The sequence below is a fragment of the Alnus glutinosa genome, chromosome 1, assembly GCF_958979055.1.
Source record: "Alnus glutinosa chromosome 1, dhAlnGlut1.1, whole genome shotgun sequence".
NCBI lineage: Eukaryota > Viridiplantae > Streptophyta > Magnoliopsida > Fagales > Betulaceae > Alnus > Alnus glutinosa.
This window is the reverse complement of record NC_084886.1, coordinates 20,765,162-20,837,250: the sequence shown is the minus strand read 5'-3', so window position 1 is coordinate 20,837,250 and position 72,089 is coordinate 20,765,162. Positions and strand designations below refer to the sequence as shown.

The following is a 72,089-nucleotide window of genomic DNA, read 5'->3' as shown; positions in this document are numbered from 1 at the left end:
ACTGCCAAAAGGTGCTAGCTACTTTTGAGTGATTTGATAATGCATTTTCAATCATGCAGGGTGGGGGGGGCAATGATATTTTTATTTTGTGTGATTTGATATTTTACTTATTTGAATGCGACTGATGTTTATAACTCAAGAACCTCCATCTTCTATTATTCCCTTCCATATGGATCATCCAAATAATTAGCTTGCTCAACCCCTTCTTGGCTCTTTGCTTTAACCCATTATAGAGGATTATGTGGTCGGTCTATAATCCAGCTACATTCCTCTTTGCTTCACATGTTTAGTCACTATTAATCTTCCTAGAATAGAAAATAAAGTTTTTGGAAACTAGGTAATAATTAATTCATTGATAATATGGATATCATAATCACAAAAATATTCTATCTCATCATAATATATATATATATATATATATATATATATATATATATATATATATATATATTATTTTTAATAATAAATTTCCTGATCATGATCGAGCTCATGATACGTACATGGCTGCAGGAGATGGATCAGCTAGAATTTGTGACACGGGGAGCAAAGTGATGAGGCAATTAAGGTTTTTCTTCTACGCAATCTCATGCATTGACTAATCATTTCGTAATGGTCAAAGTGAATGTGACTCGTAATGATCCTTCGTGCACTAAATACTACTGACTAAATTAACTATGCTTTAAAGTTGAAATTGAAAGGGAATTGATCAAATAAGAACAAGATAATATTCAAACCAGGTAAGTTTGAAGAAGAATTGAAATATGGGTAAGGGAGGTGGGCGAGGAAGAGGATCAGAAAAGGACTTGTTTAACTGCAACTGAAAAAAAAAAAAAGAAAAAAAAAGGGTCACTTAATTAAGGGTACAAAACTTTCACCATTTTTTGACAGAAGATATCTGAACTTCAAAACGTTTTAATTTAAGGTATTCATTTTTTGAAAAATCTCAATTAAAAATCCTCCATTAAGACTTTCAGTTAAATCCTATCAAAATTTTAATGAAGGAGATTTTGTCATTTTTTGCTTCTTCTATTAGGATTTAATAAAAAAAAATTAATGAAAGGGATAAATGAATCAAACAGAATGATAGTTTGAAACTCACATTATAAATTCTTAAGTTTAGGGAGAGATTGAAAATGGCATGCATGGTACGTACGTACTTAGTTCGATCAAGGGGCTAATTAAATTTTCCCCTTAATCTTGTTCTCTTTCTTTCTATAGTTGTATTTAAACCGCTTTTTACTGACCATATATTCTTCCACCCACTCTCATACAATTCTTTTACATGGTTTCTTAAATAAGAAGTTTGTTTGTAACGGATATATTCACTACAACTACAAGCCTACAATGATAAAGTATTTTCCATAAATGATGTTTCCCTCGTATATATTAAGCTATATATATATATATATATATATAGAGAGAGAGAGAGAGAGAGAGAGAGAGAGAGAGCCCAAATGCTTTGTATTTCTCAGCCCAAATGCTTTGTATTTCTCATCCCTCTACCAGAAACGCACTCCTCCAAAATCTTTCACCTTTCTGTGTATGTTGATATTAATGTACATCAGAGCCGGAGGTCACACAATGCGGCCGCAATCATGCATGAATCTTTTCAGCAATTCGCATATTTTCTAGTTAGCTAGCTAGCTAGACACCACATATACGTACAAAGTTTGTTTAATGGTAGTTGGAGACATTCTTCACTGAGCCAAATTTTCCATAAATTAAGGGGGAGAAAAAAGAGTAGACACTGAGCCATATATATATATAGTTGGTACCAGTCAGTCACAGGTGAGTAGGGATGTAAATAAATCAGTTTGTTCGATAATTCGCCCGATACTCAATCGATTTAGTCCAATCCGAACTCGAGCTCGATACTATAAAAACCTCAATCGTTACTGAAGAAACCCGCTCGATTAGTAGGTGATACATACCCAACTTGCTCGACAAAACTTGATAGGAGCTCACGAACTCAACTCGTTTAAAGCTCGACCAGATCACTCGCTCGGCTCGTTAGTCCGACTCGTTAGCTCGTTCATATCTTACATATATATTAGTAAATAGCAAATATAGTATAATATATATAGTATTACATATTAATTATAATACTTTGATAACAATATTTAGTATGTTAAATTAACATATTAAGTTATTAATAGTTAGTATATAACAATATAACAATATTAAATAATTAGCATATATATATATATAAACACATATATTACATCACACATAGTTAACAATAGTTATATATTATACTTATATTATAATTACTTAGTTATATAGAATATATTAGACTTACTATTTGTTCACATTATACATATACCATAGTTTATACTCTCTAGTTATATATAATATCTTGTTAATTTATTACTTATAAACTATAGTTATGTACTATATTTTATAATATGCCTTATATAGTTACATAATATACAGGGGAGGAGCCAGCCTCCCAAAGTTGGGGGGGGCCAAATTGAAAAAAAAAAGTTTTGGGGGGGCCAAAATTAGAAAAAATAATAAAATTTGGGGCAAAATTTTAATTTTTTGAGGAGAACCTGGGGGCCTGGGCCCCCAGGCCCCCTAAGCCCCAAGGTGGCTCCGCCCCTGATAATATATATTTATGTTATTAATAATTGCATAAAGGTTGTTCATAAACTTGGACTTGAATTCTGCTTTAATCATTCATTGAAAAATTTAATAGTCTACCTCGAATTCTAATTGAGCCAAGTTTGTCGAGTAATCTGGTTCGACTCGAATGTCATTTTCAACGAACTCGAGCTTAAGCTCGTTTGAGTTTTAAACGAGCCAAGCTTGAACATGTAATTTATAACTCGGCTCGAATTCGAACTTGACTATTTAGGCTCAACTCATAAATGAGTCAATTTTAAAATTTTCAAACTCGACTCGGCTCGACTCGATTACATTCCTACATTTGAAGAAAAGGAAGGCTTCAAAGGTATTAAAAAAAGAAAAAAAAAAAAAAAAAAAAAAAAAAAAAAAAAAAAAAAAAAAAAGGGGCCAAAACTAATTACACATGTAGCTAATTATGGATGAATGGATCCATCGACAACGTGGTCGTAGCAATCAATCAAGTATGATATATGTATGTTTAAACACTTAAAATAATATCTTCTTTGTCTCTCCAATTCCAATTGCTTTTAAAGCTTTTGACGTCGTTGACAGTTATACGGGTACTTCAGGGTATTCTTGTTAATAGTACTGTTAGAAGGTTTTTTTTTTTTTTTTTTTTTTTTTTTTTTTTTTTTTTTTTTTTGTGTTGATTTGAAAAGAAAAAAAATGTTGTGATAAAAAGTTGAAAAATGTTTTTGGCGGAGTCCTTATATATTTGAGAAAATATTTTTTACGGTATTCGATCACTTAAGAAAATTGTTTGGTAAATTTTTTTTAAAAGGGTTTTACATTTTTATAGAAACAAATATCAAATATGCTTATTTTGTGAAAAAACAAGTAAATGTGGAGTTCCCTACTTATTTATAAACAACAATTTTTTTATTTTTTTTTTAAAAAAAATAGTCATATAGTCTTGCGCGCGGCTACACTCAACAAGAGAAAAAAAAGGGCCGCATAACCACCCTTGTTCGGTTAAATTGGCTATTCATTTTTTTTCTAAATATCACGGTTGCTCGGCCACCTCTAACTAGGATGGAGGTGGCCGGACAACTACCCTTACTTAGTTGGAGTGAAAGTGTAAACCACTCGGCCTTATCTAGTTAAGATGGCCGCATAGCCACTCCTAAACAGTTAAATTGTTGTGTTGCTACCTTTAATCTGGACAAAAGTAGTTGTGTGGTCACTTCTAAACAGAATTAAGGTGGTCACACGACCGTCTCTCTCTGAATCAAGCTCCAATGTTTAAATTAGTTTCTAAAAAACAATTTGCCGTGAAGTGTAAGGCATAAAAAATCATCCGTTTGATACCTGATAGTCTCCACCTATATATCTATAGGCGAGGCTTTAACTGTCATTTCAGATAGGGTGAGAACTGATTCGTTGACTCTAAGGTTTCCTTTCAAGATCTTCGAAATCAGAGTTAATATCAGGATTCATTACTTTCCAAGATGTTTTGGTAATCTCGGAATCGATTCTTTCCTGAACTTCCTCCATACATTGGATGGGAATGTGATATTATAGCAATTGAAATTTTCTGGGGAATACCTGTCTCTCTGATATATAACGTGACGCAGTATTCTCAGAAATTTGACAATCTTGAGATACCCCTTGACAAACACCATTCGTGACCGCGTTCTGTTATATTTCCCAACAAAAGTCCATTCCTTGGTATATTTCCCAACAAAAAAAGTACCAAAATATTATTAATTTTTACAGTTAGGCTGAGCTATACCACAAAATTCAACGGAGGTCCTTTTAAGTCAGAAGGAAACCGAAAAAAGATAAGACTAAATGGTGTCCGCGTCACCGAAAATGGCATGCCACAGAAGAAGTGCCACGTTCACAAGCCTAACCCAGGTTGGGTCAGCCTAACCATATCAGGCGGTCAGTTCCCTAACCCAGCTTTCACACCTCTGAGTAGCACAATATCATTTCCCAAGCCGCACAAAATCTCTGAATATATATCCACTCCTCCCATCTATACGTCCCACCAAAGTTACAGGCACAGCACTTGTAAAATCACTCCCTGCTTCTCTCCCTCTCTCTCTCTCCCTCTCCAGGGAGAGATTCATCAGCAGCTGCAGCACAGCAGAAGCAGAGTAGCAGAACCCAAAAAGCTGCAAACACGTAATATGTCCTATCCCTCTCCAGTCTGTTAACTAACGATTTTTTTGCCCTCTCCCTATTTTGGCCTCCCTTTACTCCCCAATGCCATTCACCCTCCAAAAACAAAACCGTTAGATCTGTAACTGAGAGTAAACCAAACGCCTACAAGATGATCTCCTGGGGGGACCTGTACACCGTGTTGACGGCGGTCATCCCTCTGTATGTAGCGATGATTTTAGCCTACGGGTCCGTCCGGTGGTGGAAGATCTTCTCCCCGGACCAGTGCTCCGGCATCAACCGGTTCGTGGCCATTTTCGCCGTCCCTCTCCTCTCCTTCCACTTCATCTCCAGCAACAACCCCTACGCCATGAACTTCCGCTTCATCGCCGCCGACACTCTCCAGAAGATCATCATGCTCGTCGTCCTCACCGTCTGGACCAACTTCACCAAGAACGGTAGCCTCGAGTGGATGATCACTATCTTCTCTCTTTCCACCCTACCAAATACACTAGTGATGGGTATCCCTCTACTCAAGGCCATGTACGGCGACTACTCCGGGAGCCTCATGGTCCAGGTGGTGGTCTTGCAGTGCATCATCTGGTACACCCTGCTGCTCTTCCTCTTCGAGTATCGCGGCGCCAAGATGCTGATCATGGAGCAGTTCCCTGAGACGGCAGCGTCGATTGTGTCGTTCAAGGTCGACTCCGATGTGGTCTCATTGGACGGTCGCGATTTTCTGGAGACCGACGCTGAAATCGGCGAGGACGGGAAGCTCCACGTGACGGTGAGGAAGTCGAATGCGTCGAGACGGTCCCTCGGGGGCTCGGCATTGACGCCTCGGCCATCGAATCTCACCGGGGCCGAGATATACAGTTTGAGCTCCTCGAGGAACCCCACGCCGAGAGGCTCCAATTTCAACAACTCCGACTTCTACTCCATGATGGGTTACCAGGGCTTCCCGGCAAGGCATTCGAATTTTGGTCCATCGGACCTGTATTCCGTGCAGTCCTCTAGGGGTCCAACTCCGAGACCGTCGAATTTCGAAGAGAATTGTGCACCCATGCCCCAGAACGTTAACGTCTCTTCTCCTAGGTTCGGGTTTTATCCGGCGCAGACTGTACCTCCGGCTTCTTACCCTGCGCCCAACCCAGAGTTCTCGTCCACTATTACTAAGACGGCGAAGAATCAGCAGCAGCAGCAGCAGCAGCAACAGCAACAGCAACAGCAGGCTCCTAATAGCAAGGTGAACCATGATGCTAAGGAGCTACACATGTTTGTGTGGAGCTCCAGCGCATCACCTGTGTCCGATGGGGGTGGGCTCCACGTATTCGGCGGGACCGACTTCTGCGCGTCGGAACAATCCGGACGGTCCGATCAGGGGGCCAAGGAGATCCGGATGTTGGTTGCTGATCACCCACAAAACGGGGAAAATAAAGGTAAGAAACTCGAATCACGAGGCCCCATTTAATTATTCCAGTAGTTAATTTCTTATCCTAATTATTTGTTTATTTTATTGGTTAATGGTTTGAACTTTGAAGCAATGGCGGAAAGTGAGGGATTTGGTGGGGAAGACTTGAGCTTTGCTGGGAAGGGAGATCTAGAAGGAGAGGGTGATCGGGATGAGAGAGAGAAGGAGGGCCCCACTGGACTCAACAAGCTGGGGTCCAGCTCCACGGCTGAGCTCCACCCGAAATCCTCAATCGGAGCTCCGGAGTCCGGTGGCGGAAAACAAATGCCTCCAGCCAGTGTCATGACCCGTCTCATCTTAATCATGGTCTGGCGCAAGCTTATCCGCAACCCCAACACCTATTCCAGCCTCATTGGCCTTGTTTGGTCCCTCATCGCCTTTCGGTAAAATGCCATTCAATTCTAGAAAAAATTTCAAAGCAAAAGAGAATGTTAACACGTCGCATTTTATTAAAAAAATTCGTTCATCATCGGATTTTACGTTTTTGTCTCAGGTGGCATCTGGCTATGCCGAAGATACTTTCGCAGTCGATCTCCATACTGTCCGATGCCGGGCTTGGAATGGCTATGTTCAGCTTAGGTGAGTGTTTAGTTGTAGTACTACTTTGGTAATTTTGCTATAGGGCCTCCAATAATTAATTGGAAAGAAGCTGGAACGACATCTTAATCATAATCAGTTGAAGATAATCTTGATACATGCCGCCTAGCCCTAGGATAAAATTAGTAGCCGTGGCGCTTTTGAAGCCACAGGGTACGGTCGGGTCGGGCACGTAGGTTGGTAGTGATGTTCAACCCTGTCCGCCTGTCAAGGTATGGGGTTACGACCGCACATGCACCCCAGGACCATGTATTTCTGTGACCTTTGGTTCTATCTCTGGATTGACCACCCGACATGTGGGGCCTGGTACAGTGACTTCGCTTCCCGGTCCTCCAGGGTCGGTGGCCATTGGTTAGGAGATAGATGCCCATAATGGTGAAGGTCGGTAGGTGAATCGAGAAATTAAAGGCTTTGGATTCATGCATGTGTTTGTTCTTGTTGACAGGTCTGTTTATGGCTCTTCAACCCAAGATAATCGCGTGTGGGAACTCAATCGCTTCTTTCGCTATGGCCGTAAGATTCCTCACTGGCCCGGCGGTTATGGCCGCTGCCTCGATTGCCGTTGGCGTGCGCGGTACCCTCCTCCATATAGCTATTGTTCAGGTAACGTATTTCCGCGCTCTTTTGTTATTTTTACTAATTATTATTAATTCACTGTAATTCTTCTTTTTACCATGGGTATTTTTTTTTTTTTTTTTTTTTTAACATGTTCCAATAGGCTGCACTTCCACAAGGAATTGTTCCGTTTGTGTTCGCTAAAGAATACAATGTTCATCCAGCCATTCTTAGCACTGCGTGAGTATTAATTAATCTACGACGACTCTGAAAGTAATTTTCTTTTACTGAGAGTAATCGATCGGTACGTAATATTGCAGGGTTATCTTTGGAATGTTAATAGCACTACCAATTACTCTAGTCTACTACATCGTTCTGGGATTGTGAATTTAGAGTAGCAGCAGCCAAAATGCAAAGATTTATAAGAAGAAGATCGAGTTCTAAATGTGTTTATGCCATACTTGAGAGAGTTGACCGCACCGGGATATGTTCCTGTTAACATGAGGATTTTCCGGCAGAAATCGATGATAGTACGAATTAAGAACTCGCCAAAAAGGTTCCAAAACTTTTGGAGCTAAAGATATTTGACTTAGTGAATGCCCTGGCCTGATATGAGGATCACCACCCGCATGAAGGGCCAAAGTTGATCTAATTTTCAAAAAGTTTGAGAAGAACAAGGAGTAGTAGGGGGAAACATTAAAGAGGAAAACAAAGGAAAGAAGGTTGTAGGTTGGTCAAATAACAGGGAAGGCTGAAAAAAAAGGTGGTCAATGACGTCTGATTCCTCCGATCCGGCCATTACGTTGTGCATGTAAATTTTTAAAGTTTGATTTTACAAATCCCCTCTAGCATTAAGAGAAAAGGTGAGAAAAAGTGGGCTAATGAATTGAGGGAAAAGATCGATCTGGAGGGAATATTTTTTATTTTTTATTTTTTTCTTTTATTAGCTTTGGTTTTGATTGTCCGTGGATCTGCCAATTATCTGCGATTGTCGTTTCTTAATTTCTCGGTTTGTAGTTGAATTAGGATTTTTATGATCAAAAAGGGGTCATTAACTATAGTCATTTTGTCAATGGAAAGATGCTTGTATTTTGCGCCAAAGACACATCTCTCTCTCTCTCTCTCTCTTAGACTTTCACGAAAAGAAAGCAAATTAGGGAGAAAAGTGGGGGTGAGATCAGTAAAAAAAATAAAAAAAAATCTGTGAAAGCAGTTGTACTTGTGCTTAGAACCTCCTTTTAAGAGGCTTTTTTTTTTTTTTTTGTGAGGCTGAGAGTGAAGTATTAGATGAGAAAGCGGAAAGGGAGTCAAAAAGCAGGTAGCGTGCCCACTTTTGCCTTTGTGGGCTTTTGGGTATTGATGCGCACACAAACCCCATTACAAAAGGAGCAGTAAAGTAGCGGGAAAGGATGAATTTATGAGCATCACAATTCCTTTTTCAATCCGTAATTATTTGAATGAATATTTTCGTGGGTTTTATTTAGGGATAATTGCATCATTGGTCTATGTGGTATGTCATAATTATTTTTCACTTCATATGGTTTAAAAAGTGCATAAGAGATCCTTGTGGTATGCAATAATTACAAATCAATCTCTGACGTCAAATTCTGTTAAAATTTTTAACAGATTCCGTCAAATGCCACGTTAGCGCCACGTGTCACCATCTTATTGGTGACGTGGCGCTGACATGTCCAATCTTAATAAAATAATATAAATTTATTAAAAAATAAATAAAAATACTTATTTTTTAAAAAAAAATTAAAATTCAAAAAAAAAAACCGGAAAAAAAAAAAAAAAGAAAAATGGGGGCAAGGGGGTGGCTGGGGCCACCTGGGGTGGCGTGCGGCCACCCCTAGATCTATTAGGGGGTGGCCTTCGATGGCATGGGGGTGGCCGCGAGGGGTGGCCCAGCCACCCCAACCCTGCCCTTTTTTCTTTTTCTTTTTTGTTCTTTTTTTTTTAAAAAAAATAATAATAATAATAAGTTTATTTATTTATTTTTTAATAAATTTTTTTTTTATTAAGATGGACGCGTGTCGCGAATAAGATGGCGACACGTGTCGCTAACGTGTAGGGCTAATAGATTCCATCAAAATTATGGACGGAAAATCAACCCAGGAAGTAAAACGTAATTATTGCATACCATAGGGACCTCTCATGAACTTTTTAAACCATATGAAGTGAAAAATAATTATGGCATACCACAGGGACCAATGGTGCAATTATCCATTTTATTTATAAATCTTTCTCTTCTATTGAGTTTCGTAACATCTTTTCTCCGTTATCCAACTCCCTTGATATTTTGAAGGAAAAAAAAAAAAATCAATAATTTTTTTAATTGTCCGTGTTTTTACCATTATTCTCCTAAATTTTAAAAACCTTCAATTTAAAGCGCGTTTAGGATTGCGATTTCGTAGACAATAAATGCAATTTTAAACCAAATCACAGAACATAAATCGTTTAGGAACTGCGTTTTTAAAAATTGCAATTTAAAAACGCAAAAAATCTGCTTTTTTGAAACCAGTGATTTTTAATGGCTAATTTACAATTTTAAAGGTTAACGTTTAACTGCGTTTTTAAAAATCATTTTTTTCAAATCGTACATTTTAAAATCGTTATTTTAAAACGCACTTTTTGAAATTGCAAAGTTGCAAACCCAAACGGACCCTTCGTGTATCTATCTTTCAATTTTTTTTCAATTTTACCAATCTGTTAAGATTTTTCATTAAATTCTATCAAAATTTTTAAAATAACTATATATATATATATATATAAAGATTCAAGCGTAAGTATTTTTGTAAATTTCGTTAAATCTTGATCAATATTTATATCTTTGTATTTTTTTTTTTATTTCTTTTCCTAAAAAAAAATAAGAGGAGTATTTTAAAAATTTTGACATCTCTTAAAATTTAAGGAAAAATCTTTAACAGATGAGTGAAAGTAAAATAATTAAAAAATAATAATAACAAGTGTTCACGTAGTTTAGGAATAAAAAAAAAAAAAAAAAAAAGAAGAAAAAAGAAAGGGGAAGATCCCTACAAAATTAAGGAGGCCTCTTCCCTCCAGCCAAGTGGTAATTAACTAGGGCGGTGGGCACTTTTATTGTACACGGAAGGTGATGGCACGTGACAGAAGGAATTTACATCTCCTTCAATATTAAAAAAGATCGATCACAACTAGACATCACCTCCCAAAAAGTTGTTGTAATCATCAATCCAAACTCACTAAAGTATATGGTGCCACCGCTGCATCTGTAAAGATTAAGAAAAGGGTTAAATAAATGACAAATCCATTAATCCTAGCTAGTTAGTGCTAACTACATCCATCATTGAAACTCCATCGCCAAATAAACATGCATACCCCATTGAACCGACAGTGCTTGGAGTTGGTGAAGAAGGTGAGTTGATCATGGTGTTAAGTGATATACATGGGACTCTTAATTAAAAGAAGTTGCAGAGAGAGAGAGAGAGAGAGAGAGAGTCGACAGATGGGGAGATCAGGCCGGCTGATATGAGAAGATTGAAAAATCTTTCATTATTATCGGATCTAGCTAGGAGTACGTAGATGGATTATTATATATTGTTACTTGATAAACATCCTGTTTACATCACTCTCTATAAGAAAAAGTGAAGTGAAACAAAAAAAATTTAAATTATTTTATTGTTTATTTAATGGAATAATTAAAATAAGGAAAAAATGCAAAATCACTCATTCGGTTACATGATTTGTAGTAAGTTCTATAATTTGAGTTACTCATTCGGTTAAATTATACATGATTTGTATAATTTGTACAAAAATGTTCTAACATGATCGAGAGCTTTCTATATATGGCATGCAAAAATAATGAATAGGTTACATCACCCAATTTTTTTTTTTTTTTTGAACAGGAAAACCAATCTTCATTGATATATCAAATCTCCAAAGGCAAATACAAAGAATAAAGGTACAAGACTCCTTACACACTAAACCAGAAAAAATTTATGACTTAAATGCTGCCTACAAATACCAAATATTACAGGAACAAACATATGAGCTTCTCTTTAACAATAAAGCACCACAACAAAGGAAAGATGGTTAATCTAGCTATCAAGCCATAAAAAGTCCAATTCAAATGTTACATCACCCAACTTGATGTGGCACTATAGCTCACCCATCTTTATTTTATTCACAAAAAATATTTTTTCTCCCTCATCTGGTTGTGAGTCATACACACATGAGAAAGGACTCGAATTGAGTCTCTTGGCGGCCTGCCAGAAGAATAGCATTTATCAAAGCTTTTATTTTGAAAAATAATTGGATTAATGATTCTATTCCATTGTAATGGCTATTAACTAATGAGATAAGGAAGCTAACGTAGTTGGGATCGTTTATAAGATTGGGAAGGTAATTCAATTAGAAAAGCAAGTTACAATTGTAATGTGATTATAATTGGTTTTTAAACAATACCCATAAGTTTAAAATATCAAAGTGGGAGAGAGAATCAATACTGTTGATTCTTGCAGTCTCCATCATAAATCTATGATAATGATAAAGTAAGTGCACATTGTCTTGGCCATGGGCCCTGCTCCCTTCAGAAAGTGTTTTTACTTTGCAAATTACAAGATTAGATTTTCTTAAAGATAGAGGAGATGTGGTTATGTATTAAGAACGACCACGCTTCCATGGAATTACATTACAATCACATCAAATTTACTTGATGGTATACACTTAACTAATTTAGGGTATTAATTAACCTCCCTTCGGAGCTCTGTTTTCATAAAATTATAGACTAAATGTAAAGCGGCAAGATGTTAATATTTACTAGATGTTAATAATGAGAAAGTAGTCTCGCCTAGGGGTGTGCAAAACCCGCAATCCCCGCCCCACCTCGTAGAGGACCGGGTTTTTAGGTTTTTTTGCGGGTTAGGGTCTTAATTTGAGAAATTTATGCGGGGCGGCGCGGGTTGTGGGTTTAGCCTTTTAAAAAATGCAGGTCCCCGCCCCGCACCGCACAAAGGAGAAAAAAAGAAAAAATCATATTTCTTAGAATTTTATTTATAATTAATAGGGTTTTTAGTTTAGTTTACAAGGCTAATTCCATGGAAAATGTTTTTGTATGGAAATAGGAACGATTGAAAGATATGTGTCAACATGTCGAAGGACTAAATTTAAGGAGTTTTGAAATTATAATTTTTTTTCTTTAATGAAACAGAGTTGATTTCTTAAAAATTTGACTTTGCATTCATAAGATTCTGTGAAAAATTAATATGAATTTAATTTTTTTATTAAAAAAACTAGTATTTTTTTCGAATTTTTTTTTTTACAAAATAAAATCAAAATTACATAAATGCCACTCAAAATACCCACCCCGCCCCGCACGGTTAGTCTTTATCAAGTGCGGTTTGCGGGTTGGAAATTTCCAACCCGCAAAGGTGCGGGGCGGGGCCAAAAAAGGCGAAAACCCGCACCGCCTCGCCCCATGTACACCCCTAGTCTCGCCTAAATCAAGGTGATTAAAAGGCATCTCTACTTGGCCGTGAGTTCTGCTTCCTTTTGATGGTGTTTTTTAATTACAGGATTAAGTTGTTGTTGCTTTTTTAAATATTATATGTTGTCATTGGGTTTTTCATTTTATATTTATTTCCTAAATTGATATATGCTCTAATATTGTTCTTTATTTTATAACATTTTCATCATTTGATCATTCTATAATGCATGTTGGTCCTAATATTATAATTTTTGAATCTACATTTAAGATTGGAAACAAGATTATAATAAATTTTAAAATTTGCACAAGGCTTTTATCACTAAAACGACATAATCTTGTGCAAACTTATCCAAACTATCTTGCTTTAAAAACCATTGATGATGAGGATGTAAATAATTATAATCGATGGTCGCAATTAATGATGTGGCAAGAGAATTCATCTTAACATCATTAGCACCCGAGCTTTATATAAAGTTTCAAAACTTGAAGGTTGATTCAGATATGTTGGAATATCTTTAAGGTTTGAGGAACAATATCTTGTTCCCGAACAGGACACAAATACCAAAATGGCTGAAGTTGTTTCAATACAGAGTGAGGTTCTGAAATTAAATCAAAATGGGTTAAACACATGGCTTTTCCCCGTTACAATTTTTCGTTTAATCCTATCAAAATTTTCAAAATACTCATTTTTTAAAAAAGAAAAAATTACAAGGATTTAGGTGTTGGTAAGAATTTAATAGAATTTATAAAAATACTCATGTCTGAATCTTTGAAAAATTTAGTAATTTTTTTTTTTTTTTTTTTTTTTTTAAAAATAAGCCTAGATAGATCCCCTAAATTGACACTTTATAAAATTTAAGTACTTAATTGTAAAAATAATGAAAGATGAGAGATTATAAGTAAAGTTTAGCCTACATATTATATATGCACGTGTAAAATATAATATGTCAAATATTCTTATATAATTCAGAAAATAAACAAATTTATTTAATACATACAATAAGAATTAACTTTTAAGGCGTAAATCCTAACCCACAGTCTCTTCCATAGATGATAGATGGGCATTGAACTTTTATTCAGGCTTCTTTATCACCTCTCTTGAGAGAATAAACCTAGTAGTCCAATATACTTGTATTCTACGATATTAAATAGATCGAATATAGATTGCGTACGTTCTACCAAGTACCAACACAAGATAAGCCTCTGACTTATCTACGAATTTGTTTCTGGCAACAATCTTTTCAATGGGGGCTCCACAATTGTTGTCACTCGTTACAAAGAATGAAATAATGTTATACTATAGCCTACCAAACATTCAATATCAAATTTAGTATGTTTTTAGGTTATTTTAATTTAGTCTCTAGGTTTTTAAATTTTGACAGTTAAGTCCTTAGGCTTTTCTTTAATTTCAAATAGATATATCTCTCCATCATTCTATCATCCGGTTAATTAATAGTAAGTCACATTACATTAATCAATTAATATTACTAGCTCTCGTTTGACATGCCATGTAGTAACTGTACGTGCAACGTAACACAATTATTTAAAATTACAAAAAGGTAGCCGACCACCACTAACTGGTCAAAGGGGCCACTTTTCACTGCATGACTTGTCAAACGATAATTATGTTAATTAATTAATTAGATAGAAAGTTGATAAAGAGACTTAATATAGACCCCCCCCCCAAAAAAAAAAAAATCGAAGGATCTATTTAGAAAATTTAAAAATATAAGGACTAAATTAAAATCAAATTAAAACTTAAAAGACTAAATTTAATTATTCCCTAAAATTAAATTCTTAGTGCCATCTCGATCTAACAACTACGGAAATATTGGGACACTTGGGACAAAATTCAGTGTGGAGCGCGTAAAACGAGGATTTAGTCAAGCCCGTAATTGACCTATTTAATCCGATAAAGAGTTGCCACGTACCTCGCACAACATTCTCATCAATCAAAGAGCCTATTGATCAATCAAATGGGCTATCGTGAACCCCAAGATATGAATAAATTTAGTAAATGTGTAGTATTGGAAGGGAACACACGCAGTACACAGTAGCATTGAAATCGTAGCCGTCTATCGATCATCCCCATAAATTAATATATTCACAAATATGTGCACTTAATTGAATTAATTTTGTTTTTTTTTTTGGTCTTCAAGTTATAATTCAATCGATTATCAGCCACGCCTCATAAAGCGGAGGTTATTAGTTCGAATCTTCCCTCATCCTCTTTTGTGGATATGTAAAAAAAAAAAAAAGTTAAATGAATTTTTGGTTGAGAAATGATCTCTATACTCATTTCTCACAACAGTCTCACAATAAAGTAATATTTTATTATTTTCTTTTGTTTTCTTTTTGTTTTGGTTGAAAATCGATTGGAGGAAGAAAATAAAAAAATAATAATAAAATATTACTTTGTTGTGGGGCTGTTGTGAGAAATGAATGTATGAATTATTTCTCTTTTTGGTTAAGGGTTTTGGTAAATGGGATGGATGGGCATTAAATGACGTAAGACCAACATGCTCAAGGAGAAAACGATGGGTGTTTGTGAGTTACGACACTGAGTCACCGTGGAGGTTACGGTCGTAGGTCTCACATGGTATTGTAGGGGAAAAGCAACGAAGGTTCTCAGCCCCACGTGCGCTGAGCCTCATTTTCTATGCCCAAACATACCCCACTAACCAGGTAGGAAGCTGTTCACATCTTGGTTCATAATTCTACAAAAATAATACTTATTTATTTATTTATTATTATTATTCACCATTCACACGTACCCTCATCTCATTTTGTCGTTTATATATAATTTGAAGACCTTCTTAGCTTATTTAGTCTCCTAATCTCCACAGATTAAGTAGATAAAAAATAATTTATTTAATTAATATTTTAACATACTTTTTTTCTTTTTCTTTTTCTTTTTTATATTTTTTTATTTTATTTTTTTTATGTGTGAGCTCAAACTCTCTCTTAATTAGTTAGACGTGAAATATTTAACTAAAAATTCAAGTGCATATTTTAACTTATTACTATTTCAAAAATTTAAACTAATAAAAAATAGTGAATTTAATTATTTAATTGAAATTCTAACCTTTGGCTTGAAAATTGAGAATATCGAAAACTAATACCGACCTTAACTCATTTACCATAATTCATTCAAATCAATGTTGAACTGAAGCTTTAGTTTTTCTAAATGTATTTTACTATTCCACTCATTCTTTAAATTTACATAACAAAAAACAAAAACAAAAATTCAAGCAAAACACGTGTTTTGTTTTTTTTGTCAAGTTATTAATTAGGAGTAATGCTAGAAGTCTTTCTTATGTTATTCTTGTATCCCTCCAAAAATGAGGTGGCTTTTTAAAATTACCATTGGGCTTGTGATTGATCATTATTGAATTTTGATCAAATAATAATTTTAAAAATCATCTCATTTTTTGAGAGACACAAGTTAGAGTGACACATGACAAACTTCAAGAATTACTCATTAATTAGGGAGTATACGTCCATGAGAGAGAATATGATTATCTTTATTTCAAATGATATGGAGAGTACTATTCATTTCTTGATTAAGTTTTAAAAAAATTGGTGCATCTAACGGTTTATATAGTATTAATTTAAATAATATTGTGGTAACATAAACACCGTTAAATATACAAACTTTAAATCTTGATCATAAAGTAATACTATCTATTTAAAATAAAATGGAGATCAAAGATCATTGTCCCACGACCATGCTTAATTAAGGCCCAAGTTAACTACAAGCCACAACACAGGATTAGATAAGTGAGATTTAGCCCATTATTATGGATGATCGACCCACGGAGTACTCCTTTTAACACTCATAGAATTAGACTACATGTATGCACCAATTAACATATCCAAATGCTTAATTTCATCTTTATCCATCACTCCTCTATCACACAGTACTATATTGTATATCTCATACTATTTTTTTTTTTTTTTTTTTGTGTGTTGTTTAACATCTTTTCGACATCATCTTATAAATAGATCACAAGTTTTACTGGGCTTCCACCTAGCTAATTAATTGAGGTCAACGGTATATTGGTAGCTAGCTCCTCCGAGGGTAAAACCTTTGGGTTTTTCTAACTATTTAAGTTACGTTTGATACGTGAAATGACTATTTCATTAGAAAAATTAATCATTTTTATCGAAATTAGAAGAATATGAAATGAAATAGCATTATAATAGTTATTCTCATTGCCCGTGACTATTCTTTAAATTGAAGAATAGCTATTCATTTCAAATATGAGAATGATTATTTCAAAAGTTAGATGCTTATTATATATATACTCTAACACCTAGGTTATTATATTCTACTTTCTTCCATTCCTAATAAAACCTATTCATTTTTTTTATTTGTTGGAATATTTATTTTGTGTACCATGCATGCAAACATAACTTTATAACTTGTATAAGAGCCTAATTCAGAGGCATTAAAAAGGGGGGAAAAAAACCTAGAAATTGTAGTTAGAATTCAAGAAAGAGAACAGATTATAAAGGAGGAAGCTTTCTAATATGGGCAATACTGATTTTGATCAATCTTATACATAAGGATCATATCATTCCCACAAACAAACAAACATGCTCAAACGAACAAGCAAAGTCGAGTCGAGTCAGTTTTTGACTACGACCAACTTGTGTTGCGTACGAAGTAATTAATCAGTCGAATCCCAAAAAGAAAAAGATTTTGAAATGTTTCCCTAAAACATTTTGTACACCATAATACATGAAAGAGATCACTGAATTGTACGTGACCATTGGATCAAGATCGATCGAATGCACAAATGTTATGCATGGGTCAAGTCTTGCGTACGTGGCATGGTTTGACACAGCTGCCAGTACTTTTAAATTAAAAGTTTATCCTACCACGCAAGTGCACGTGGCAGAAACATAGGTGGGTCAATGCTCATGCATGTGTAGATGCCCATACTGATGCCATGTGTGGTGCTAGAGCTAGGGTTTTAAACAGTACTAGTGATTGAAGGCAAACATGGTTTGTATTATTGCTGGTGGGAGAGGAAAGAAAAGGAGGGAAGAAGGTTTCGAGAGGATAGCATATATCCAACAAAGGTAGGGACTATTTTGAAAAGTTTGGCAGAGGCTATGGACCAATTTGTCGTCACTCACTTGGTATCTTTCTTTGAATACAAAGCAATGGGACCCTGATATATATATGTATCACATTAACTGCATGCCCTTGTGTATGGATATATATGCTGCAAAGGTGATCATCAATGGATTAAACAGTCCCCACAATGGTCAGCGCATTGAAGAAGTTTGTAATCAAATGGAAAATGAAAGAGGATGGGAGGAGGAAGAAACAAAGAAAATTGAGAATAAGGATTTACGGGTAGTTCGGTGTTAGATACTTACGTCTATTCTAGATCAGAAGAGCCCAATAATATTACATTGTGCTTTTATAAATTAAATTACATTGTATACAACCTTACAAATGTTTTGAATATTAATTTCAAATATATATAGTCCAATGTACGTAATTTAACCTTAATTAAATTCATTCACTTTGAATAATCCAATACTCATTTATCATAAATGATTTTAAACAATTGGCACGGATTTTAAATAATATCACAAAGGTCATACCTAAGTCTTTAAAATATACTACAAAGGCCAAAAAAAAGAAAAAAAAAAAGAAGAAAAGAACGGCTAACTATGAGCCGAAATAAGAGTTAACTATAAGCCAAAATGGACAACTTGGCTTCTTTTGAATTTGATAGATTGCAGAGATATCTTTCTACAATTTATAGACTTCCAACGACAGGATCGGAACTCGTGGAACAAAATATGGCTTGAGACTAGAAGGATTGCGGCAAAGAGACCAAGCCTGGATGTAAAGGGCGGAACCCAGCTGGGTCTGTTGTAGATCAACAATGATGAAGCAAGATCTAAGTTGCGGATGGCTGGAGGCCAAATAAAGGAGGACGGTGGCGGCAAAGAAGCTAAGGCGCCGGACAAGACGAAGTTGACGGCTCTGGTCAAGGTGCCTGAGTCATTGAGGATGAGGATCTGATCATATCTGCTTCGGCGATGCCTTTCTTTAATTGTGCAGTGGAGTTGCTGAGGCAAACTAGAATTGCAACTAGAAAACCATAGCACCTTTTTTTTTTTTTTTTTTTTTTTTCTCTAACAAACATAACACAACAAAAATAAAAATCAAGGCGTTTCGACGTTTTGTGATTGTGAAATCAATACCAAACGATGGATAAGAAACAAGATAAAAATTGTAATCAGATCGAAGAATTAGCGTTAGCCTATAGCTTTTATACTATGAAAAAAAAGATAATAATTATATAAGAAAATAGAGAAAATTAATGTGCAATCTATGACCTACGTCCACAAGATAAAGTTCAAAGAGCTACATTATACTCTTATTTCTCTTGATAAATTCACAATACATGAAGCGTGTTGAAGTATTGACTAAGTGATTAAATTTACCTTTTCCTATCAGCTTGAGCTTTTGGGACAAGTAGTGATTTGACACTTACGTCCATCACTATATCAGAAGAGCCCAATAATATTACAGTGCTTTTATAAATTAATTTACATTGTATACAACCTTACAAATGATTTGAATAATTTCAAATATATTCCAATGTACGTAATCTAACCTTAATTAAATTCATTCACTTAGAAAAATCCAATACTCATTTATCACAATGATTTTTATCCTTGTCATCTATTATTACAAGCCTCAAGGTCGGTTTGGGTTTACGATTTAAAAATAGTAATTTTAAAATGTACGGTTTGAAAAAATAATTTTTAAAAACACAGTTAAAAGCATTTGGCAAAATCGCAGTTTGACCTTTAAAATCTCATGTTAACCTTTAAAATTATGCGTTTTTTAAAAAATCACCATATTGCCTGCTATTTGAAAAAACAAATTTTTGTGTTTTCAAATCACAATTTTTTAAAAACGCAATTTCTAAATAATTCATTTTCTGCGATTTGGTTTAAAATCACACTTTTGTCTATAAAATCGCAATCTCAAACGAACCGTCAGTAGTTTTACAATAATGTAAAAATACAATTGATCATAGTTGATAAAATACTTTAAAGGTGTTGATGATCACAAAAATAAAAAGAAAATTAAGAACTTCACTCTAAAGGTGTTTACTCCTCCCACTCTTTCAAAGGAAAATATAATTTTCTCTCAAAAAGGTAATTTAAAATCGAGCAGTGCTACGGAGAAGCACTATTTCCGGAATTCATCTGGAAAGTGTGCTTCTCCATGGCACACTTGTAATTATAATAATTACAAGTGGGCCATGGAGAAGCATTTTTTCCGGATGAATTCCGGAAAAAATGCTTTTCCCAAGCATTACCCTTTAAAATCTGAGTAATTTAATTTGGGATTCAAAATATAGGTAAGAGTTTAGTTTTGACTTGTGGAGGTAACAGGCCACGAATACTTAAATATGTCTATGAAATAAACAAAGAGAATGAATAGTGCTTGAAAAGATTAGATTATGATTTGTTTAATTTGGTTATTTGGTCACATAAGATTGAGCAATTGTCTACTCAAAGTATAAATTTTAGATTTATCATCAACATTCTAATCTTGCATGTGAACTCAACGAAATAAACAGACAAGGAAGTGAAGCTAAACAACGTACGTAATAATGGTATAGGGTGGGCAGGAAATTAATAATCAGTTGGCAAATCGAAAGAACACATGGTGTTGTCCTCGTGTGCGTGGTTTCATTCTCCAGCTAGTATATATATATATGTTCATGGGACCCGACCATGCATCTATATTGGTGGCTCCAAGTCATGCAGTCATCTCCAAAAATTAAAAATAAATAAATAAATAAAGAACCTTCAATATTATGATTAGAGTACTGCATGACTAAACCAGTATCAAATTAAATGGTATATAAACATATATAGTGGCAACGTTATATATATATAAATACTCTCTATATATATTATGAATTTTATTCAGGTGAAAAGTGGCAGCAACACATTCCCATCTCATGTTTGAGATAGGATAATTAAATATTCAAGAATATTAAATTTTCTTTTGCAAGTGGGGGATATTTGGGCCAAAAACATTGAAGCCGTAGTTCAGATAGGAATAAATACATGCACGCAAGTAGTAATCAAGGCGCTGCGAGAGCGAGGGGGGTCAAGGTCGGTGTAGGGTAAACCACGGACACGGGCTGAGGGGTTGGACCAAAATTAGATGGGACCATTATTCATTAAGGTGGTGGGTTGAGAGAGACAGTACAAAACAAAGTTCCTTTTACAAAACAAAGCCATGATTACACGTACGCACACCTATCCAATCCAACTTCGGGTTGCATCCACCCCTGTGATTGAACCTCTTTTTTGCCTCCTTTTGGTTTCATCATTCAGCTTTTGAATTTTCCTAAAGCTAGCTAGCGTTTGAAGAAGAAAAAAATGGTACCATTAATGGCACTGACAGTTAAACTGTACGTGGGTGGGCTAAGGGCTTCAACTTGCTGCACGACATGCAGGTCCAAGAGGAAGAAGCTAGGGTCTAAATGGGTTGGCTTTAGCTTTTGTGCCACAAAATATTAGCCCTTTTTCCCAATGGTTTCTGAAAAAGGCTCGGGGAGTAATCTTATGGCTTCTTCTTTTTTTCTTACTAAGATCGATCATGTGTGGGAGCATTACACATGTGAGTTGTGAGGGGGATAGGTAGTTGGCCGGTGTAATTAAGACCACCGGATTTGTGGCTGGAAGGAAGAGGGGCTGACACAATTACTTTGTTTTTTCATGGTGGCTTCTTGGTCCACTTAGAATCGACATCCTTAACCCTAGCCTAACTACGCGTACGTGTGCGTGTGTTCAAATTACAACCGAGAAGTAAAAGGACACACCGTTAAATGAATCAACTTCAAATTTTGAATTATCCGTGTCATTTAAAATGCAGAGGATCGATCATATTCCGAAGTAAAAGGCGCTGAAGGACAATTATGCAGCGATAGACCTGCACATGGGTCACATGCAGAATGCTTTATCGATCACCCAGTTCCCTTTGGTCCCCCATTGCATTCAAAAGGGTGCCTTTTTCTTTCTTTCTTTTCTTTTGGAAAATATTACAAACATTTTCCATGCAATAAAAGCCATGAGTAACGGTAAAGTTTTCCTCTTTGTCAAATGTCAATCAAGCAGTTGTAAGGATTTTTTAGTCAATCGGGTTTCGTGGCTGTTTGAAATTTTTGAGCTCCACATGGGTTATTATAAGAGAGTCAGCCCGGCCACTATCATCAGCTGATGCTCTTCATCCATTAAAAGCTTAAAACCCAAGCAATGGCTTATATTCGGATTTTGAGTTTTTCTTTCCCTTTGGACCTTTTGTATTGCATTCATGCCACACTTGGGTACTTGATGGGCTAGTCTTAATAACCATTATTGGGCCAGATACTGTATAGCCTCCCTAGACGCTGTTGTCGGTTGGTCTATATCATGGACCTCCTCGGTGAAAATTAGACCTTTTATGGAGAACCCATGCACTCTGCCCCATTATAGTTTAAAAAAAGAAAAAAAATAGTTTATATACATTTCCTTCTTGTCCGGTTGTCCCTATGTTATTATCATATTATGCATAGAAAGGAAAAACTAGATGAGTTAGGAGGAATTGGCATATGATAAATTGGACTTGTAAGGGTTTTATCGAAAGTTTATGTTGGGGGTGATATGTTAGAGAATATATTTTCTACATTGAAAGGAAATATATTAAAATGATATCGTACGTCATTTACTTTCTGTAGGAGTAATTGTAATTAAGTTTAATAGTAATCATATTAATCATTTGATTACCATACTTGTCTTCAATTCTCCACTAAATGAGAGTCTTCTGTAATATCATTAAGAAATAAAAGCAAAATATAACCCTTTAGACTTTATTTTATGGATGTAGGTCAAAAACCAAACCACGTAAATTTTTTTGTTTATATTTTCTATTATTTCGCTATTACTTTTATATATATTTCTATATCATTATGATTTTTTCATGATCACACTATATATAGCATGTGATTGAAACATGCACTACAAAAAAATGACTAATTCTTGACTGTTGAAAAGTGTCAATTAAAAAATTTACAATCAGTTTTGTAAAAATCGTCAGTAAAAAAAAAATTCACAACGGTTTCTTTTAAAATCGTCGTTAAATTTGTTGACGGTTTGGGAAAAACCGTCTAGAAATGTAAATTTCCAAACGGTTTGGGACCAAACCATCTGAAAAATTATACAAATGGTTTATCCCAAATCGTCAACAAATTTCACGAATTCCGATCGAAATTCGCTATCCGCATGTCAGTGGGTCATTATTTTACCTGCAGAAAAACGTGAAGTACTTCACGATTTTACACCTCCCCCTTTTGTCAAGTACGCCTCCCCTTTTTCTTCTTTTCCTCTTCTTTCTCCCTTGCTTTTTTTCTTCTTCTTTCTCGTTCTTTTCATTCCTTTTCATCCGAGCAAATGAGACAGGGAGATCAAAGAGACCGAAAGAGAGACCCATCCATGGAAGAGAGAGAAACAGAGAGCTTGAGGCAGACGTGCGGTAGGCTAGCCATCATTTGGGGTAGACAACAGCGCCTGGGTTAGTGGGTCATGGCCCGGTGATTTTCATTTTGTGTTTGTTTTGGGTTTGGATTGTGATGATTCACGGCTGAAAGAAAGGGTTGTGAAAATTTTTGGATTTGATTTGTGAAGGATTTTTAGAGACCCAGAAGATGAACCCAGTGACCCGATCTTCTGTTGATTTTCGGTGGAACCCGAAGGAGACCCATGACCTGTTGAACCCAAGAAGGACCGATCCTCCGGCTATTCAGCGGCGAGTCGAAGCAGATGAGATTTCCGATGAGCCCATGAACTAAAAATGACCCAAGACCCATGAGATCCGAAAGAAGCCCGATTCTCCGATTGCTTTCCAATAGAACCAGAGCTAATTTTCTGTCGATTGAAGAACAGTTGATTTATTGTTGATTTATTTTAAGTGCTTTGATATGATTATTTTCGGTTGCTGAATCGAAGCCAGAGCATACAAGGAAGAAGATTGGGGGTGAACAAGGACGAAAAGAAGAACCTAGAAGCTCACAGGACAAAAACTCATGCATGGATATATATATATATATATATTAATGATTCTGGACGGTTTGGGCAAAACCGTCTATAATTCCTGACGGTTTTGCCCAAACCGTTAGGAATTAAATTTTTCGACGCTACATTCTGGACGGTTTCAAACCGTCAAGAATAAACTGTCAAGAATTGATTCCTGATGGTTCACCTAGTTCTGGATGGTTCAAAACCATCCAAAAATAAGGGAATTTTTGTAGTGATGTGTTCATTGCAACAAACATCTCCTCCATCTGTTTGACTATGTGTTTGTCCATCTGGGTCTGGCAAGTGCTTAATGAACTCATCTCCTTCTCTATATGCTACAACTGATGGTCCATCATGTCGTAATGCGACTTTGATACTAAGTTGTTACATGCCTACGTAATGTGGAGTGGAAAATCAACAAGAATAAAAGAATTTTGGTAGGATCATTTGAGGAATCCTACGTCTCCTTACTTTAGGGTAGTTCGAGGAACCCTAAACCTCCTAACATCAAACATAAATGTTTGATAGTTAACTTCTCGATTATTTTATTAGCTTTCTAGTGTTTTAAATAGACATATAGAATGCATAGTAGAGAAAAATAAATATAAAAATAAAAGACTAACTGATCTAAACCACTTCTAATATTATCAATAATGGTAACATATTATCTCTAAATTATTCTATTCCTAAAATTCCTCCCATTAGACCTGTAACATCTTATATCTCATTTGAATTATTTTCAGATTTTACATAAAAGGGAATAGTACTGCTTGAGACCATCATGTTTTCTTGAAAATTGATCTGAAAAAAGTGATGTGGAATGGTAAAAGGGTAATATAAAGGAGTAAATGCTAATTGCAAAATTACATGTTTGCCATCCCACGTCACTTGTTCCAGAAGAATTCCGAAAAAATGATGGTCTCAAGCGTGCATTTCTCTTAGGGAATGCATTTCAACAAGACAAAATAATAAATTTGATAATGATAAATAAATAAAAATAACAATAGTAAAAGGAATATTAACCAAAGATCGATCACTAATCATTCACTAATTACACTTACCATTAAAGAGAGTCTAAATTTGGTAAGCAAAAAGTTGTTTCTTTTCCTACTCCTTCACCACATGAATTAGTGGTGCTAAGCCAAAGGTGGGGTTTTGTTTGTTTATTCACTGCATGGGAGATTAGCGGTATAGAAATAAGTATTGCGCCCAACAAATGTGCATAATGATCTTTATGGGTCAAAGTCAAAGGCCCGTGCACTCTAGGAAACCTCTCTGTTTGACATTTAAATTTCAAATATATATATATATATATATATATATATATATATAAGAGATAGAAGAAGATTAGAGATCATCTTTGCTAATTTTATTTGCTAGAGAATGGCTTCACCAGACATCATAAAGGTTGAAGAAGGGGATAGCTCTTCTTCCAACACCAATGGAAATTCCGGGATGTGTAATTCTTCCGACATTGTTCAGCTCGTTCAAAAGGTAACCAAATTTTTTCAAACTTACTTTGTAGGGAAAACTATACTTACTACTCTTAACATTTCATTACTTTTGCAATCATATCATTAAACTTTAAAAAAAGTCATGACATTTAGTGTATCCATCTTTCAAATTTTTTCAATTTCACCAATCCGTTAGGATTTTCCGTTAAATTCTGTTAAAATTCTCTAAATACTACCGTTTTTTCTTTTAATATATATATATATATATATATATATAAAGGTTCAAAAATTCATACATGTGTATTTTTGTAAATTCTGTAAATAGTAGGGGTATTTTAGGAATTTTGTACACGTGCAAATTCTGTAAATAGTAGGAGTATTTCAGGAATTTTGACACCTCTCAATTAGGATTTAATAGAAAATTCTAACAGATGGTTGAAATTAAAAAGAGGTGAAACATAGATACGCTAAATGAACATTTTTTAAAGTTTAAGGGTATGATTGCAAAAGTAATGAAAGATCAGGAGTGTTAAGTGATTTTTTTCCTAATTTTTATTATCAACCATTGAAAAAAAAAAAAAAAAAAGGCATGAAATTAATTAATGTGTACAATTATATACATAATGATATGATGCTCATCTCCTCCCTCTCAAGTTTCCAATTTTTATTTTTGCAGGTAATAGCTGAAGTTATTGGGACGTATTTCTTAGTATTTGCCGGGTGTGGCTCGGGGGTGGTTAATAAGATATATGGTTCAGTATCATTTCCCGGGATTTGTATAGTTTGGGGTTTGATTCTCATGGTCATGATTTATTCTGTTGGTCATATCTCCGGCGCCCACTTTAATCCGGCAGTCACTATCACTTTTGCAATCTTTAGACGTTTCCCTCTCAAACAGGCAGGTTAAAACCATTTGTTAACAATTCTCTATTAAAGGAAATGTGTTAGTGTTAGTGTGTGTGTGTGTGTAATGAAAAGCTAGAAATGGTCACTAAATTTAGTTAATTAATTCTCCGTTTGATTCGACGTAAAATGTGTTTGTTTGGTAATTATCTTTTTCTTTCATTTTCTTATTTTTACTTCTTCCAAAAAAAAAAAAAATCAACTTCAAAACATTTTAATTTTTTTTTCACTTTTTATATTACATCAATAATTTTTTATTAGTATTCAAATTAAAAAACTCACTACAAAATAAAATCTTTTTTTCACTTTTCCATACAAATTCTTTCTACTTTATATCACATAAATCACTTCTTACTACTACTAAAAAAAAAAAACAATCGCGTCAACTATCTTTACCAAACACACCCATATATGTTCTTTGTCGGAAAATATTTTCAACAAAATCGTTTTTTTAGAAACTAAATAAGCTTTTTATGGTAAGGCGATGGTCCAACAGTTTGAGAGTGAGAAACTCCAACTCAGAAAATGGTTTACGAAATTTTAAAACGGAAACCATTTTGCAAAACTAAAAGAACTCTTTTGATCGTTTTTCGCTTTGACTATCATTTTCGGTTGCACCAAACACCAAAAAAATACCAAAAAAATTAAAGTAAAATTACGCCAAACAGAGCTCAAAACTAATTTGTTTTTAATTTGCTTGCAATAAGACTCATTTACATGTGCTCGAGACAATAATTGATAGCTCAAAAAAAAACACACACACACACACACACACACACACACACACACACACACACACACACACACACATATATATATATAACTTGAAAACATTCCTTTTGCATTTTACTTTGTCACATAACAATGATCTTCAAATTTTGAGTTTGTGAAAAATAAGAGTGAATTTCTTGTGTTTTGCAGGTGCCTCTATACATCGCGGCGCAGATGATAGGATCAATTCTTGCTAGTGCCACGTTATGCGCTCTTTTTCCTATAAATAACAAGTATTTCTTCGGAACGACACCGGTTGGGTCCAATTTTCAAGCTCTCTTTATTGAGATAATCACCTCCTTTCTTTTGATGTTTGTTATTTGCGGCGTTGCCACTGACAATAGAGCGGTTAGTAACTCTTAACCAATTTAATTGATTATATATATATATATATATATATATATATATATATATATATATATATATATATATATATCTTTTCAAATTTTCCCTACTGATTAGTTCATGCTTTCTAGTGAAGATTTAAGGTCATTAGTTTTGTCGATTTTTATAATTGTGTAATCAATAGTGTTTCATGGTGATTAAGAAAATAGAGAAGGAAAAAAATAAATAAATAAACCATTAAAAAAACTACAAAAAAAAAAAAAAAAAAAATTCTTTACAGCACTAAAACCAAATCTCTCAAAATAAACACTTGCACACTTTTCACACCCCTCAGCACACTAAATTACAAAGCTCTCACCAGAAACTAATTAACTCACAATAGTCATACAACTCACGTTTTCTTTCTTGTATTGTTATTGTAACATGACTAATGTTCCATCCTAAATTCAAAGGCAGAGTGGGAAATTTGCACAATTAACCATGAAATGCTACTTCTAAATCCTTAAACAATCATCCCAGCGAAAAACCTGAATAATTTTTCTCTTTGAATTGACCACATAAACATATCCAATAAACTAACCATAGCTTCTACATCATTATATAATATCAATACATCTCAATTACAATCACATTTTACAAGTCCCAACAGCATAAAGAGAGATTGACTTAGATTAAGTCAGTGCCTCACTAAACAAAATCATGAAGGAATCCCTTCGATGATTTCTAAGCTCGCACATGATCTACCCCACATGACGCCTAAACCTGCAACATAAACAACATTTACATGATCGCGGTGTTAACCACGTTCGCATAGGAGGAATAATGAGTCAACGGTCTTAGCAGTATAAAACTCACTAAGTTTTCGTAATGAGCCGACAATTATTTCTTTCTACCCTACATTTATAATACATACCTGTAAATATATATATATATATATATGTTCCAATCAACCGCTTGGAAGCACATACATATAAGTCCATCTACAACATACTATTTATACGTAATTGTGAATATCTACATATGTTCCAATCTCTCGCTTAAAAGCACATATATGTAAATCCATCTACAACATATTTTATATTCATCATGTGACTCAGCTATACTTATATACTAACTTTCCAAACCTTCTGAAAATACAAGCATACGAATATATCTAAAACTATGACATGCATGATTTCTTGTATATAAGTCTTTTACATTTTTTCTTTCTCATGACTCTAGGACTTGTCCCGACAACTTCTAGGATATCATTTTCGCGTAACATACATTATCATGAGAGACTTTTCCTTAGGTAGTGAGAGCTCACAACTTATTTCTTTCGATGACCTGTTCTCTATAACATAATCCTTAAGTTAATAGGATCGAGGGCTCGCCCCTAGGAGCTCGTTCCTTAGTGTAATGCTAGAGACTCATCCTAATACTTTAATCTCTTATGCACTATGCTCATTCTCATGCTCATGCTTTCGTGTCATAATCATCATATACATGCTTTCATTCACATATGTTGATATACAACACTTGGCATCATATACTTTTCACATACTCATACGTCATTTAACATCACGTGCTTTTCATAAGATTTTCAACATGAAATCCTTAACTCATCATAAAGCTTATAAAATAGATCTCAATTCTCATTTTCATAAACATACTTTGAAATTCAAGAAATCATCGTCAAATCATACTTCAATATAATTCGAAGTATCGAAAGCATTCTCAAAGTATATATATATTGTCACAAAATATCACCGGCTCAATTTAAGTAAATATAACATTTAGTAATAACATAAAACCATAAAACTTAGTATCTTCTCTCAGTGAGTTAAATACTCAACTAGGCTGCTTGATTGAGAGCTTATGAAGGAATCATTAACGTAAGCCTCACAATAACACATTGAAACTAACCTAAAACACTTCCCAACTCTAAACACCACATAGGTTTTTGATTTGTCTCAAGAGCCACAATCCATGAAAATCCATAGAATTTATAGAGTTCCATTTGACAACCCAATAACTAAAAACACTAATCTATAAGGAAATCCTAGAACTAAGACCAAAATTCCTAATTCACAACACTTAAATAAATTCTAGGGTTTGTGTCTTATATTGATTTCCAACCAAAAGTAAACCTGTTACTTGAAAGGTGTTTGGAACTCCACTAAACACCAAATACCTAAATAAATTTGAGTGATTATAGTTAAACCCCAAAAATCAACCGAAATACAAGAAAAGTTAGGGTTTGTAGATTTACCTCAAACCAATCGATGAAAGCAACGATTTGCACCAAGGATTGTGTTTTCGAAGTAGAAAAAAAGGGGAGAAAATGAGTTCAAAATGCGGGTTTCAACTTTTATACCCTTGCATGTCCAGACGAATTAGTGAGCTGTCCGGACACACATCAGAAACTCAACTTTTGGTCTAACCCGTCCGAATACAACTTGCAAAGATGAACTTTTGAGCTACCCGTCTGGACACAATAATGCCCCGTCTGAATACACCAGTCTAAAACTTGTACTTAACCAATTTCCAAGTGTTCTTTATCATTTTTTACCTAGTTACTAACTTAATTAGTCCAAATTGTGCTTTAAATTCGTAATTAATATCTTAGACATTACAGTTACAACACTCTTTCTTTGTTAAATTGTGACATACATTACATAACTTTCACTTCTTCACCTATCTTTTTGCACTAAAGACAACATAGATGATCTTTTTTTATAGGGGGGAAAAAATGATCCACTACTTAAGATATGTTTTATTTTCAAATCGTTCCTGCCATCGAAGAATTTAACATAAATTGTGACACGTAGTGTACGACCACGTCAAATCCAAGAAAATAGCTCAACGTATATAAAAATGTCACCTCAACTAGAGACATGACAAGAAAAAATATTTAAAAAAAAAATTAAAAACAAAAACACAAAAAAAAAAAAACATAATATTTTTTTTTTTTGAATGGGGAAACCTCACTAAACTTCCTGCAATTACCCCCCACAAACTTTTTTTTTTAATAAAAAAAAAAAAAAAAAAAAAAAACTCTCAATTTAATGTATCCATCTTTCAAGTGGTTGAAAGAAGAGAAAAAGATAAACGTGAGAGAGTGGGGAAGAAAAGAGAGAGGCAATGAATAGAGAAAGAGGTGATGATGTTTATGAAGTTCCACGAACTTATCAAGCTCTTTTATATCGTGTTTCTCATTAAAAGCAAAGATAACGTATCTGGGATTTGGTCGCTTTAGCTAGCTATATCTCCAAAGTTGCAATTTCGAAGTCTCTTCATTTCTTTTTGTTGAGTACTTGGATAAAAGCTTTCTAGCTAGTGATGACATGTTGAATGTGTTCCAACATTTCCTTCACCACTATTGTCTTAATTACGAACATAGCTTTGCCAGCTTTAATCTCTATTTTCGAAGTCGACCCTCAAGATTCTATATAGGAAGTGGCATAGTGTCACTACTACCAACAATCTCCCAAAAATCCTATCGCCTCAAATACATATAACTCCATACACATTTTCAACATACTATAATTTTTGTTGTCAAGCCTCTCAATTGCACCAATGAACCAGAGATTCTTCATAGTGACTTTGATTCAGCACTAGTGGCCAATTCGTAATTGATCATCAAAAGAGGAAAACTAACGTCAACAATAAAAGGTTGTTGGCATCACAGTATTAGAGAACAAGGCTGGTATCACACTAGTAACAAAGTAATCACAACTCGAGATAAACTTTTAGAATACAACTTCCATAATAATACATATATATAATTGGAGTACATCAGCATAAATAGATATACATTTTTCAAGGGAAAAACTTATTGATAAGGGAAAAATATATATATAAAAAGAAAAAAAAAAAAAATGCCCCTTGAACTAACATCTGATTTTAGAATAGCCCTCAAGTGTACTAATGTGACCGTCAAACTAGCAAAGTGTGTCAAAAAGACCACTTTCCCGAAATATTTCTATAATAACCTTATCTCTTAAAAAATTATAAAAAATAAAAAATCAATCCATATGGTTCTTCTAAATTAGAAATCTCTCACTGTTGAATAAAAAATAATTCAAATGATTTCAAGGTTAACAAAAAATAACAATTTAGTCATTGTAGTCAAATTCCGTCAAAATATTTGACGGATTCTGTTAGTGTCAATGTCAACACCAATAAAATGATGACATGTGTCACTCTTACTAAAAAAAATATCATTGAAATAAAAATATATATTTATAAAACTAAATCACTTATTGCAATCAAATTCCGTCAAAACTCTTAACAGATAACGTTAGTGTGCCATGTTACCATTAATAAAATGACGACACGTAAACTAAAAAAGTTAAAAAAAAATTAAAAAGTTAAAAAAATAAATAAATAAATAAATTTTTTTTTAATCAGCCACCCATTTTCTTCTTCTTCTTCTTCTACTTTTTTTATTTTTTAATGAAAAAATTAAGTTTTAAATTTCTTTTACATTTTAGTTTTATATTAATATTTTTTTTAAAAAAAAAATTATTAATTTTTTATTTTAGTTTTTAAGAGAATAAGACTATTATTAAGGTTGGCAAAACGGGTTAACGTGTCGGATTCGGGTCAATCTGTTTGACCCGCCAACTTGTTAAGGGTCAACCCTGACACAACCTGTTTAACTAAAATGGTCAGACCCTTCGACCCTAACACGACCCACTTAAAAAATGGGTTGACACGACCCGTTTAACCCATTTTATAATAAAGTCTATAAAAATAAAAACACAAATTTAAACTAAAAAAAATCATATTGTTTGAACAATCATATTATTTCACAGTTGAAATATGAAACATTGAGTTGTTTTATTGTTTACTTTTTTTTTTGTTCAACTTCAAGTTCGAAAACTTGAAAGAAATAAAGAAAGGTAAAAAAAAAAAAAAAAACTCCGCTAATTTTTTTAGTCTTTGCTTTTTTTGTTCAAGTTCTAACTCAATAAAAGAAAAATATTAATTTGTTTTGCCTTTTGTGAGTTTTTTTTTTTAGTTCAGTATTTACTCTTTAGACAGTGAGAGAAAGAGAGAGGTAACATGATTATTTAAGTTTACTTTTTAATGTTAAAAAAAAAGGTTTAAATACACGGGTCAAACGAGTTGACCCGATAATGACCCGTTTATTAACGGATCTAACGTGTCAACCCTCTTATGATCCGAACCCTTTTAAGCTTAACCCTAACCCTTTAACTTCATCTTGGGTTCCTTGGGTTCGCGGATCGTGTCAAAAATTGTCAGTCCTAGTTATTATAGGAATTTTTCAACAAAAGTGACCCGGTTTTGTTGATGTCCTGTTTGTTGGGATTTTACTTTTGGTTTGATTGGAGTTGGAGGAGGAAGAAGAAGGCTTTGGGGGTAATTTTGGAAGTAGTTATGATTTGGAAGAACAAAAGTATTCTAGGCCGCATGTGAGGCTGAATATAGGGTCGATTTCATCGGTCAAGGTGGGTTTGGATTGATTTATAAAGGGGTTTTACCAAATGAGACTATGGTTGATGTGAAAAAGATTATAGCATCTGAGATTCAAGGAGATGTTGAGTTTTGCAATGAGGTTGAGATTATAAGAGATTATGCCTTCGAGCCACCTCCTTTCTCTCTCTTTTCTTTTCTTTTTTCTATTTTTAATTTAAAAATTAATTAAAAAATAATTCTTTGAGTTTATAATTTCTTTAAGAATGACACGTGTCGTCATTTTATTGATGCTGGCATGGTACAGTAACGGAATTCGTCAAGTGTTTTAACTGAATTTAACTTCATAGAGTGATTTGTTTTTTTTGGCATACCCTAGAGACCTCTGAGTTCATTTTGATACCACATGGAGCTAATTGTGAATCAAGTGTCGACGACTGATTTTGCATTTTCCCCTAAACTAAATACATAAGAAAACTACTACTACTAATCTAATTTAATCAAATGCCAATCTTCCAAGGAGCTGCTGCACGATTTCATGTACAATACAATGAGTCTTTCAAGCTATTGCTAGAATCCTTGTAGAATAAGGAGATTTCTTCAAATTAAACATTAGTTCCGTGAAGCACCATGTCATACGATGTTTCATCGTATGACTAGTTATATATATATATATAGCTATATAATAGTAGCACATGGTCTTTATCTATAAATGAAGCACCATGTCATAATAATTTAACGTTTTCTTTTATATGCATGCATTTATAAACTTCCATATTGATCATCTCACATTTTCACAAAAATAAAGTTCATATTGCTATAAAACATGTCATGTGAGTTGTAAACATTCACGTCTATCGTATAAAGTAATTATACTATGAAGGAACTAAAATAACAAGTATCTGTGTGAGTTTACTCACCAGGGTCATAAGGCTCCTCTGAATAACCTCTCAGAGTGTCCTTATCCTCGAAATCTATGAAATGATCTAACATCAATGCTCAATAAGGAGAGAGAAGGAGAAACTCCTATTTCCAAAATAGTCTAAATTTAACCCATTCTAAGATGATCTGAAGCTCTAATATGCTTCCTAACACAGTTCTAAGCATAGATGTATCATTTTTTCTTACAAATGCTTACCCAACAACCTCGAATCTCCTACCAATCAAAGATCCAACCATAAATCAAAGTCTAATCATATATATCCACATTAACATCTCTAAACAGTAAGTTAATCACAGGGAAATAACTAGCTAACACAAGATAAATATAACTCATAATCATCTAACCATCAATCCATTAATAACTCGTCATATCCAACCATAAAATCTTAAACCTATATAAATCTATGATTAATAAGATAATACAAAATGTAAATAGAGAAGTAACATGCTTAGAAGAACATCAAAGATGATATTGGAGTGAGATATTACCTTCTCTTGAAAGCAAAACCTCAAGACCTTCCTTCCTTCTCCTTGTCTCTCTCTCTCTCTCTCTCTCTCTCTCTAGGGTTCTCATAAGCTTAGGTCTACAAAAAATTATAACAAAGGGCGTAAGAAATAATTATAATAGTATCATTCACGCATAAAAGGGTAGAGACCTCCAAAATTATAATGTTGTAATTGCCCATCAAACGGTCGGTATCCAAGTCGAACATTCATGGCTAGGGTTGCATCAAACATTTGGTTGTCCTTACCAAACGTTCGGTGAGACCCGAAAACTACAAAAGTCCAAAAATATGACACTTCTCCCAACTCCAAATATCCTATGTTATAATTGGAGCATTCTTAACTCTAATTATTTATCGAGGTGTAACATTCCTCCCTACTTATAAAAATTTCATACTCAAAATTTCAAAATCCCAAAATGATAACACAAGAAGGAATATATTGTAACATTACCTCAACATTCATAGTCTCATAAGATCTGTAATCGCTAAATCTTTAGGCAACCTAACCCCATTTGTTTTCGAGCACTAGAGCTTCTTCGTGTAATAGAAAATAATCTAAGATGGTGTCCTCAAAAGATGTAGAAAATCAATTTGTAGATTGTCGAAAGCATCGTAGTCAATATTGCCCCAAGCTATTCCAATCATCTTCATACTTTGACCCCCATATCCATTAATTCACAAAACTTATAGTTTCACTCATAGCCGACTCTATAGTATCTTAGCCATGATCTTATACTTTCAAAACAGGAAACAAACTTCTCCTAATCAAATACTCTTAAATCAATCAACTATAATTGTCAACTGCAATAACTATGCACACAGTCCAAGACAAACCATGAAAAAAAAATCAACCATCTATATAAGATCCTTAAACCTCAATATTGACATGTGGAAGACATCATGCTTACCTACTAGGTCCGATGGCAAAACAGCTCGGTATGCCACTAAACCTACTTCTTGGTGATCTTGACAGGCCCCACAAAACTGTCTCTTACCAACATTATTCTGATAAAATGGTGACAGATTCTTTCGTCAGCAAAGTGTCTCACAAGAAGGTTTTCCAATAGTCGTTTGGTAGCTAGTGTTGTAGGTAAACCCAAACAATGGAAAAATACTTAATACAACCTTTGAAATCCAAGACACAAGTTCGCAACATATCTTCCAAAATTTGATTGGCCCTCTCTGACTAACCGTCGATCCATGAATGAAAACCAATGCACTTCAACTATGTACCCATCTCTTGTCATAAAATTTTACAAAATCTTTGGGTAACTCTAGAATCACGATTTAATACAATTCTTTCTCCGATTATCTACAAAGTTATCAACCTATGAATCAAAGTCCTTAACGAACAACACCTTTAATCATTAGCTCTTTAATCCTTCACGTTAAATGTTACAAATATCCTATATAATTCCTTACATTATTCATAGCACATACTCATATAATCAATAACAATATAATCTAGGGCTAAACGGTCTACATTCTGAACTTGACCTCGATCATATTCTAGAATCCAAGCATCCAACTCTTCCATTATTTCTTCAAGCCACTTACACTATCGATTTATTTCCTAAGTCACTTCCCTCTTACTTCATCTCTAGTAATATCCAAATAGTGTTATGAAAGTTACAAGTACAATGTTATCACAATTAGTATTAATAATCTTGTGCCTTAACATTACTGTAGTGGACATTTAACAAAATCATGAGTCTTACCATTAGCACACCTAACTTAATGTAACAAGCATCATGCATTAATCAAATTTTTGGCTAACATTACACTTTCAGGTCCAAAACTCTAACTCAAGTGCAATTACATAACAGATGAAACTAGCTGTTGTTTGAGCATGCATAAAGTAACCATACCTTCAACTCCAAAACAAAGCGAAACCCGCATGTCCTAAGCAATCATATTGGTCAAGCTTTTCTTATGTTCTTCCATTATTTTCGTTCAAGTAGGCCAACACCATTCTTGTTTAGCTAGTTGTAGTTTTACACGAAGTGGTCCACCTTGGTACATTGATAGCCCAATTCACTCCCAACCTGCACTTTTCCCAATTCAACTTGCCACACTTATGGCAAAAAAGCCTCTACTTCATTTCGAACTATGACTATTGGGGTAACATCCTCTTTCTTGGGATCGGGGAGTACCTCATACGTAATTCTTTCTCGAGTTAAGCCCACATAAAAACCTCATCGCTCCTTAATACCATAATTAGTGAGTCGTTCTTGGTACACCACCATCGCCTTACTTCTCTAGAGAAATTTTAGGACGCATACTTGACCCTCTGCTCCTCAGTGCAATCTATAGCTCGGAGCACCTCCTCTAAGTTTATAAGCCAATTCTCCACTTCTTTGGGCTCAGGTTTCCATCAAACATAGGGAAGAGATGCTCATGAAATTCCTGAAAATGTCAACCTCTTTTTCCACTAGAGGTCTCTTCTCCTCAAGCGTTGACCAATGCCTTAACCAGAAGACTTGCACCGTCTCAAATGCTTGAGTGGCGTCCAGTAGATTCCTCGTTTCTATAACGGGCTGGGAGGGTCCCTTGTCATCTTTGTTTCCCACGTCGTCCTGTCTTGGTTGCGTCAACAACGATTATCAGCCCTTGCTTCCAAGTATTACGTCAAGCCTCACTTAAAACATTAAACCCTATTACGAATCTTTCCTTAATAGGTTACTACACTAATACTACCTTATCCTATATCCTGCTGTAGATCTATATCTAACTACTCTATTTAGATCCCTCTTAATCCTTATAACGACACCTCCTGCAACAAGTGATACTAGTCCTAACTTAAATACCATATCCTATTCTAAATTAATCCTTAAATCCAATATCCTCAAAATCCTTTTATATCAATACATGATTTTTCTTTTACACTTACTCAATCCTATGCTCTGGTAATTGAATTCTCGAGAGCCTCCCAGACCTATTTACAAAGTAAATAAGTCTCAAGGTATCCATACTCATCAAAAGAGAATACTAAGCAGCGAAAACATATGATTTTTGATTATTTTATCAACATTAATAATTACAACCAAAGCATCTACTAAGAATCATCTCGTTAGTTGAAACCTTTACACTATACACATCATCGACATAAATAATATCCAAACTAATCCTTAATACACAATATGCCTCAAAAACTTAAGTTTGTAACATCACCCAAAAATACTAATTACCATAAGTGGCATCTGAAATCTTGCAATAAGTCCTCAAGCATTAGCTAGATGAATATCATTATGCCAATGGCTGCATTTGCCTTGAGGTCCTATTCGAATCCAACATCTATAGGTAGATCAACTATAAAATAACACAAATTTTAAAAGTGGAAAGATACAACCATAAGTCTACGATAGTAGATAGAATACACAAGGATTTTATGTTATCATGTTTGTGAACTCAGTTTGTATAAAAATACCGTTTAATTTACAGGCAATAATATGCAATATTGTTCCATCACTTTATAAATCATGTTAATGGAGTGCGTGTGTGTGTGTATATAATAATCAAGTCAACACACCACAATGTACTCCATATGGTCTACCAAATCTTGTAACCTCTTCTTGGTAGGGCTAGTGCTATCCTGAGAGACATGCAGTACAACACTGGTGCTCCGATGTTGTTGCATGCTGTCATCATTAGTGATCCTACCGGATTTAAACCACGGGGGACCTACACCACTAATGATGTTGTCATTGTGACCAACAATCAAACATGGTTGCACGGTTCACCTATAAAATCATTGAATCTAATGCCAAACAATAAATATAAATCTCTTGGCCATATGGATTAACCCATATAATACTATAGCCCATGGTCTACATTTGTACATGAAGCATCATGTCATTCAATGCAACTTAACGTTGACTTTTATATGCATGCATTTATAAAATTCCATTTTACATCATTCATTAATCATCTCACATTTCACAAAAGTACAGTTCAAGTTGCTCTAAAACATATTTCATGTGAACTGTAAACATGCACGTTTATCATATAAAGTAATCAAGCTATGAATGAATTAAAATAACAAGTATAACGTGTGAGTTTACTCACCAGGGTCATAATGCGCCTCCGAATAACCTCTCAAAGTCTTTTCACCCTCGAAATTTGTGAAATGATCCAACATCAATGATTAATCTAAGCTAAAATACTCTTAAACCTAATATGGGGTCAAAATGGTCATTTTGCTTGGCTGTCGAACATTTGTTTATAGGGTTGAACAATTGATGTTGATCGTTCGGCTAGACGACCTAATGTTTGTTAGTTTGGCAAAAACTCTTTCCAAAACAGTCCAAACTTAACACATTCTAACATGATATGGAGCTCTAATATACTTCATAACACAATCGTGTATAGATATGTCATTTCTTTATGTAAATGCTAACCAAACAACCTCGAATACCCATCAAAGATCCAACCACAAATCAAGGTCTAATCATATAGATCTACATTAACATCTTCAAACAATAGGTTAATCATAGGGAAATAACTAGCTAACACAAGATAAACATAACCCATAATCTTCTAACGATCAATCCATCAATAAATCATCATATCGTATCATAAAATCTTAAATCTACTTAACCCTATATATATCTATGATTAATAAGCTAATACGTAACGTAAATAGAGAGGTAACATGCTTAGAAGAGCATCAAGAACGTGATTGAAGTGAGAGATTACCTTCTCTTGAGAGCAAAACCCCGAGACCTTCATTCCTTCTCTCTATGTCTCTCTAGGGTTCTCATAGGCTTAGGTCGACAAAAAATTATAGCAAAGGGCGTAAGAATAAATGATAATAATATGATGCACGCACAAAAGGGAAGAGACGTCCATAATTATCTTTTCGTAACCGCCCATCAAACGTTCGGTATCCAAGTCGAACATTTGTGGCTATAGTTGCATCAATCATTCGGTTGTCCTTAGCGAACGTCCAAAAATATGACTCTTCTCCCAACTCCAAACATCGGAAGTTATAATTAGAGTATTTTTAACCCAGATTATTTATCGGGGTGTTACATAACATGGGCAGACTAACCTTGTTGAGGTGTCACAAATGGTATGTGAACTAATGCGTTTTGGATCTGAATGTCAGTTATTATGGCCCCTAAACAAAAAAATAATTAAAAAAAAAAAATGAGCACCTAAAATAGATAGGCAAAAATAAAATAAAAATCAATTTTTTTTTTCACTACTCATAGAGGGTTCTAATTTACTAAAAAACCCCTTACGGTGGTGGGAGAGGTGATAGAGGGGGGAGGAGCACGGTGAGGCCTAAAAATATGCTAGATTTAGGGAAGGAGAATCGAGATCTAAGGAGGAGAAATGGCATGAGTGGGGGCAAGGGGTAGCTAATGGCAACGATGGGAGAACGAATTAAGGAGGGTAGAAGCCGGAGGACAAGCTAGGGGGGTAGATCCAATTGAGAGATGGCAATATTTAGGGGAGGAGAGGCTAGATCGGAGGGAGGAAGGGCGCTATGGGTGGTGGCTACGAGCAGCAGGGGAGGGAGGCAGGGGGACGGGAGGAGGAGAAGGAAGGAAAGGGAAAAGGGGAAAGAGAGGAAAAATGATTTTTGGATGGCGATACTAAATTTCTTAATAGCAAAATGTATATATTTGATTTTTTTAGCCTTAGGTGCAAACATTACTTGTGGTTTACAAATTTTCATATTTTCATTTGGTTAATTATGTTGAAAAAACTCCCCCGCTCCCCCTCTTGCAGATTGGAGAATTGGCGGGAATTGCTGTGGGGATGACAGTAACCTTAAACATGTTTATTTCTGGGTAATTTCCCTAGTTGAAGTCATATATATATATATAGCCAGAATTTGCACTTAAATTGGAAATTTCTTAGAAAATTTTGATTTTCTAAAAAATGGTTAACACTGGTTTCCTCATTACATTCCAGGCCAATAAGTGGAGGATCTATGAACCCTGCCAGGAGCATTGGGCCTGCTCTTCTCTTGCGCATGTACAAGGGACTTTGGGTTTACATAGCTGGGCCCCTCGCAGGGACCATTCTTGGTGGTTTCGCCTATAATATGATTAGATTAACTGACAAACCACTCCGGGAGTTAACCAAGAGTGGATCTTTTCTCAAAAGCATGTCCAAAAAATAGTATCCTCAACTTAATTATTAGCCCTGCCCACTGCTTACACCCTTGTTATGCTGCTAGTGGCTTCCCTTAGGTTAGAGGAGGAAAACATCGATCAAAATTAACGTTAATGTTTTTATTTCATTCATGAATTCGACTCATCTACACATAATTCTGCTTACATGTTTGTAATACTCAATTTTATGCCCCTTGATGATATGTATATCTGCTATTGTCTCTAAACCAAATGATTGAATGAAATTCTTTGTTTGTTTGTTTACTTGTTTTTTTAAAGAATATATATATGGTTCGTCGGCCATAGATGATGTGGTCCTTTTACCAAATTTTTTTAGATTAGATCTTTATATATCTTAAGAATGTGATGCCACATGGTAGGGTCTCGGTTTGTATCATTCAGTGTGTCTTTATCAAGCCTTCATACAAATATATGATAAATGTCGTGGCCAGCTTATTTATTTTGTTGTTTTTGAAAGCTTGGTTATTTTGTTGTTTTTTTAAAGTGACATATATGTGTTCTTTAACCATGCGAGAAGCACGGATCATGATCGTCTATAATTATTTACCCGAATTTTTTCAACTTCGAACATATAATTGTAAGATATCACTTATAAAACCCACCTGACCGGATAAATGGTTGGGCAACCCAATTTTTAATTGGTCAAGTGGGTTCTATAAGTAGTCTCTCACAATCATCAATTCAAATTCTCTCAAATTCGGATAAATATATAATTATAGACCATCCTAATCCGTTAATGGTACGTGTCATTTTGAAAGTCCCTTTTACCAGTAAGGTTACCCAATTAGTTCTAGTTTCTATTCCTTGTCAAATGGCACTTCCAAAAAGAGCAATTTCTTCATGCATAGCTTCCAAGTTCCATCCTCTGAAGATAAACGTACGAGATAAAATTCCTAATAACTACTATAGGGATGATAGTATATATGATACCATTAACATCAAACCACAGCAATGTGGAGAATTATTTGTCTACTAGTTATATATGAAAGGATATTTATCAATGCTAATAAGCTTAAAATTAAGGCACCTAATTTTTTTTAATTGGGGGACGACTTAAAGGCATTGAGTTAATTAAATCTCGATAATTATGGTCTGAAACCAATAGCTTTCCATCACGTGACCTCTGATGCAGGCAAATGGGAAAATAATCCCTCCAGATGGCCAACTTTAACGTCTGACCATCAAACTTAAACGTCCTTTTAAAAGAATGCAAAAACAGTCAGTGGGATAGATTTTAAAGAAAACAATTAAATATATAAATAGGGGTGGTAAATCCATTTGAGGCTAGCCAAAAGGGGTGATCAATCCCCTTTGTTTTTTTTTTTTTTTGCTTTTTTTTTTTTTTTTTGTTTAAAAAAAAATACTTTCCTTTTTTGTTTTATAATATTTTCCTTTTTTTGTTTTTTAATATATTTTTATTACAAGAGACATGTGTCCAATTCTTATTGGAGATGACGTGTCATACTAATAATTTCCGTTGGATTTTAAACGGTAAGTAGGCATAGGAAATTACTTGTCATTTATGCTTAGCATATAAAGTTTCAAGTCACTTTTTTAACCCTAAAGAGCTTAGTATAAATCAATGCAACCAAATGAACTGATTTTACATTTTTTCTTTAATCGGATTAGCTGACAATTGTATGTTTCATCCATGGTACATAAGATATTTGAATAGCCTAACTTTATGTTGATAAAATATGTGGATTATTATGATAAAGTTGTTAGTTAGACTTGGCTTCTCTTCATTTCTCTCCATATTTTCCTTCATTTTATTCCCACATTTTTCCTGAATTTCCTGTGTAAGATCCCCTACCTTAAACCCTAGCTTAGCATATAGGTTATTCCATGGTAATAAGCTTAGATGTCCAAGTCTTGAGCCTAACATAGCTTAGTAAAATGAATCAAAGGCCCATAAATGAGATAATAATAAAATAAAATAAAAAAAAAAACATTTTATTCCCAATGACATGCATGGTTCAGTGGCTAAAATTGGGTGACTCTTGGGGGGTCAAAATTTCCTAACTTTATAGTGATTTTATTAAACAATACTTTAAAGGAAAACTTTCAAAATGTAAATTAAACCGTTTTTTTTTTTTTTAACCCTAGCCTCCCACTTTGTCTTTCTTTGTTAAGATTTCAAATTTGTTATAAAAGGGAAAGTTATTTAGAGTTGAAATCAAACTCAAAAAGGTGTTCAAAGAAAGATTAAAATCAAACCAAGATACCGTACGTGTGACATAGTTAAGGAAAGATTTAAATTACAATAACCTAAGGGTTGTGTGATCAATTCTGGCTGTCTGGGATCAATCTTAGGAGACCAAGAATCAATCTTGAGGGGCTTGGATCGATCCTGCCTGCTGGAATCGATCCTGGTGCATTCTAGCAATAGCTTCGAGCCTTCTAAACCCCCAAACACTCATAAATTTTGACAACACTCGGAAATGTCCGAGAATACTTTTAGGTCTCAAGGTTACGTTATTGATACGAGATTATCAAGAGTTTTCCTTGATTACCTGAAGACAATCATAAAAGAATTAGCACGTGTGTTTATTTTTGTTTAAAACAACGTTTTACTTAAAATCATATATATGTTAACTAAAATCAAAAACTTTATTTTAAAATTATAAAAGGATAAGAAACATAGAATATGAGTTTTCTTTATTTGAGATCACTACTTAAAATGCATACTCTGATCCCTTTAAAATGATTCATCTTGTTAGAAAAACACAACCTAAACGATCAAATGGTTTAGTTATGATAGAAATACGACAAGAAATCAGAAGAAATATTGAGGTTAAAGGCATTACCTTAAATAAAAAAGTAAAAAAATAAAAATTGATGAAGAGAACATAACTATGGCATGGGAATTGACAAAGAACTTCAATTTTGGGGTTCTCTCATGTCTCGCCTACAATCTAGATCTCTGGGGGCCAGGTTTTTGTGCAAATATGGTTCAATAAGTTTAAGGAAGCATAAACATGACTTAGAATCAAGTTTCTAGGGTTTTAGGTGCTCATAATTGGACTTCAATTGAGTAAGGATCGATCCTATAAAGTGGAGGATCGATACTTTATAGGATTGATCTTGCTAGGTATGATTGATCCTGTTGATGGGATGATCGATTTTTTTTTTTTCCCTTTCGTAGAACGCTAATTCAACGAAAAACATATTTGTTTCAAAACCATTTGCACTTTTAAAAGAATCTATATTTTAAAAATAAATTTTGTTTTTTGAAATATTACATGAGAGACATTAACAATTTTTTGGTAGTTTGGAAAGGACAAAACTAATCTAATAAAGCGATATGTGTTCCAAAAACATGTGATAAGTACATGATTTTAAAAGAATATGTGCTTCACATATGTTACTTTAGTAGACTAGTTTGTAAGAATTAGTTACAAGCCACACTCTATACCTGATTTCTGTTCGTATAAAAAGTTGAATAAAAGTATGATATATAACATTTCCCAACTGCAATTAATTAATTTGCATTTGCATGTAAAACTCTATTTGATTGAAAAATTAGCCTGATAATACTATTATGAAATAAATAAATAAATAATAGCTTGTATTAAACTAGCTTGCATTTTTGCTCGAGAAATGCTATTTAGTATTCTCTTGTTCTTTTTTTCAACCTTTTTTTTTTTTCAAAATTAACCATTAGATCTTGATTTTCAACATATGGATCCTACAAATATGTGGATCCTCTAAATCAAATTATTGATTTTGACAAAAAGGAAAATGAAAGAATATTTAGGCTCTGTTTTTTTGGCGTAAAATATTTTTTGAAAAATGTTTGCCTTATTTTTCGGTGTTTGGTGCGAACGAAAATAATAATCAAACCAAAAATGTTTTCGGTTTGACCAAAAAAGTTTTTTTAGTTTCAAAAAATTATTTACATTTTTAAATTTTGTAAATCATTTTTCAAGTTTGAGTTTCTTCTTATCAAACCACCGGACTACCTCTGAGCCACCACTTGACCATTAACGGACCACCGCAAGACCACCACCTAGCCAGCACTGGCCTATCATCAGACCACCACCGAGCCTCCCCCGAACCCAGGGGTAGAGCCAACATTTCAGATTTGGGGGGGCAAAATTGAAAAAAAAAAAAAAAAAATTGGGGTGCAAAACTAAAAAAATAAAAAATGTAGGAGTAAAATTTTAATTTTTTTTTAGGGAAAACCTTAGGGCTTGGGGGGGCCCAAGCCCCAAGGTAGCTCTGCCCCTGCCTGAACCACCACAGGGCAATCACCGAACCACCGATAGGCCTCCACCATACCACTACTAGAACTAAAATTAGGTTAATTTTTTTTTAATATTTTTATATTTTGAATAAAAATTGAGTTTTATAGGTTAATATGATTGAATGTGTGTGTGTGTGTGTGTGTGTGTGTGTGTGTGTGTGTGTGTTATACATTTGTGATTTTTCACACGTGCCAAACACCGAAAAATGTTTTCATCAGAAAACATTATCCTAAAAAATAATTTATCTGAAAAATATTTTTCGACGGAAAACATTTTACGTGGAAAGAAACGGAACATAAATAACATTTGTTTTTTTTGCTTTGTTGTTGTTATAATTTTTTTTTCTTTTGGTTTGGTTAAACTAGCTTGTGTTACGCTCTTTAATTTCTATTGGTTTGCTGAAGCATGAAGGTCTATAACGTCTTGGCAGAAAGCATGCCTTTTGTGCCATCTAATGAGAAGTTGACACGTTAGCCTAAAGCAAGAAAAGCAAAAAAAATCAAAACACCGGATATGGATCTCTCTTCATGTTTACCTTTGCTAGTTGCTACGAAAAAAAAAGAGGTAATTACCTTTTTCCCCCATGAACTACTAACTTTTGCGCAAAGCCCCCACAAACTACCAACTCGACCAAAATAGAGCATTCAACTACCACACACAACCATTTTCCCCCCTTCCGTCAATTAGAGGGTTAAAACAAACGGTCAACGGGTCACGTGACCGTCACGTGCCATTTTACATAGGGGCATGTTGGAAGATGGTGGTAGTTCATGGGGGCATGTTGAAAGATGGTGGTAGTTCATGGGGGGAAAATAGGAAGAAAATGAGGGTAAAACAGCAAGTGACGGTCACGTGACCTATTGACGTTTGTTTTAACCCCTTTGACTGACAGAAGGGGGGAAAAGGGTTGTCTATGGTAGTTGAATGCTCTATTTTGGTCGAGTTGGTAGTTTGTGGGGGTTTTGCGCAAAAATTGGTAGTTCATGGGGGGAAAAGGTAATTACCCAAAAAAAAAAACCCTCTGTCTCACTCTCCTCATCTTCTCTCACTTGTCTTGAGAGGCAAATTGCACAGCCACCTTTTGTTCCCATCTGTTGCCCAAGATGAATGCTGCCTAGGCTTGAACGCCATTGCCCATGCTGGGAGCTCTAAGAAAATCCCCCACCAGTAACTCTTTCTCTCTCTCTCTCTCTCTCTCTCTCTCTCTCTCTCTCTCTCTCTCTCTCTCTCTCTCTCTCTCATTTTCTCTATCTTTCTCTCTCTGATTATATTCCCCCATTCATCATCGGATCACATCTGATTCTGAGAGTTAACGTTGGGGTCTTCTCTCTGTGTGCCTGTTGCACCACAAAGTGCTGATGGTTGTGATCCGACAGTGCCGCTTGATGTTCTTACACTGACGAGGCTGGATAATAAGTACTGCAATGATTCAAAGCACCACCACGACTTATTGGCCTCTGGTCAGACTCTTTTGAGCAGCTCTTCAATGGCTGGGATTGTGAGGAACAATGCAAGGCACAGTGCAAGAAGTTTGCGGTAGCTATGGTGAAAATGGGTTCTATTGAAGTCTAACTAGATTATTTGGGTTTATTGGTGATAGTTGGATTTTTTATTTTCTATTATTTCATTCTTCGGTGCTGATTCAAGTGTAAAGCAATTATTTCATAAATTTTTGTATAATCTAAAGGAAACAAGAATGAAAATACGCACACAAGGTGTGCGATAGAATGCCTCAACCAATATGCCAAATCATGGGAGGCTTTGTTGTATTTATAACTCAAGTATTACAGAGGAATGAATCTATATAATTCTTTATAACTCTCTTTATCCAATGAATTGTGTTTTGTATCTGATAAGAATTCAGCTTTAGCTCCAATAGTTTTGAATCCAACCAAATATGAAGATTTTGGGTGCTCTCTTTCTTCATACCGTGTGATTTTGGGTGCTTTGTTTTGAATGTTAGAATATATCAAGAGTTCAAGAATCCAAGTTACAATTGAAGACTATCATAGTTGAAGAATATCACCGTTGAAGTCTATAACTTAACTACATTGAAGACTATCACTATAATATCCCTGATATTAATTAGGGTTAAATACACTTCTAATCCTTAAGTTTTGGAAACTTTATTTTTTAGTCCCTGAGTTTCAATTTGTATCACAGATGATACCTCAATTTTGAGAAAAGACTAAATTAGTATCTCAGTCAAGTTTTCTGTCCAAAAACTAATTGCCCGCCACGTGTCAACCCCTGAGGCACACATGTGTTGTAGTATAAAAAAATAAAAAAAAACTTTAAAAATTAATTAAAATATTAAAAACTGAAAAAAAAAATTGAAAAAAAAAAAAGTAGAGGGGTGGTTGAGCCACCTTCTTGACCGGTCTGGAGTGGCCGAACTACCCCCACTATGGCAAAAAAAAAAAATAATAAAAATAAAAATAAGGGTTTTGGCCCTTGGGGGTGGCTGAACCACCCTCAATGGCCATGGGGGTGGTTCGACCACCCCCAGGCCGGCCAGTCTGGGGGTGGCTCACCAACCCTCTTCTTTTTCTTTTTTTCTTTTTCATTTTTTTAAAAGTTTTTAATAATTTTTTTTTAAAATTTAATAATTAATTTTTAAAGATTTTTTATTTTTTATTTTTGTAATTTTTTATATTGTGACATGTGTAAACCCTCAGGGGTTGATACGTGGCAGACCGTTAGTTTTTGGAAGGAAAACTTGACTAAGGTATTAATTCGGTCTTTTTCCAAAACTGAGGTATTATCTGTGATGCGAATTGAAACTTAGAGACTAAAAAATAAAGTTTCCAGAACTTAGGGACCAAAAGTGTATTTAACCCTCTTAAGTCAATGTTTAAAATGTAAATTAAATTACATAAATGATTAAAATTAGTAAAATGTCTAGAAAATGCCTAAAAACGTTTAGAAAACACTTAGGGTTGAGTCTAGATGTTAAAATAGTCTCGAATGGACGTTTTGTGTGTTATGTCCGCAACACCGTCTGGAAGCCAATGGGGAAGCTGGAGTCAGTGTGTTCCCCATCCGCAGTCCATCTGGACCATATTGCAGACGCTGAGGTCAATGAGTTACTGTTCCCTGACCGTCCGGATGCTCTTGGGGACTCTCAAGTCAGTAGGTTCGTATTTGCAACCTATCCGAATGCCCTTGAGGATGCTTGCGATTTAAAATGTGCGAGTCCGGACGCTCACTCAACTTGTTCGGACGGCACCTGAGATAAATGCAAGAATGAGTCTTTTTTTCTTTTCTTCTTCTTCTTCTTCTTCTTCTTCTTCTTCTTCTTCTTCTTTTCTTTTTTTTTTTTTTTTTTTTTTTTTTTTTTTTTTTTTTTTTTTTTTTTTTTTTTTCGATTTTCCCACTATCTCTCACAGTCTTCTCTTGGATTTTCAAGGAAAACCCTAGATCTACGATTATCCAAGCCTCCCGCCTCAAATCTAACCTTGGAAACGTGATCTACAAAGCCCGATCTATGTTTTGACTGATTGGTTTTTAGGTAATTTCGTAAACTCTTATCTTTTGAAATTTTGAGTCAAATCTTGAGATATTTGAGTTTAATATTTGTTATTATTTAGGTTTCGTGTGTTTTGGAGCTTCCTAAATGTTTTCCAAGCGTTGGGTTGCAATTGGGTAAATTTTGGTAAGTTTTCCAAAACCCTAATTTTTGGGTTATGTGTTTAAATTGTAATTTATAGTACTTAACCCTACGTAAATCTTATGGGTTAGTATTTATTGTTGTTGGGTTGTCAAATGGCACCTTAAATTCTTTGGGTTTTCCATGAGTCTAGCTCTTGAGCAATTTAAGAGCTAAGTGTTAGTCTAATGTTAGAAAAATGCTAAGTATTGTGCAATGTGTTGATTTTCAGTTGAGCATTGCAAGTTATTGTCTAGGAGTCCATAGGTTGAGCTAAATATCCGCATAGTCAAGGTGAGTATTTTACTCACTAAGAAAGCGAAGTGTTTTCATGATTAATGTATTATGTAATAATTTATCGAGCCAATGATATTTTTGGATGAATATATATGTTTGAACATGCTCTCAATAACTTATAGAACGATGAGAAAATATTATGGGAATGTTTTATATAGTGTGAAAGATAAATAGGAATTAATATTGAGATATGAGAATAGAAGTATGATTGAGTAGGTTTGAAGTGTTGAATTGCTTGTTGCAATTGAGATTTAAATTGTGCAAATTGTAATAGAGAAAATAGCATGTTGAGTTAAAATAATGAGTTGTTAGTTGATGCATGTTTAACGATGATTATGAAAAGCATGAATTATGAAGAGTTGTATGTGATATAGCATGGACACTGAGCACACAGTGTTGGAGCACTAGCATAACGAAGTCATATATGAAGAACGAGCCCTTAGGGTTGGAGCCTCAATGGGTGGAACAAGTGTAAGTCCAGAGGGTTGTAGCTCGTGGCATCAGAAGCAAGTCCTGGGGTTGTAGCCTACATGCAAAGAACAAACCTTTGGGTTGGAGCCTCAATGGGTGGAGATAAGGGGGTTCAGAAAGTTGTAGCTTAGACCTCAGAAACAAGTCTTGGGGTTGTAGCCTCATGGATAAGAAAACGAGCCATTGGGGTTGGAGTCTCAATGGGTGGAGACAAGGGGATCTAGAAAGTTGTAGCTTCTGGCCTCAAAAACAAGTTAGAGGGTTGTAGCTCCTGACACCAGTGGGTTGTAGCTTCTAGGTACGAAACGAGCCCCTGGGGTTGGAGCCTCTTGGGTGGATCAAGTGTAAGTCCAGAAGGTTGTAGCTCCTAGCATCAGAAACAAGTCTTGGGATTGTAGCATGCAGGCAAGGAAACAAGAAACGAAACAAATAGCATGCATAGTATTGTGATGTATGATTTGATTGCATATGGTTGGTGCTAGACGTATTGGTGTGTCTATGTTTCCTGGTATGGGATGGGGAACATATGTATAATGATATTCGACTAGTTTGTATTGCATTCCATAAGATGGCATGAATTTAGAGTGTGTGTATTACATGAATTCCCTAAATGTTCGGAATGTCATGTATGTATGCGCGACCGAAGTATGACATTGAATGAATTGGTTGTGTTGTTTGAATCATATTGATGTAAGGTTTTGGAATGTATATATGCACGTATTCCCCTAAGGTATGAAAGAAATGCATGTGTACAGGTTTGAGAGTGTGAGTATATCAAGATTCCCCAAAAGTATGGATGACTTATATGCGCATAAGGCCGAGACATAGTGTCAACCATCGCTTAGATGCTCACGAATGTTTGCATTTCCCCAAAGAAATGGAAAGCTTGCATATGCGAATATCTGAGTCACATGAATCATTTATATGTATTGTTTATGAACCGATTATCATGGTTTACTTTATCGGCTTAGAAACTGTTTATAAATCTATCATTTCACAGTTAGCCATTATTGTAAACATATGGTAAATTGAAAAGGTTGGCTTATTGGAAAACCAGTGGGTATTATACTGCTGAGACCTCGGTATTATATACTGAGATAGTGAATTTATACTTTCACCTGTGCGGATGTGGTTAACCTCACAACCGTGCAGATACTGATACTTTGGCTGCAGGTTTAGTGGATGTAGAGGACGACTCTGTAGCACCGTACTTGAGATATTGCGACTGAAGCTCGACGCGGCAATTGTAATGTGATGGACTATGGGTTGTCCCTGTCTTTTGTAATTATTCTATATATGAATCATGTCTTATGTGAAACATATATTTGTTGAGCCATCCTTTTTGGTATGTAGATAATGTTAAGTTTAAGCCTTAAACAAATAGACTTATGTATAGCTCTTTTTATTGTAAACAATTATATTTATAGATGTGCTTTCCGCTATGTTGATAATGTTATTAATGTATTATCTGGTGCTTATATGTGACTCTGAATATCAGGTACATATTATGGAATGTGTACCGTATGTTGGTTGAGTGACAAGTAGTCGTGCCACTGTGATGACTCTTTTATATGTTTTTTTTTTTTTTTAAAAAAAAAAGGGTCGTCACAATCACCTAGTCACAGTTGAAGGTTGTGACCTAGCTACAGTTAAAGCCTATCACTTAGTCACATACTATTACCTAATTGTAGTTAAAGTATATTTGTATTATTTGATTCTTCTATAAATAAGAGTTTGTTATATTGTAAATACTACTCAAAGAAATAAGAGCAAAATGTAGTCCTTTGGGCTTTATCCTGTTGACGTAGCTCGTAAACCAAACCACGTAATTCTTTGTGTTATTTTTTATATTTTGCCTTATATTATCTTTCATGGTATTAGAGCTATAAGCTAATGACAGTTTTGGATCCTGTTGATTTTAATTATTTTTTTTTGCCAGCTTTTGTATTTTACGATGAAATCCGACCGTCCCTTGATGTTGTGGCTAGACCCGACTGCGTCCTTGGTGTTTTGCGGCAAAATTTGACTGCCCCTAATGGGTTACGACAAGATTCAACTGTCCGTAGCAATCTTTCAGCGAGTTTTCAAAAAAAAAAAAAAAAAAAAAAAAATTCAAACTCAAGATTCCACAAATTTCCAACTTAAGTTTGAGGGGAGGATGTTAGAGTATATTAAGAGTTCAAGAATACAAGCTACAATTGAAGACTATCACATAATCATAGTTGAAGACTGTGAACTAGTTAAAGTTGAAGTCTATCTCCTAATCCAAATCACAGTTGAAGACTATTACCTAATTGAAGTTAAAGTCTATTTGTGTTATCTGATTCTCTTATAAATATGAGCATGTTATATTATAAACATTACTAAAAGAAATAAGAGCAAAATGTAGCATTTTGGCTTTATCTTGTGGACGTATAAAGAGATTTTAGACTGAGATTTGTTTTGATTTGCTTCACATAATAACTATGGTAGTAGTACCTGAATTTATAGAAAACAATTACAGCAGTGAACTTCAAAAGTCTTTACAATTATATGTACTCAAGCGTTTCATCTCTAGCTTTCAGTAATTTTTATTTTTATCTTCAAGAGTCTCACTTGTAGCTTCCATTATCTTGATAGGCTGCTTGGTAGCCGACTCGGTTACGTGGATTTTAAATTTATAAGTTTTACCACTCGCAATAGTATGAATCAATTGTACTATAGTAAGGGTTATCGAACTACAGAGATTGGGGGTTGTTTTGCGTAACAGGATATCTAAAGAGCGTATTTAACTTAATTTTAAAAAAGAAAACAAAATTAAAGTTGTAGAATTGAAGCTACAACGAGTAAAGTAAAGGAAAGCGGAAAATGAAAACAAACTAAAAGAAACTTAGGGTATTGATCTCATCTAATCCTCAACCAATGAAATACTTAAAGTCTATATGGATCTTCCTAACATGCATGATATGAGCCCGTAATGGGCGTCAACCATTACAATGATCTTGACATGAAAATATTTTCGTTAGGACATAGTTATAAAGCACCTAGTTTCACATCAAATGCTTACCACGTAAAGATTAATTTATAATTGAAAAACGTTTATACTACCAAAGGTGTGGGGGATTGATGCTCCCTACCTTACTACTTTATAAAACACCATAATAAGCATACACAATACATGAAAATCCTAATTATGCCACAATGATAAGGTATCTAGCTTCACACCGATCTATTCCATGTAAAGATTAAACTACAATGGAAAGACATTTTACACTACCAAAGGTATGAAATGACCGGTGTTCCCTAGCATACCCTATATAGGTAAACACACATCATGTGAAATAGAACATTGCAAAAGACATCATTCTCTTTCAAGATCGTTGATTTTACTCATGAATCCAAGAAAATTCATAGACAAGAAAATCCCTTTTTCATGAATAAATGGATTGGAATCTTGAAGACAAAACCTTTTAGCATGGGTTTTGCAATCCTCTAGCCCTTCACAATCATCAAACACATCTAGAAAATCCTAAGAACATCAAGAACACTTTATGGTTTTTGGAAAGGATTTTGATCAAACCCTAAGAACTAATTTGCTAGACATGAAATAAACTAATTTAAGCATTAAATTAAAGGAAAACAATAAAGAAGCAAGATTTAAATAAACTAAAAACACTATATTAATCTAAAAGAATTCGGATTACAAAAGGAAATGAAAAGTACTAAAGTTAACTAAGAAGATACACCTGAGAAAATCGAACTCCCAAAGATGCATAATCTAACCATAAACCCTAATCTCATATATATAGAGATTTAATTTACAAAGGGGACATCAAAGATTGATTTTTGGCCACACAAGATAGTGTCGACATCCTCTGTGAACCGCCCAAATTGGATTAATTTCATCCACACAAAACATGTCGACATCCTAAGATTTTCTCGGAAAATATCCAGGTTCGATCGATCGACTTCGTGGCTGTATAAACAATCGATCGATCGACTTTGGATCGATCGATTTTCTTTTTGACTGATAATGCGATCGATCGATTTCTTTACTGAAGAAATAATCGATCGATTGATTTGTCTTGGCCAATTCTTCATCTTTTCAGGATTAGCCTCGAACTCTGAAAATGACCAAATTGCCCTTGATGTATTTTCAGATTTAATTCAAATGTTTTGAATTAGATTTCAACTAAGACCTGAAAATAAGACAAAACACAAAACTACAACAAAATATCATATTTACAACACAAATTAGGTATAACAAATGTAAATTAAGGGTTTTTGAATAAAATATTTCAAGACTTATCACTGCTCATCTTCAACTTCAGTTATTTTGCTACACTTATTGCTGCTGCGGATAGGATCAGGTGGGTCATTATCTTGAGTGTTTAAAGTCTTTACATTCAAACTAAATCAAATAATTCTGTGTTTACTGTTATATTCTGCCTCATATTATTTTTCATGCTATCAGAACTATAGGCTAACATTTGATAGGGATTCAGTGTTTTAACAACATTTGATTTTTTTTGTTTCTAATGATGTGTCAACTTGTTATTGACGGGTACAAAAGGCTTGTTTTATGCCATGACATCCAAGAAAATACTTTCATTAGAGCCACCATCCATGCGGACCCAGGCTGACGTGGAAGGCTGAGATGCAAATGCACGGTCGCAAAATTGGACAGGATCCGGACTCAGTTAAACACTGCCGTGGGCTTGGGCGGATTGAGACACGCACGGCCGATACACATGCACACATGCACACACGGGTTCGAGGTTTGTCCCTAGTACGATTGCTGGCCCCGAGGTGAAGATTATTATGATTAAAATCCATGGATCCGAATCCAACGGTGGTAATCATTGCATCAAATCTCTAACCTCATCATTCATCCAAAAGTTTCGGGGTCCCGCTGAAGATCATTTTAATCATCGTGATTCGTGGGTCCTTTCCCATCTCCTGCCTGCCGTAAGTATGTGATAATGTGAGTGCCCATGTCATGAGGACGAGCTCTTTCCTTTTTGGGTAGCTTTCCCTTGAAATGGTGAGTGTCATTTGGCGAGTAAACCAATCCATGCATCACTATTCATATTCACCTTGGCGTTTAGAGGGAGAGAAGTATTAATGCTATTGTTTGGTAACTTGGTTTTTAGATTATCATTCTGGTTTAGTGGTTTATAACTATTTGATTATCGGATAGTTAATTATATATGAACAAATACGAAAAAAAATAAAAATAAAAATAAGGGATAGTATTTTTTTTTTTTTTTTTTTTTTGAAGTCTTTATTTTTCTTCAAATAAAAAATATTTTAGAACCTTCTTGTGCTTTTTTGGGTTTTGTATTTTAGACTTCAAATTTTAATTTGACCAATTTAATATTTAAGGTCAAAGAATTTAAATCTTAGATCTCTAGCCTTTTTTTTTTTTCTTTTTTTTTTTTCAAATAAATAGCAAAACTAATATTATTAAATTCCCGCTAAAGATATTAAAGAAACAATAAAAAAAAAAAAAAAAAAAAAAAAGCAAATATGACTAGCGGCCACACTCTCCTCTAGCGAAGTGGCCACAAGCCATCCCCTCCTTTGCTGCAGCCTACGGGTGACCACGAGCAATTCTTTGCGGACGAATTGTTCAGTCTAGTCACCAATCGGGGTGGCTGTGAACAACCCCAGTCTGATATTTGTATTTCGTTTTTGATATTTATATTTTGAATTATATAATTTTTTATTTTTATTACTGTATTTATTTTTTTTGTACTCATTCTTATTCATTTATTTAGAAAGAAAAATAAGAAAAGAAGAAAGTCACAATTTCCCATCTTAGCTGGAACTCTCAACAGTACATAAAGTGGACACGTGGGAGCACCCTACTGCTCCAACCCTTTTCTAAAACCGCCGTCAGTTTCAGTCCTCTCCTCCGTTACACCCACGACTTCAACGGCACCTCACGATCCGTATGTGACGGAGGATTAGGAACAGAGAGCGCCTGCTTAGTTTGGCCTATGAGCGGAACAAGACAAGAAAAATAAAAAAAAAATAAAAAAAAAAAGACAACCAGCACATGATTTGACTGACTTGACAAGGCCTTTTAAGCAACCGCTTTTTTTAGACTTGGATTAGATTTAAAAAAACTACATTACTGGTCTGTAAAACTGGTTTGGAGTCGTAAAAGCAGAGTGAGAGTGAGATAAAAGCCTCTCGTCAAGATCTCACTGCTTTCGTAAAGAGCAACAAAGACAGACTACTGTGCTTTCACTCTAAAACACGCTTGCTCAAGATTCCTTCTGGATTCATTGGATCGCAAGCTTTGCCTCCATTTATTACAACAAACTGTTTTATTCGTAGATTTGAAGTTTGAAGCCTAAAAATGCGTGTTTAAGGTACTCCACTATAATCTCTCTCTCTCTCTCTCTCTCTCTCTTCTTTCTACCGGTCAGTTATAGGATTACTTCTTGAAATTTGTAGTAGTTTGGATATGTAAATGAAGCTTGATAAGATTTATTGACGAGTTGTTATTTTGATGAGTGGTGGTTAGGGAGAGTTTGGTGCTTAATTTTGGCTGATAATGGCGGGAGAGATTGATGAATCGTATAGCTTTAGCTTTCAGGTATTCTTTTCTAACCTAGGATCTAAATTTTACTTTCATTCTTCTCCTTTTTTCTTTTTTGAATCTCTTCAAAGAGTTTGCTTATGTTCGATTTACCTAATTATCAGAAATTCTTTGGGACTCAATTTTAATTTAATTTATGAGAAATGCTATGTGAATTTTAGTCTTGGAGGAATGACGGATTAGTAGTAGAAATTTGAGTTTCCAGGGTTGTAGGGAAAAGATTATTATTATTATTATTTTTAAAAAAGAAAAGAAAAAAGAAATTGACTCTTTATATGACTTCTTTCCACTCATATCGATTCATGTATGAATGATGAAAGGATCTGCATATGTAATCGGCTCCATATGCCTAGATTTCAATATTTTCCACCTGTCCTTCCAAATAGATAGATAGATACTTGAATACTTCGTTCATTCGCTTAATGTGTGTTGATTGGTTGCCAAAATGAGATATGCCTTCTTTCTTGAGATGTTGTTTGGCTTTAACAAAATATGGTTTTGTATTCCTATAACGTATAAGAACTCACCTACAGGGGTCAATATGGTCCATGGATTTATTTAGCTTGGTTGACCCTGTCTTTGGATCTATTCGAACCATCAACAAATGGAGCTTTTTGCTCTGTACATGTTGAAAATACAGCAAAAAATGCTGTCATTTGGCTTTATATATATATATATATGCTTCATATGAATGATTCCTGGATCATTCAGGTACTGTTACAAATACGAGTAATGCAATTGAAAAATCACACATTGTTCTAGAGGTTATGTAGCTTTTAATGAAAATACAATTAAGTGCACTGTCTTAAATAAAATTTGAATCACCAAACTTCACATTGTTGAGTAACCCAACTACCTCCCACAAGAATACTTGTGTGCTAATGAATTGTGCAAGCTTGAGGCTATTGCTAAAGTTTTTGGAAATTTTGCATCATTGGGGAGCGTTTGAATTGAAAAATAGAATCCTATTATTCCTCTCTTGGATATGCTTTTCCACCTATTCTCTTTCTAACAGAACTTTATTGACATAAGCAGGCAGATTCTCTACACTCTGGTTCTATATCATTTGGAAGGTTTGAAAATGAATCCTTATCTTGGGAGAGGAGATCGTCTTTCTCACATAACAGGTACCTTGAAGAGGTTGAGAAATGCTCAAAACCGGGTTCAGTTATCGAGAAGAAAGCTTATTTTGAAGCTCATTTCAAGAAGAAGGGTCTTCTTCGTCCAAATTCATCTGATTGCCATAATGATGGAGAATATCAAACTGGTGAAAATGATGTCTTGGAGAGCAGGGAAGAATTTGAGCATGTAAATGAAGGTAGCCAAAGTAGCCATTATGCTCTCTTTGATGAGAGCCCTAAAGGTTCTGAGTATCATGGAGAGTACGAAGTGACAGGATGTGAAATGAAAAATCCAGACTTTTCATTCTCTGTCCCTCAGATGGAATCTGCTTTGAATAATGCGGATGTTTTGGTAGATTTTGTTAATGCTGAGGAAACACATCAAGTTGAAACTGACCGTGACAAATTTCTCTCAGTTAATGATGGACCAGAGATAAAAGTAGATCATAGTCCTAGTGGTGATGCTGTAAACGCTAATAAATCATCTAAATCCATAGCTAATTACGAACCAGGGATTGAAGAAAATCAGAACCTTGATTGTGATGCAGTAACTGCTGACAAATCAGCAAAAGGCACTGATCCATCCTCCAAGACTGGACCAGCTGTGAAAGTAGACAAAAATAGCTTGGAGCGTTCACCAAATCCTTCTCCAAAGGTGGATTTTCAAGAATATTGTCAAAATAACAACCCTTAGCTCTTTATCTATAGTTCCTTGTTTGTCAAAAGCAATCATTTGATGATCGACAGCTGATCACAATTTGAAATAAAAATTGCAAAATAGCATCTGGAGACTTGCTCTGGAGGTGTTTCTCATTTTCAAATGAGCAACAATGTTATGCATGCACTTATTTAATATTTTTCCAATTATTTTTCCATTTGACTTAACTCCTTGATGTTCTAACTCTAGTTGAGGGCTGCAACGGAAACCAAACCTTTGAAGCCCCGAGTGAAGTCTCAGGCCAATGTTGTTCGTGACAAGAGAGACATTTCTGGTGCTTCATCTAAAGATCCTGCAAAGAAACCAAGTAGAAAGGAAAGAGAGAATTCACTAAGAAATAATATAGAAAAAAATTCAGCAAGAGCTGACGTTCCAACTACACATACTGTACACAGAACTCCAATCTTAGAGGTAAGCATCTGAAAATGCCAATATATCAAAAAGTCAATTCCAGGTACTTTTGTTAGCAATTTTAGTAACCTTCTTGACAATTCATTATAATAAAATTCATCAACATTTTTACCTGGTTACTGAGTAATCTTTTTCTATTGTTTGCTATTGCTTGGTCTTTTTGCACAGGATTCTAGAAGTCGGAAGGCAAAATTAATTCATGACAATAAAAGGTATTTATATTATTTCTTCAAAGTCGCTAACCTATATGGTTTATTGATTCAACCTCAAGTCTTATTCTTCTCTTGTTGTAGTGGTGAAAAAGAATCAAGGAGAAAGAAAGTCGGTGAATCCCAACCCTCTTCAACGAAGGCTGAACCAAGAGGACATCAAAAAGCAAACAGGTTACTGAAAATATCATAAGTAATGCTCTTATTGTTCAATATTTTTACCTTATGAATTTTCTTATACTTTGTGTTATAGGCTTAATCACACTGTGAATTCGACAAAGGCAGATGTAAAACCAGGTGCTGCAGCTTTCAGTTTCAAAAGCGACGAACGAGCGGAAAGGAGGAAAGAGGCAAGCAAGCATGCTGTAACTTTGATTTTAATTTTGCTTTGATTTTAGGGATTAGACTTGAATAACTTACTCCTTTGTTCATTCGGCTCATCTAATTTAGTTCTATATGAAGCTGGAGGAAAAAATGCATGCCAAGGAGGCTGACATGAATCAGATCCAAGCAAGAACACAGGTACATGAAATTATCTAATTGATAGTTCATGTCATTAAGTAAAAATTAATTGATAATTTCATTGCGTGTTGCTTCACTTTAAAAGAGATAATGATATCATTCAAGGTTTTGTGACGCTGTCTTGGTGCTCCAGGAGAATGACACAATTATGTGATTCTAAATCATATAATTAAATTGATGACAAGGCTCAGATTATTTTCTTTTCTTTTTAAATGTGGGTATTGTTAGAAACATTTTCCAAATCTTAACTTGTGAAATTTCTAGTGAGGTTCATCTTATTTCATTTTGTGAACAAGGCCAAAGTAGATATGAATGAAATAGCATCCATCAAGTTTGTTATCATAATTATGCATCTTCCCAATTCATTAGGTTAGAAGAAACTTCATGGGTTCAGTTACTCTTATTGCAGGAAAAGAAAGAAGCTGAGATAAAACAATTCCGGAAAAGCCTAAACTTCAAAGCAATGCCTATGCCTTCTTTCTATCATGTAGCTGTATCTCCAGGGTCAGATGGGAAGAAGGTACATACATATTTTTGCTATAACTAAAATACGTTATGTTCAAATCCCTTTATGCATGGATGGTGGCGTATAATAGTCTTCACTTTTTATTAATCAAAAAAATAATAGTCCTCATGTTTTTATACTTTTATGAAATTTTTGGACTTCTGTTCGTTTTCTCCCTGATAGTGGATCTATCTTGTATACTCGCTGTGTCCACGGATTGCGCCCCTTTGCGCTTTTTAATGAGATTGATTTACTTATCAAAAAAAAATATTTTTGCTATAACTTGGTTTTGCAATTCCTAAAGATTAGAGAAGTCTATACTATTGGATCAGATAATGATAAACATCAACACCAACCAACTAATAAATGATAACCAAACAGCAGAGCACATCTTGGCCTTAAGTTGTTCCATTTAAATTCATTTGTATCTATCTTGTATAGATGATAAGATCAATACAATTATAAATACAAACATTGCCATACGTATTCAGTAGGCAGCATTACACCCATCATATCTGTTTATGTTATATGGTATCAGAGCCAAAATTCGACTGACGTCATTTTGATCCAATGGCCACCACCTCTGCCTCTACCTCCTCCATACAAACTTCTCGTTCTTGTACTCCCACCACCACCACACCCCTCCACAACCTTACTCATCACATTACTCCCAAAATAACCCGTGAAACTACCTTATGTGGAAGGTACAACTTGTTCCCTATCGACAAGGTTAAAGTCTCTTTGGCTATGTTGATGGAACGACATCCAGCACCTGCTACTGCTTCTTTCCAAAAGGTCCAGTCCACTATAGTCATTGTGAAATTCTACAAATCCTCCTCCTCCTTTCCCAATCACCTCTCCTTGAGTATTCCCCTTCTGCTCCTGCAGCTTCTGCGCAACCAGCAACTTCCTCTGAGAATTCCACTCCTTGATCTCCTGCTACGGCTGATTCTGCAATGCCAGTTCCTCCACCTCGCACACATTGGATGACAACTAGATCATAACATCAAATCTTTAAGCCTGAGCTTTTTATGGATGGCACAGTGAAATATCCATCACCTAAGGCACTCACTGCCTCTCTCACTCACGATGAAGTTGAGCCTGCTCTTTTTTTTTTTTTTTTATATGACGGGGAACTGTCCAAGGCAAGGCATTTCGTGTACCCACTCCTATCGGGCAAACCCCGGACCCGTGCAAAGCGCTCCCTCTATACGGATCGAGTAAGACTCCGGAATTGTTTGTACCCAAGGAGATTCGAGCTTTAAACTTGATGGAGATGCCACCAAGACTACGGCCCCTCTGCGCTTTCTAATGAAATTAATTTACTTATTAAAAAAATAAAAAAAGAAGAAGATATTTTTGCTATAACTTGGTTTTGTAATTCCTTATGATTAAAGAAGTCTATACAGTAGAGAGCATCTTTGCCTTACGTTGTTACATTTAAATTCATTTGTATCTATCTTGTTTAGATGATAAACTCAATACATTTATAAATACAAACACTGCCATACGTATTCCGTAGGCAGCATTACGCCCAGCATATCTGTTTATGTTATATATACAGTGACTAGAAAAATTCATATTCTTCATGTTTGACATATAGGATGCTCAAAGTGGTTATTCTAGTTCTCACCCACAAGCATGTGAAATTAGAGGGAGATTGGTTTTCAGCCAATGCTTGTGATTTCAAAGGGTCTGAAGATATTAGATTCTATTGGGATTTCTGTATTAAAATGCCAGGGATCACATGACAGTGAACATTAATGAAACAGGAGCATGATGGAAAAATTTGCAAAAAAACCTGTGTGAATATGAATTATTACTGGAAGATTTGGTGAACAACTATGTGTGTGTTTATGTGTGTGTACACAAACACATACAAAATTAGGACAAAGCTTATCCCATTAGTTTATAAGTTATTTTAATTAGAAAATCAAGAGTTTTCACACCATTAGATAGTTTTTCTTTGAACGATAAAATGTTTATTAATGGCCTAGTTACCTAGTAACTGCCTCAATACATATTAATAAATCCGTTTGCCTTCCATTGCATGAAAGGGAAGAATTTCTCTCTTGGAATCTAGTTAATAGAGAGAAAACTCGACTTAAATGTGTGGAGACCAATTTATCACCCAAAAAGCAAAATGATTGTAGAAATATCTGGTTTTGTCAAAAAAAAATAAAATAAATAAATAAATAAAAAAAGAAGAAGAAGAAGAAAGAAATATCATGCGAAATGTTTTCTGAGAGTTAAGTTGTGTGAAGTGCCATGGTACGATTTCTTATCCATAGGAGGAAGAGCAAAGAGCCCTTTAAATGATTCTCTCTGAATTGAGTTTTAGGAAGTGTTTTTGGGAAAACCATACTTTTTCCAGCATGTGAATATCATTCTCTGGTGGACCCGTGGTATATAGCTAATTAATAATATACTTCTCTGTCACACGTAACAGTGTTGGGCCTTTGTTGACCTATGTTTTGGATTGTTTTCCTCGATTATAATTACTTGTTCTTCCATTAGAGCCGAAGTCTTTCTTTTCTATATCTGATGAGCGCTTTTAGATTTTTGTTTGGCAACAAATAGAGCCAAAAGTATGCTGATGTTGGAGGACATTTTATTTCTCAGGTTATATTAAGTAACAACACAGTTAATAAAGCACGAACTAAGTCAACAAGTCCAGGTAGTAGAGCTGCTGCCGGATCAAAATCATGTTTGAAGGCAGGAAATGACCAATCCCCCAATACCAGTGAATCTGTAAACACAACTGAACCACTTGATGCCTCAGAGGAGACCAACTGCCCTAGAGCTGAGCACTCTGAAGGCAGTGCAATCTCTCAGACTCCATCTACCAACCAAAGCTGCTCCCCAGAAGCTACAGCTGGAAATGAGGTTGCAGGGAGGAAAGAACGAGAGAAGGAGAAGGATACTGGTTTGCATAAATGTTGCGTATCAGAAAGTCATAAGGTGACAAAAGGCCAAAGAATTGAGGGGAAGCAGAAAGTGGGAGCCCAGACAAGTAGCAATGAGATGTCAAGGAAGGACATGAAAGGCATTAGCATTGGCAGCAGATCTCGAATGGGCCATCTAACAGTTGGTGTTGCCTCTTGAACACAGATGCCTTTCTCCCCACGTGTTTGCCGTTGCCCCAAGCTACCGTAACATAATGTATGAAACCACAGGTTTGCCACAATGTGAAAGGAATAAAAGCACGATTTGACCTTAAGCTACCAGGTTAGACGCAGCATGTGCTTCTCTCTCCATAGCACAGATACGAGGAATCATGAAAAATGGATGTTGAGGTTAGCATTTTCTCTTCATCATTATGTTATTTCAAATTTTCGCTTATGCAAAGTGTAACGTAACATAGAGCTGGAATAGATAATAATGTTGGAATTGTTTGAGGGATATGTTAAAATCACAAGAACCTCTTGCCACCATATATAAGGAATACCGATACGAATTGTAGTTTATTGGAAGAGTTATCAGGTAATAATAGCACATGTTCGTATTTATTTTTTGAGTAAGATTTGTATCAAGCATCTTCGAATAGAATTTATATAGTTTCCTGTTCATGTTAACTGCTTTAAACCCATAAATTCATCTTCAGATATCATCATTGCCAAGAACTGGGAGACGAACGTGGGGGAGCCTTTATGTGGGTCTGCAGAACTGATGAAGGCTATAATAATTCTGTCCGTTTCTTGGGGAAGGAAAAAAATGAAAGCACTTATTATTTTTTTTTTGATAAGTAAGAACTCATTAAAAAAGCGCAGAAGGGCGCAACCTTAGTACACATGAAGTATACAAAAGTACCCCTAAACAGAGGAAAGGAAAGAACAAGAAAGTAAAAAGTCAGCGAACAACAAACTACCCGGGCTATGCGCCGACACCCAAAGATATAACAAATTAAGCACCTTTTTACAAATAGCCCCAACAGAAACCTCCAGATCCTTAAAAAGCCTAGAATTTCTCTCACGCCACAAGCTCCACAAAACACATAAAAGAACCTGCTTTCAAATACGAAAAACAGGACCACGATCCAGCAAAGTGTCACAACCACTCAATAAATCCACGACACTACTAGGCATAACCCACTCTACCCTGAACAAGCTATAAAAAAAAAAACTCCAAACAACCTGTGCCACATCACAATGAAGAAGAAGGTGATCAACGGACTCCCCATACTTTTTACACATAACACACCACCCAACCACCACAATACCACGCCTACATAAATTGTCATGAGTTAAGATCTTTCCTAAAGCCGATGTCCAAACAAAGAACGTTACCCGCTTCGGAGCTTTAACATGCCATATACCCTTCCAAGGAAAAGAGGCTGCCTCGTGACAAACTAAAGCTTTGTAGAAAGTTTTCACTTCAAAATTCTTCATCTTGGAAGGATTCCACACCACCCTATCAATCTCCCTATGCCGAACCCGAGTAGAGTATAACTGATCAAAGAAGGACATCACCATCACTATCACCTCTCAATCCTGAGATAGCGCGTAAAGAGAACATTCCAATGAACCACGCCTCCAACTACAGACAAATTATCCACCACCCAAGCATCAGGAGAACGCGCAATAGAGTACAAAGCTGTAAAAGAGAGCTTGAGAGGCTTGCCCCCACACCAAAGATCATGCCAAAAGCGAATATGAGACCCATCACCCACCTCAAAACGCAAAAACTTGGCAACACTATCCCACCCCCTTCGAATAAACTTCCAAACACTGACACCATAAGGCCCCGTAACCGGTAAAGAACACCAACCTTCTCTCACACTCTCGTACTTCACCTCAATCACCAATCTCTACAAAGCATCACGCTCCTGAGAGAACCTTCAAATCCACTTCCCCAATAAGGCTTGATTAAAATTAATAACATTACGAACAACCAGTCCACCAGCCTTAATTGGAGTACAGACTCGATGCCAATTGACTAAATGAAATTTAGTCTCATCACCCAAACCACTCCACAAAAACTCCCTTTGAAGCCGCTCCAGTTTTTTAGCTACACTCACAGGAATAGGGAACATAGATAAATAATAAGTAGGAATGCTAGAAAGAGTACTGTGAATCAAAGTTACCCTACCACCCTTGGACAAATATAGTTTCTTCCAACTAGCCGACCTTCGTTCCACCTTCTCAATAACCCCATTCTAAATAGAAATAGATTTGAACGACGCCACCAACGGCATACCCAAATAAGTCATCGGCAGAGACCCAATTCTACAACCCAGAATATGAGCCAAAGACTCTACATCTTCCACCTCGCCAATAGGGACCAATTCGGATTTGCCTAAATTGATCCTCAACCCTGACACCGCTTCGAAACATAAGAAGGTACACCTTAAATTTCGAACATGCTCGGCTTGAGCTCCAGAAAAATTAAGGTATCATCCGCAAACAGTAAATGATTCACCACTAAAGCTTCATTACCCATGAAGCCCACTGAGAAGCCTGAAAGCAAGCCTAGGAGCATAGACGCATTCAACATCCTGCTAAGCGCTTCCATAACCACCACAAACAGCAGAGGAGAAAGAGGATCACCTTGCCTAATCCTTTGCGAGCTCTGAAAGAAACCAGAAGGGACGCCATTTACCAAAATGGAAAGTTTTATCGTAGAAATGCAAAATTTAATCCATTTCCTCCACCTCTCCCCAAACCCACACCTCTGAAGCATGTAAATGAGGAAATCCCAATTCACGTGATCATAAGCTTTCTCCAAATTCAGTTTGCACAATAATCTGGCCTCCCTTGACCGCCTTTGGCTATCCAGACATTCATTGGCTATAAGAACCGAATCCAAAATTTGCCTACCACCAACAAAAGCATTCTGAGAGTTCGAAATAATTTTTTCCAACACTGATTTGAGCCTATTAGCAAGGACCTTAAAAATAATTTTATAGATCCCTCCCACCAAACTGATAGGCCTAAAGTCCTTAACCTCCAAAGCATCAGCCTTCTTAGGAATAAGGGAAACAAAAGTTGCATTCAAACTCCTCTCAAACTGGCAACTATTATGAAATTCTGAAATACCGTCATAATATCTTTTTTAAGAACCCCACAACATTTCTGAAAGAAAGCCATAGAAAAACCATCTGGACCCGGTGTCTTATCCCTGTTCATCTCCTGCACCACCTCCCACACCTCCTGCTCCTCAAAACCTCGTTCTAACCAAAGACACTCATCCGCATCAATGGATGAGAAAGAAATACCATCCACCCTTGGCCGCCACGAACTCTGCTCGGTGTACAGAGAGTCATAATAATTTACAATATGATCCTTAATTACCACCGAATCAGAAGACAAAGCCCCATTGATCCTCAAAACTCCCATATGATTATACCTCCTATGCGAATTGGCCACCCTATGAAAGAATTTAGTGTTATTATCCCATTTCTTCAACCACAAAGCCCGAGATTTTTGCCTCCAATTAACCTCCTCAAACAGGAAAGTTTTTTCCAGCTCCCTGATCATGTCTGACTTCTAAACCCGCTCCTCATCCACTAACCTCCGAGCTTCTTCAAAACACTCTACCTCTTTAATACCTTCTAATAATTCATTCTTCTTCTTCCCAACATCACCGAAGACCTCCGCATTCCAAATCTTCAAGTCCACTTTTAAAGCTTTCAACTTGCTAGCTAGCACAAAACTCGGCAGACCTTGAAAATCATAAGACTCTCACCAACGTTGCACTTGTTCTACAAAGCCAACAGATTTGAGCCACATGTTTTCAAATTTGAAGTATTTTTTCCCATCTCTATGCGATCCACAATCCAACATCAAAGGAAAATGGTCTGATAAAAGTCTAGGCAAACGACTTTGTGACACATCAGGGTAATGTTCTTCCCACTCCGGAGATAACAAAAACCTATCAATTTTAGACCATACCTGATTATTGGACTAAGTGAACTGCCCTCCTTGGAGAGGAATATCCACCAAACTCTGCCCATGTATGAACTCCGAGAAATCTTCCATAGCAGCAGAAAAACCACCAACTCCCGATCGCTCACTAGGAAACCGCACCACATTGAAATCACCCCCAAAGCACCACGGTCTATCCCACCAACTCATCAAGCCAGCCATTTCATTCCACAATACCCTCCTCTCCCCATCATCATTAGGCCCATACACACCCCCAAAAGCCCATCAGAAATTATCTTCAGCGTTACGCAATGAAACAGCTAAAGTATACCGTCCCATGCATTCATCCACCTTCTCCACAACCCTCCTATCCCACATAATCAAAATCCCACCTGATGCCCCACTAGCCCCCATATAACACCAATTCACATGATAGCAACCCCAGAAACTTCGAACCACCTCACTAGTAATGACTTCCATTTTTGTTTCTATCAAACACACCAAATCAACATTTCATTCTCTAATGAGCCCTTTAATACGCAATCTTTTATCCAGCTCATTAATCCCCCTTACATTCCAAGAAAGAATTTTAAGCTTCATTAACACAAGACACGCCCTTGCCCTTTCCTCTCTTTCTATAAGATTGCTCTTCCTTCTTTTCATAGTTAATGGAACAATTCAGCCGCTTAATCTCCCTCTAGCCTTTTACTCCTGATACAGAGGTAACCAAAGCCAAAGAATCAACCAAGGATTGGTCCCACTTGGCTTCAATTTGTTCAAACAAAGCCAACAATTTATCTTCAAATTGGTCACAAGACACTCCTACTAATTTGTAGTAACCCTTCACCCTCTCCATCACCCATCTAAGAGACACATTCGAAGCAGAATCCTTGTCCAACTCCACTGCCAAAGGCAAAACTGATAATGGGCCCAAACCCTCCACCTCATCCCCTACACCACCCTCCACATTTATAGACCTGAAATCAGAATGGAAACTGAAAGAGGACAACTCATTTGAGCCCTCCTGCTCTCTTGGAATGCCCACAGAAGAAACACCCTCCCCCTCAGAGATCGAAATAGAAACCAGCCCATTCCTAGACCTCAAATCGAGAGGGACAGAAACCAAAGAAGGAGAGGGAGAAAAATCCGAAACAAACAAAGTGTCCGATGGGTCCGAAACAGCCCCGACCACCAACGCATCTTCTGCCTTCATCGGAGAGTCGACCACAGCAAGATTGGCCTCCGGACCCTCCAGACCAAGAACGGAAGACACGACCCCAGAAAACGGTTCTGGTTGTTAGACCAATCTAACCAAATCGTGGACAGCAGTAGAAGAAAATGACCCACCGGAACCCTCTGGAGTCACCGGAGAAGTACCCATCCTCACTGACGGACCCGCTCCATCCTCCCTAGCCGCTGTGACAGAAACAGGCTAAGGGCCCTGCACGAGACTGGAAAGCTAATTCTCCGGAACAGAGAGACCGGCCGTTAACATGGGACACGACCCACCTGGAGGCTCAGAGACTGCCGGAGGATTCTCAGACCCGCCACTGTCCAACGTCGACGACGAACCCACCTCAGGACGCCCTACCGATTCCGCTAACGAGTCAAAAGAGCTGGGTTTCGGGGCTTTCGGAACCCAACACAGTCTTCTCTTCCTATTCTTAATTTTTTTCTTCCGCCCAACACACTTGGACTTAGACCCAGGCCCAAACGAGAAAAGCCCTTCACAAACCCTGCTAAGAGCTTGATCCACATCAACCTTAGCTTCTCCAGCTGGCTTTTCCACAACAAAAGAAAGGGAAACATGTGCTCTTCTCCTGTCAGCTGATAAACTGCAGAATCACCACAGAAGCTACCACCCTTGCCTCGAGCAGCAGACTTCATAGGCAACAGACTGACACCCATCCCATCCTTCACGTTCTCTGTGCCACAACGATCACAAAAATCCTTCTCCAATGGCTTCTCTGTTCGGGACAGCTCCTCCTCAACCGAGTGATCACAGCGCTTCTCACCTACTGGAGCCACTGGATGAGGCAACTTCTTCTCCACCCCCGGACATTTGGCACCTCTACGCAGTACTTCCACGAAGGAAGAAACTCCATTTTTGCCGGGAGAACCAACCAGGATAAAGGGGACAGAAACTTCATTGACATCCACACCTGCTCCACGAATCCTCTCTGGAACTGAAGCTAAACGAACCGTGACATGCCCATCCGGAATATTGAGAAAATCTTTGACCTTACCCAGCTCAAGAACAAATTTGCTCCAACCCCGCCCCTCATATCCTTCAAGGATGCAAATAAACCCTCTCCGACCCCCCACAGCGTAAACAGGCACTTCGAGGAATCTACCAACTACATTACCACCTCGTCTAACAATGAGAACCTTTGACCCCTCCCTGAAAGACCTAACAAAATCCTTATCCCCTGGAAACCACAACAGACTCTCCATCGTCGAAACTAGCCACCCAATACTTTGAGCACCAAGCAAAACCAGTCCTGAAAAGTTCCTCCTCCTTTCTTCCACTCTCACCACTGAGGCTCCTTCTACCACCGTAAACACAAACGACTTTGCCTCCACCCAGCACCACCTCTCCATTGAACTTGATTTGTAATTTGCAGGTGGCGAAAGCACTTATTATTATTCATTGGAAGTCTAATTAGCCATCTATTGAAGATGAACTAATTTATGCTCTGTTTGTTTCGACGTAAAATTGTTTCCGTTGTAAAATGATTTCAGGGAAGTCATTTTTCTGGAAAATATTTTTCGCCGAAAGCATTTTTCCATGTTTGGCGCGTACGGAAAATCACAAATATTTTTAATATTTTTATTCAATCATATTAACCTATAAAAATCAATTTTTATTCAAAACATATAAATATTAATGTAAAATAATATAAAAATTACTGAAGACGAGATTTCATCACTGACAGACAGAATTCTGGCAACTTTTACTGGATTCCGCTATCCGGCTATATAGCTAGAATCCAAGGTAAAGGCCGGAATACGAACAGTTTTGTCGGAATCTGAGTTGGCTGGATTCTGGCAAAAGTGGCCGGATTCCGGCCAAAACTACCGAATTCCGGCATACTGGCCGGAATCTGCCAGAACCTCTAGAATCTGGCCAGTCGGCATGGATCCGGCCATTCTGGCCGGAATTTTATGGCCAAATCCGGCCGGAATCTGGGCTGACCAGATTCCGGCGACATTGATCGGATGCTGTCGGATTTCGGTACCGGCAAGATTTCGGTGATAATTGACTGCTTGAAGTGAAAGTCGACTATGTCATTTAATAGGGGTCGAATGCGTCTGGCATCTTCAGAAAATGATTTAAAAAAGCGTAAATCATTTTCTAAAATTGACTAAGCATTTTTGGTTAAACAGAAATCATTTTCTGGTTGACTATTATTTTCGCCCCTACCAAACACCGGAAAATATCGAAATCATTTTTCAGAAATCATTTTACACCGAAACAAACGGAGCATTAATCAAAGCATCTTTACCTAGAAAAAATATGGTTCTATATTTTTTTATACAAACTTGGTTACCCTGCAGCTTGGCTCTAAATCAACTTTAGAATTGCCCATTCCCTGTTGAGTAATGCTGTTTTCCACACTAGATTTTCGCATCAGTTCCATTCCAGATGATGTGGCAGTTTTTAAATGGTTTTTCATATCAGTCACTTAAAGAAAAATGTATTACCCACTCTTAAAACCTATCACATCAGCTGGTGTGAAAAATTGGGATCCCCCCACCCGCTCTTCTATTTCTAAAGAGAGATTCTTCATTTCTAAATGAAGTCCCAGCTACCTATTAGCAGTGGCGGACTCAGCATTGACAAATTGGAGGGGACCAAATTGAAAAAAAAAATTAGGAGGGGCAAAACTAAAAAAAAATAAAAATTAGGGGTAAAATTTTAATTTTAATTTTTTATTTATTTATTTATTTTGGGAAAAATCTGGGGTTGGGAGGGTCCTGGCCCCTGAATAAGTCTGCCCCTGCCTATTAGAGATGTGTCCTCGCAACGTTTTCTTCGTTTCTGTTATAGTGTCTCACTGCAAACACCTTCATCCAAATTCAGTATCTCTCTATTGTGACGTGTAAACAAACTCAATACCCATCAAAGCACTTGGTGTTATGACTATTCATGCGGGTGCTCCACCGCTAACCGTGTTATTGCATGAGCGGGCAGTTGGCTTTTTCAACTAACTGCCCATCATGGTCGATTAGCAGTAGTAGGGTAGGCACAGGTGGTAATTAACCATGTATATATATATATATATATATATGCACGCGCGCACACACAAAAAAAACAAACCCATTTTCACAAACGCCCAAAACACTAAAAAATGAGTAGTTCTAAATGTCACCCTATGTTTTCCAAAAATTATGTGACTTTTAAAATTTAATAGTGGTTTATAACAAATTTAATGGTGATTTTAAAAGTCACATTTGTTTTGGAAAAACACAAGGGAGACATAGGAGTAACATGTAACATTACTCCTAAAAAAGTCCCAAAACATACCCAAAACGGTCTAAAACAGGCCTTGAAAAGAAGCCCAAAAGACTCATACCTAAGAGATAGTTGGTTAGGGCATAAATAACCACTTAAGGTGGTGGTGGTGCAGTGTGGTTCCTAGTTCATTGGGCAGGCGGTGTGGTTCCTGAAAATTGCCAACTGCATTGAGCGGTGGCGGAGGCAATTAGGAGGCCAAAACCGCCCGCTAAGGGTGGTGTACACACCTACTTGGTGTAGTCTGCCTATCAGATAAATAGGAGTTGTCCCTCTTAATGCATCTCGATTGGTGACACAGTACACTGATCTCCACCCTGTATAACCAGTTACCACATCTTCTGTTATAGAACTAGCTATGCATCCTACCCTTTTTCCCCACTCAATTTTATCCTCATAGAAGCAGGAAATAACAGTAATCCTCTCTGCCCCAATTGCAGCATCTGATGGTTCACGAGGCACTGCAAGAGAACCGGTTGGTCTGCCTTGAGAAAAAAGCTTAATAGATTCCATTTGATTGGCCCATTTCTAATTAGAATAGCAGTCATACAAGAGGGATCGATGTTCTTGTAGCAGGTTAGTTTTTGGTCGGTAGCAAAATTAACAAATTAATTTTTTGTGACAACCAATTCTTATTTTCTTTCTATGACAATCTGAATCCTATTGAGCAATTTTCTAGGGACATTTGAATTGTATGAGGTTGGGGTTTTTTTTTTTTTTTTTTTTTTTTTTTTTTTTTTTTTTATTATATTTTTGTGCCCTTTAGTTTAGGTGCTTTCAGGAAAATGGTGAAAATACGCTTGAGTGCGAGAAGTTCACAAACAATTACCAATCCTTGTGTCCAGTTGATGGGTATGAAATCTTCAATTTGTAGCCATTCCCCGTCTCGTTTCTCGTTCTTCTTTGAAATTTGTCTTGATAAAGGTTGTCCAAGGTAAGATTAAAGACTTCTTACTTGTGCATATATATATTCAGGTTGAAGAAATTTATAATGAAATGAAAATTAAATAGAAAAGCAGAAGAAAGAGAGAAAATGGAGTCAAGGATTTTCGAGTGGTTCGATGTTAGACACTTATGTCCTCCACTAGGGAGTAGGCTGATAAGGCTACATTATGACCTTATTCCGCAATAATATTTACATTACAAATCACTTTTATTTATAAGAGAATTGAGGCAAGTGAAGATACTACAAGTATAGTAAACGGAGATAATATGAAATAAAATTTGATTACAATCAAATATGATTACCTAAAAGATTGGATAAGATATGTAATGAAAATGGTTTGATTACATTTAGAAATTGCTCGACCGACAAAGAATGCAATTCACAATGAATTTTCTCGGGCGTGTGAGAAGACAATAGATTCTCCGTTTGGTTAGCCACAAACACCTACTATGTTTGTAAGCCAACCCAACAAGAACAACAAATCCAGCCGCAAGAATTATCAATAATATGAGCAATAAGATCGAAGCCTAACATACAAACAAAGAAATTTTATTAATATGAGGGAGAGACCATATTCTTCTAGAGGCAAAGAATCAAAGGCTCA

At 35.7% G+C, this 72,089-nt stretch overlaps 3 protein-coding genes and 1 long non-coding RNA gene across 7 annotated transcripts; all 4 read left to right on the top strand.

Annotated features, from left to right (window-relative positions):
• Positions 1-4,599: 4,599 nt before the first annotated feature.
• Positions 4,600-8,455, top strand: LOC133876743 (auxin efflux carrier component 3). The gene is made up of 6 exons (XM_062314992.1): positions 4,600-6,170; positions 6,273-6,585; positions 6,696-6,781; positions 7,245-7,402; positions 7,518-7,594; positions 7,675-8,455. Exons 1-6 carry the CDS (start codon positions 4,904-4,906, stop codon positions 7,739-7,741), a joined length of 1,968 nt encoding a protein of 655 aa, XP_062170976.1. The 5' UTR covers positions 4,600-4,903; the 3' UTR covers positions 7,742-8,455.
• Positions 8,456-25,316: 16,861 nt separating this feature from the next.
• On the top strand, positions 25,317-40,408 carry LOC133858735 (probable aquaporin NIP-type). Its single transcript, XM_062294203.1, has 5 exons — positions 25,317-25,427; positions 26,064-26,285; positions 27,212-27,409; positions 40,012-40,073; positions 40,198-40,408. The coding sequence occupies exons 1-5, from the start codon at positions 25,317-25,319 to the stop codon at positions 40,406-40,408; spliced, it is 804 nt and encodes a 267-aa protein (XP_062150187.1).
• Positions 40,409-48,160: 7,752 nt separating this feature from the next.
• LOC133858338 (uncharacterized) lies at positions 48,161-50,397 on the top strand. The gene is made up of 3 exons (XR_009898508.1): positions 48,161-48,179; positions 48,259-48,323; positions 50,259-50,397. It is a non-coding gene; the product is annotated as an uncharacterized LOC133858338 (long non-coding RNA).
• A 4,801-nt stretch (positions 50,398-55,198) lies between these two features.
• LOC133876713 (protein WVD2-like 7) lies at positions 55,199-62,859 on the top strand. Of its 4 annotated transcripts, XR_009901616.1 has the most exons (11): positions 55,199-55,444; positions 55,600-55,671; positions 56,707-57,450; positions 57,703-57,924; positions 58,093-58,136; positions 58,218-58,307; positions 58,387-58,483; positions 58,584-58,655; positions 59,065-59,175; positions 61,783-62,456; positions 62,765-62,859. XR_009901616.1 is itself a non-coding variant. In XM_062314981.1 (10 exons), the coding sequence occupies exons 2-10, from the start codon at positions 55,630-55,632 to the stop codon at positions 62,263-62,265; spliced, it is 1,893 nt and encodes a 630-aa protein (XP_062170965.1). In that variant the 5' UTR covers positions 55,199-55,444; positions 55,600-55,629; the 3' UTR covers positions 62,266-62,693. The 4 variants fall into 4 exon arrangements, 3 of the variants coding, with proteins under 3 accessions (XP_062170965.1, XP_062170952.1, XP_062170958.1); XM_062314981.1 differs by lacking the exon at positions 62,765-62,859 and having other exon boundaries at positions 58,596-58,655; positions 61,783-62,693; XM_062314968.1 differs by lacking the exon at positions 62,765-62,859 and having other exon boundaries at positions 61,783-62,693.
• Positions 62,860-72,089: the final 9,230 nt, after the last annotated feature.

What these genes read in the sequence shown, in the direction of transcription:
- LOC133858735 (XM_062294203.1), top strand. Translation starts at nt 25,317, where the DNA reads ATGGCTTCACCAGACATCATAAAGGTTGAAGAAGGGGATAGCTCTTCT. An exon ending in TTGCCACTGACAATAGAGCG is followed by an intron (nt 27,410 to 40,011) that starts GTTAGTAACTCT and finishes CCCCTCTTGCAG; the next exon opens with ATTGGAGAATTGGCGGGAAT. An exon ending in TTAAACATGTTTATTTCTGG is followed by an intron (nt 40,074 to 40,197) that starts GTAATTTCCCTA and finishes ATTACATTCCAG; the next exon opens with GCCAATAAGTGGAGGATCTA.
- LOC133876713 (XM_062314968.1), top strand. Translation starts at nt 55,630, where the DNA reads ATGGCGGGAGAGATTGATGAATCGTATAGCTTTAGCTTTCAG. An exon ending in CACCAAATCCTTCTCCAAAG is followed by an intron (nt 57,451 to 57,702) that starts GTGGATTTTCAA and finishes TTCTAACTCTAG; the next exon opens with TTGAGGGCTGCAACGGAAAC. An exon ending in GGACATCAAAAAGCAAACAG is followed by an intron (nt 58,308 to 58,386) that starts GTTACTGAAAAT and finishes TTTGTGTTATAG; the next exon opens with GCTTAATCACACTGTGAATT.
- LOC133876743 (XM_062314992.1), top strand. Translation starts at nt 4,904, where the DNA reads ATGATCTCCTGGGGGGACCTGTACACCGTGTTGACGGCGGTCATCCCT. An exon ending in AATGGCTATGTTCAGCTTAG is followed by an intron (nt 6,782 to 7,244) that starts GTGAGTGTTTAG and finishes TCTTGTTGACAG; the next exon opens with GTCTGTTTATGGCTCTTCAA. An exon ending in TCCATATAGCTATTGTTCAG is followed by an intron (nt 7,403 to 7,517) that starts GTAACGTATTTC and finishes ATGTTCCAATAG; the next exon opens with GCTGCACTTCCACAAGGAAT.